At 40.3% G+C, this 72,089-nt stretch overlaps 1 protein-coding gene and 1 non-coding gene across 5 annotated transcripts; both read left to right on the top strand.

Moving 5' to 3' along the window:
• Window positions 1-27,515: 27,515 nt before the first annotated feature.
• TRNAG-GCC (transfer RNA glycine (anticodon GCC)) lies at window positions 27,516-27,588 on the top strand. The gene has a single exon. It is a non-coding gene; the product is annotated as a tRNA-Gly (tRNA).
• An 8,214-nt stretch (window positions 27,589-35,802) lies between these two features.
• Window positions 35,803-64,835, top strand: TIPARP (TCDD inducible poly(ADP-ribose) polymerase). Of its 4 annotated transcripts, none has more exons than XM_022573732.2 (6): window positions 35,803-36,105; window positions 38,956-39,912; window positions 54,879-55,047; window positions 56,700-56,860; window positions 61,774-62,052; window positions 62,740-64,835. In XM_022573732.2, the coding sequence occupies exons 2-6, from the start codon at window positions 38,996-38,998 to the stop codon at window positions 63,185-63,187; spliced, it is 1,974 nt and encodes a 657-aa protein (XP_022429440.1). In that variant the 5' UTR covers window positions 35,803-36,105; window positions 38,956-38,995; the 3' UTR covers window positions 63,188-64,835. The 4 variants fall into 4 exon arrangements, with proteins under 4 accessions (XP_022429440.1, XP_022429450.1, XP_089767090.1 ...); XM_022573742.2 differs by having other exon boundaries at window positions 36,102-36,209; XM_089910964.1 differs by lacking the exon at window positions 35,803-36,105 and adding an exon at window positions 36,477-36,656.
• The last annotated feature ends 7,254 nt before the right edge of the window (window positions 64,836-72,089 follow it).

Genomic DNA, 72,089 nt, shown 5'->3' with positions numbered 1-72,089 from the left:
CACCGCGAAACAGGAAAGCTTCAAGTGAGCTTTATTAGGGAGCGCTCCCGGGCGAGGTTCACTTGTCCGGGAGAAAGGGGCCAGAGAAGTCGCACCCCGGCGAGGGTTGGGCAAGATTTTATAGGGGAAGAAGGGAAAGGGGTGTGGTGCATTTGGGAGGGCGCAGGGTATTCCTTATTTGGTGGTCTCTTCGGGTATCGTGGCAGTATCTGGTGCCGGTTGCATCAGTCTTGGGACCCGTTAGTCCCGCCCCTCGAAAGGCGGGAAGGCTGGGCCGGGTGGAAAGTCCTCAGGTCAGTCCCTGGAACTGGGTGGTCCGGAAAGTCTCCAGGTCAGTTTCTGGAACTGGGTGGTCCGGAGAGTTTCGGTCTGATGCAACCTGTGAATCTGATTGCGTTCCCCTGCCTCGGGCCAGTTGGCCTTATATCTTAAGCCGCTGTTAGTAGGATTTTATGTTGGTTGCAGCAGAACACTATCCTTACTGATAGAGAATCAGATCTCCCAGTACTTTCTACACGGAGAAAACTCAGAATTGGATCCAGTATTTATAGTTGGAGTTAATGCTAACTTTAAGGGAATGTCACCTTCTAATTGTGGTATCCTAAATATTACATCAGTGGACCCCAAACCTGGCTACGTATCAGTACTACATGAGGAAGCTTATTTTAAATGATTCCTGAACCTCACCCCAGATGTTCTGAATTGGAATCGCCCAGATTTGTACTGGGAAACTGCAACTTAACAAGGTAACTTTTGCTCCCAGCTGGCCACAGACTACGTGTGGCTGAGACTAGGGTGAGGCTAGTAAGGAGCCCAAGGGCAAATTTTAAAGAGACACTCACTCTCAGTGTCATGCAGCCGTGGATCCTACACTTGCAAGCCCCTGCGAGTGAGTGCCTCCTTAAATTTTGTGTCCTAGGCATGTCACTTGGCCTCACCCTGATTCAGATTAGGTACATTTAACAGATGATGTCTATCTTTAAGAGGAAACCCCAAATAATCCTTTATAAAAAACAATCAGCTCAATCAACTAAATTATCTCATTTTTCAGTGGCGGTTCTAGCATCATAAAGACAGACACATTTATTTATAAATTATGCAACATACAGTTTAATTTCAGTTTGGGGTCTGCATCTTGGTGTCAGGTGACATCGGTTCCCTTCTGAGTTGAAAAATAACCACAGCACTGATTGTCTCAGTCCCTGTTCACCCACATGAAAACAGATATGTGATCTTGTGAGAGAACAGTTTAATTAGGTGAGTCAAAGGGTGTCAGATAGCATGCTAGTGGCAGAATCCAGGACTGAGGTCCTCCTGTAGCTACAAAGCAGTCAAGTATCCATTACTTGAATTAAAAGTGGAAACTAGTAGGTGTTTGTAAAAATATGTGTTGAGCTTGGCTATTCCTGTTTCCCGAAAGCATTTTAGGACACATATAGGCTGCGGTCTCCCAGAAATAGAAGTGTGGGTAACTTAACCCAAAGTTGTGGTTCCTGTGTGCAGCCTGTGTTGGATGGTGCGTCAGCAGAATGCATGGTGAAGAGTCTGAGTGGCCTGACCTTCAGGAGCTTCCTCAGGATGCCTCGTTAGGGTCGGCAGCGAGGTGGGGGTGCTGGCCAGGCAGACTAAGGGAAGTCGCACATGACTTTGGTCGAGGCAGAGCCAAAGGTCCGGGCTAAAGCTTAGGTGCACGTGTTTCACTCCACGTTTCATGGCTCTGGCTTTTGATTTCATAGATATAGTACTGATGGCAACAGCTGGAGGCTTGTAGCAGGACAGCCTTCACCAAGTGAACCATAAAAGGGCCCTCTTGTCACACTGCCCTCCTGCTGCAGAGGTGGCCTTAGATTACCTTAGATTTTCCCCATAACCCCATCTTGGTGTGGCTGGTGGGCACCCCAGCACAGATCAGGCAAATATTTAACAAGTAGTTGCTACTTGTTAAAAATAATTACCACACTTTCCTGTCTGATGTAGGCTAGAGACTCCAACTGACCTCTCTCTGTGTGATTGTCTCAGATTTACGGCAGCAAGATTAGATGTCCTGTCTCACTGCGGAAGGGGATTAGTTACAAATTCTACCTGTGAACCAGGAATTGAATAACTGTTGTCTTGAGGCTACTTCCCTATTTCCTTTTCTGACAGTCTTGAAGCAGGCAAGGTAGCACTCAGCAGCCACTGGCAAACCAAGACCGGATTAAATCAAAACTCAAATGTGTCAGAGGGTTTGGAGGGAGCCCAAAAAAGTGTTTGCTAGCCAGGATGACTGAGAACCCACACGTGGTGCCAGAGTGCAGCCAGCCCAGACAGCGCACCCAGGCAGATCTGCAGCGCTTGCTGGAGTCTGTGCTGCGAGGGCCCAGCTGGCTCTTTGCAGAGTCATCTTCCTTCAAACACAAACCCTGGGTGTTTTTGTTTTTGTTTTTGTTTTTTTTTGTGGTACACGGGCCTCTCACTGCTGTGGCCTCTCCCGTTGCGGAGCACAGGCTCCGGACGCGCAGGCTTAGCGGCCACGGCTCACGGGCCCAGCCGCTCCACGGCATGTGGGATCTTCCCGGACCGGGGCACGAACCCGTGTCCCCTGCGTCGGCAGGTGGACTCTCAACCACTGCACCACCAGGGAAGCCCAACCCTGGGTGTTTTGATGAGATGCATCCAGAAATATGAAGGGAAGAAATGGCATGATGTCTGGGATTTGTTTTAAAAGTATTTAAGAATTTCAGTGAAGAATAAAGAAGAAAAATAATAAAAGGGGCTTGATAGAGCAACTGTGGCAAAATCATGATGGTGGTTGACTCTGGAGTTTGGGTAAATAGGAATTTATTATTCTATTCTTTCTGAGTTTGTATATTTGAACAGTTTCATAGTTAAAAATCTGTTTAAAAGGTTAAACTGTCATTGTAAAGATTGTAAACGCTGCAGTAAGTTGATGTATTTTTTGTATACTACTCATTTCTTTTGGGTGACATCAAGCAATAAGGGGCTAGAACTATCTGGAATTTGATCTGGAATATCCTTGCTACTCAGCCCCGTCCGCCTCCTGCTTGGGCTCAGGACCTTTATTTTTCGGTGAAAAGATGGCAGGACAGGGCTTCCCTGGTGGCACAGTGGTTGAGAGTCCGCCTGCCGATGCAGGGGACACGGGTTTGTGCCCTGGTCTGGGAAGATCCCACATGCCGCGGAGCGGCTGGGCCCGTGGGCCATGGCCGCTGAGCCTGCGCGTCCGGAGCCTGTGCTCCGCAATGGGAGAGGCCACAACAATGAGAAAAAAAAAAAAAGATGGCAGGACTGGGGCTCAAGAAATGTGGGTGCAAATTTGATCTGTTCTTTAACAGTGAGACCTTAGATAAGTCACTTGCCTGTCCCACAGCTGCTTTCCTTCCTCTGTGAACTGAGGCTGATCCTGTGATAACACCAGCCTCGCAGGTTCTTGGAAGATCACATGAAATAAGGTACCCTGTGAAGTGTTAGGGAAGTGTTAGTAACAGCAGCATGACCTTGGACCAGGTGGCCAAGTGCTCTGGCCTCGGATTCCTCATTTATAAGATGAGAGGCGAGGTCACATCAGCATTCCCAGAGCTGTGTGAGAACCGCCCCAGAGGAGTGTTAAAATTCAGATTCCAGGCCCCACCATAACCTCCTGAATCAGGATTTCCAGAGGTGAAGCCCAGGAAATGTATGCAGCCGATTCTGCATTGCAGCCTACTGGGGGTGGTGGGGGGGTGGGGGGCAGGCACTGAGTTAAGTAATAGAGGTTCTTTCCTGCTCTAACAGCTGAAATGGCTGTTTGGAGGATTGGGAGTCTTTTGGTGCCCAGTTATTTTGATGGTTAGCTGCAGGTCACAGATTTGGGGTAATTTCATGGTGAAAAACAGAGAACCATAATAAATGAGGAGGAGGGAGTCTGAACTAGTCTGGTGGACCAAGGCCCTTATAGCCAGAGGTAGACACACAAATTAAGAGTGGAGAGTAGCGTCAACAGTTGTTCTGCTCTTGCAGCTGCTGTGTAAAAATGCCCAGTGAGAGGGCCTCAGCCAGCCACTACAAGAGCCTAGGGTGGGAGAGCGAACTGTCTCCAGTGAGAGCACCCATAGTTTCTGCTGTCTAGGGGACCCTGGGTGGCCAGTCCAGACAGCAGGACCACGTGTGGGAGGGTGACCTTGCAGTCCTGTCTCCAGGCGTGCGCCTCCGTCACCGTCACCGCTGGCTGGAGAGGGGGACTGGCTGCCGACCACACCCGCGTCCCTCTCTTCGGCGCCCCTCCACTTTCGCCTGAGGCACATTCCAACACTGGTTCGTGTTTGCTCACCAGTTACTCTCTCCCCATTCTGAGTTCTCTCAGAATTCTTGCTTGTCTCATCTGAAAAGCAGTCCAAGTCAGTGTTTGTTGACTGTCTGATATGTTCAAGGTCTTGTGCTACTGACCTCAGATGAGGCAAACAAGAGGAAAAGGGAGCCCTTGCCCTTAAAGCACCGGACTGATGTGGGGAGGGGAGGAGAGACTGAGAAAAGCACACAGATAACCCCGATGCAAAGGACCTGGCAAGCACCACAGGAATCCTGTGAGTTGTGGAAGGATTTTAAGGAGGTTGGTCACATTCAAAAGACTTGATAGAGAAAGCACGGGGACTTCCCTGGTGGTCCAGTGGTTAAGACTCCGTGCTTCCACTGCAGGGGGTGCGGGTTCGATCCCTGGTCGGGGAACTAAGATCCCGCATGATGCTTGGCATAGCTAAAAAAAAAAAAAAAAAGAGGAAGAAGAAAGTGTGGTATTAGAGATGCATCTTGAATGGTAAGTAGGTCTTCTAGAGGCAGAAAAGGATGGGCAAAGTATTTGGGGAAGAGCAGGAACAAAAGCATGGAGGTAGGAAAAGGGTGTGTGTGTGTGTGTGTGTGTGTGTGTGTGTGTGTGTGTGTGTGTGTGTGTGTGTGTGTGTGTGTGTGTGTGTGTTTACGCGTGGAGAAAAACAAGCAAAGACATTTCAGCTGGATCCTGGTCTGAGTAGGAGACCACTGGGACACAGATGTAGGCTGGGGCCATTCAGAAGAGGCACTTACTTCAGCTTGCTAAGTAAGAAGGTTTTTGAGAAAAAAACCTGATGTGATCCAAGCAGTACTTTGGGAACACTGAGTTAGTGGCCAGTGTGCAGACTGCAGAGACAGACGGACCAAGCTGCCTACCGTAGAGAGGACAAGAGAGTGGTGACCCTCAGGATGGGCCACACGGGGCCACCACATGGTGGTACCCAGAGTCCAGGAAACTCTGGAGTCGGGCTGAGGAGGAGATGTCATGAGGTGTTATTTTAAACTCTAGTTAGTCTGAGGTGAGCCACCCTCTGTTCCGACCTATACTTGAGGTCTGGAGAGGCCAACATTTTCCTGTCTTACACAAGAAACACAAAATCAAGGTTCCTCCCCAAGGGAGCCGCCAAATTCATCTTTCTCTAATATCCACAGCCATTCCCACAGCCATTCCACAGGGATCTGCAAGAAAAAAAAACAAGCGGTTGAAATGGAGGTCGGAGTACCCTGTCTTTGTGCCTCAGAACTTCTAAACAGCCCCGAGGGTAGAGGATTTCACTTGCGTGTAACAGCCTCCCTCCTCCACCTGTGCCCTCAGTTCTGTCCCTTCCCTGCCCACAGCTCCTGCGAGGTCTCCCTCTCCCATGGCTCCATCCCTCCACCATCCATCCCATGCGCCTTCTACTCCAAACCTCGACCACTGCTGGAGCCTCCTGACTGCCTCTTTGCCCTCTTGCCCCCTCCCTGGCCCTGCCCTTTGAGCCACAGACAGACAGACACCCGGAGTGGTCCTTTTCAGAGTGAAATAACACTATGTCACTATCTTGCTTCAACCCTCCAAGGAGACCACTCTGGCCTCCTTGCTGCTTTCACACCCGCCAAGCGTGTGCCAGACTCAGGCTTGGCCCTTGCTCTACCCTCTGCCTGTGATATTCTCCCTCAGCTACTGGTATGGCCCACTCCCTCGCTTTAGGCTTTTATCTGAATGCCACCTCCTCAGAGAGGACTTTTTGGGCTGCCCTGTCACTCCTATCCACGGACCCCGTTTCATTGTTCTTTGTAACGGAGATGGCGTCAGTATCTGTGTGGTGTCCATCTGCACCAGCAGCAGGATGTGAGCTCCATGAGGATGGGGTCTCTGTTTTGCCCACCTCAGTTTGCTCAGGGCCTGGATAAGGGCCAGGTTCTCAAATATTTGTCGAATGAATGAATGTGGAGATCTCTCCGGAAAACACTTTCCTTTGGCTCTGCTTCTGTTTCTTGGTCCTCATTCACTTTGGTCCTTGAAGGTTTTGACTTACCTGAGCACCATGGCCGGGCCCCTCGACCAGCATGGAGCTAAATGTTTCTCCTCCTCCGTCTCAGACCACTCCCAGTACTTTCACGGGCTCCCTAAATATAAATACGTCCCAGGAGTCACTCCTTACTCTCCTCTCACTCCCTCTCACTCTCTCTTACCTCTGTGCAGATGACACCTTACTGTCCACTTTCAGCCTAGATCGCTATAAACTCCAGTCCTTCCAATGCCCAGTAGACGGGACGGCACCTCGTATTTCATATCTTCAATACTTAAAATTTTCCTCCCCCTCCTCACTTTTCTAAGCAATATGTGTTACTAGCATTACTGTTTCCTTGGCTTCCAAGTTAGAAGTCTTAGAGTCCTTTTTTTTTTATTCCTCCTTCAGACTCTCTTTCCTTATTAGTCACCAGTCCTATTGAATCTACCTTTGAAGTGCCTCTTAATGTCTCTTCAGCTATTTCCATTCTCACAGCAATCACCCTGTTATGACCTTTGCCTGCCTGGCCAGAACCAGCTTGACCTCTTTGGTGGTTCCCTTCCTGCTGGCAGGCCCCTATGTAGGACCCCCTCCCCTTATATCTCTGCTTCGAGGAGTCGCTCCCGGCTCTGATCCACCAGCCTCACCTCACTGCGTCTCCAGCCCAGCTGTGGCTCCCTGCCTGCCCCTGCACTGCCCAAGGCTCCCAACCCTGCTCTTAAGTAAAAGTCTAAAAGCCAGGTAGGCCAGGCCCACTCCTTTCTCCCCATAGGCCCAGCTCCTAGCACCTCGGTCCACTCAGAGGCCCCAGCTCCCATCTCCCCAGGCAATGAGGTTTGAAGTCACTTCTTCACCAGCACCTCTCACCCCGCTCCCGTTTCTTCCCCTCATTCTGTCAGATGTGACGTCAAATAACAGTCAGAATCATTTTTGGAAGAGTAGCTTTAAGGGCTTGGCCACCCTGCTAAAAAATGAATAGCTCTGTATTTCCTATATAATGAAGACCGAATACCTCATCTTACAACTCAAATTTGAGTATGATCTACCTTTTAGCCATAAAATTCCTAAAATAGGCCTAAGCCTCAAATGCTTAGAGGGGCTGGGAAGGTAATGGAAATGAACAATATGTATACTACAATAGGGAGTGGTGGAGACTGGCACACTGGAGAGCACATGTGCTCTTTAAAGAGGAGAACCAGTTGTTGCCATGAAGAAATTTGGGCCTGGTAGTGCCAGATGTTCTCATTATTCAACAGAAGCTAGAAATCTGAATTTTTATGCAAAATTTCCTGAGTTTTTAAATGTAGGCTTAAAAAAACATTTGGTACAGTGCAAATCATGTCTGCAGGCTGGATCCAGCTGCAGAGATACAGATTGGAATTCTGCCCTCTGTACCAAGCAAACCAGCCAAAAGCTCTGAGCCTACACCTGTGAAAATAGTAATAATAGCAATAAGCAAGTGTTAGTATGGTGTTAAAGATCTATTAGCTCCCAACTGAGACCTCCTCCTTGGTGTAATCCGAAGGAAAGAGAATTCAAGTGCTAATAACTTTCTCACTATGTGAGTCAGTGGCATTTGCTGCCTGGTCCATGTACAACCTAAAACCATCCCGTAGCGCCAGTAGCAATGGCCCCATTTGTGTCTCAACCTGGCATAAGGTACACAAACCATGCTTGTTGTAGTACATAAGTGGCATTTCCAGAGGCTTTGAGACAAAATTCTTTAAAGAGTTCGTGTTCCAAATGTTTGTTTTTAAGGGTTTTGGGTTTTTTCCAACATGGAGCACACTTTCCCCAGAAATGGGGATATAAATAGGACCACAGAAGCAACACTGCAGATGGATTACTTTACATTTGCAATGAAAAAGAGTAGCCAAGAAGACTGTTACAAATATATGGTATGACACATCAACCCCACAAACCTTGTCTGCCCTAGTGGCTCCTGGTCAGAAATAAACCTCTGGGAGTCAGGCCTTTAAGAGGAGCCAGGACACACAGAAGGGTGGGGTGGGCTGGTGGAGGAGAGTGTCTGACAGGATATAGAGTTTGTGAAGTCCCTGGAGGGAAGGTGTTGGCCCTCCAGCCGCTCTCCCTGGACTTGTCATCAGCACTGGCCTAGGAATGGCCCTCCTTTGAGGCTGAGGGCCTTGGGGTTTGGCCAGGAGTAAGGAAGGGGAGAACACAAGTTAGGGGAGCAATCCTCCAGGTATCCTAGAGCCAGAAAGCACCACAGGACAATACAGTTTTCCCTCCTGACCAGGGTGCTAGTGCAGTGAGTTTGGGAGAATGAGCAGGCAAACACGTCTGGAAATGTCTCCAACTTACTCAGGTCAGAGGCCCCCCTCACCTCCCCACTACTTTCTCCCAGCCCTGTCTCTCCCTGGGAGCTGGCTGGAGGCACTTCCTTTACCTCACATTTCAGTCTTTCTCCACAAGTTCAGCAAATGGAGCTGACAGCACCCCAGGGGACTCCTACCATCTCCTCAGTCTCCAGGGAGATGCCTCCTGAATGAAAAGATCTAAAAAGAGACACACACACACACATTTATACACATGGCTTCCTGTTCCCTCAAGCCCCAGGATAGTTCCTGCTCTGGGCTCCCACACTCAGCAGCCTCATTATCTTCTCAGAGATGTTTTTCTCCTTCCTCATACCACTGCCTCGGCTTCCACACCCACCTGACACACACACACACACACACACACACACTTCCCACTGTCACCTCTGAGGGCTAGGAGAGCTATTGAGAAGAGAGAAGTGTCTAGAGCTTCATCTACCTGGCGACTTTACCTCAGTCTCACTGTGGGATACTAAGAAAGCTGTTCCCAGAAGTATGGAGGGCACGTTGCTCTTTTCCCCTCCTCTCTTCATTCCCCTCAATCTCATTCCCATTGATCAGTGAGCCCATAATTAATTTCAAGGCTTCTGTTCAAACCTAATTTTCCTGCGTCAAGACAGCCACCAACCCCTACACCTCTTCCTCCTCCCCCCGTCCTCCTCCCTCCACACCTCCATACCCCCAGGTTGGGAGACTGTGTGTCTGGGTTTCTATTTCTGCCACTGATGAGATGCAATTCTAAGGGTAAGACACCACAGGGTGCTCAAAATGTCAGCCAAATTTGTTTGTAAACAGTATTTTAGTTACCTTTCCAAGTAATATGCTGAATGTTTTTCTTCAACCTTCAAACCCCTTCTCAGGTGAAGCATCTTTAAATGTAATGCAGTAGGCCCAACTGTTAATCTGAAAAGTGCACTAAAAACACTACAGACGTATCCAAGAATCTGGAAAGGCAGACAAAATTGTATTTATTGTACTTTTTTCAGATTAACAATTAAACCCACTGTTTTTTTAAAGGGAGTGATTCCTCACCCGGTATATAGTTGAAAACAAAACCATATTGAGCATTTTTAAAAAATGTAAAGACTATGCCCTAAAAGGTCAGTTTCTCCCATGCTTCCTGACTTTACAAACACTCAGCATCATACCCTGTAATTTAAAAACCTTAAAAAGTGGCCAGTATAATAGGTGTATGTTCCCTTATTGCCTTCTGAGCTAATTGGATTAATAGAAGAGCTATTTAGCCACATGCAAACCCTCCCATGAGGATGACCAATTCAAATTCAGAGTAGGCTTATAATATATTTATCAGAATATGCCAGAAACGAGGATGATTTTGAGTTTTGCATTTTAATGAAATCCTGGAGCCTCCAATGAGAAGCAGAGTAGAAAAGGGTCATAGTGTCCTATTTCTCCTTTTCTCTAAAAATAGATTTCTTATTATATAAATATTCTATCTGTATTACACAATAAATCTAAATAAGTGCAAGAGAACTTCTGCTCAGAATCTTGTTGCCTCAGCAGAGCTGACTTTTCATTTGACCCTGCTCCTTCCAGCCCTTGTGAAAAAACTGCAGTGAGTTCATTCTCCCATTTTCAGTTCATACCTTCTCAGAAGCATGTTCCGTGTTGCTGTGTAGTCTTTCTAATTTAAATTTTAATTACTGCACCATATTTTAAATTATTCCCCTGCTGTCAGGCATCTATTTTATAATCTTTTCTATAATAATTAATGTAGCAGCTAATCTTTATTTCACATTTTTTCCTTGTGGGCTGTTTCTTCAGACTACATTCCAAGAGGTAGGATAAAAGGTCAGAAGACTGGATGTGAGGAGGTTTTGATGTCACCCTGTGACCAAGGGGCTCTGAGAGCCCTGCCCATGGGCTCCACCTTTTCCATCAGAGATGGACAGTACTCCATCAGAGGTTTATCAAGCAGCTGCCGTCCCCCACTAGAATGTTGGGACAAGGTCAGGGTCCATTTCAGCAAAATATAGCTTAAATATTATGACCTTTAACCCATATGAGCTTGTTATATGTTGTTATTACATGGTTCTCAAGAAGGAGCATTACCAGCACTTTAAGATTATAACAGTCTAACTGAAGGAAAAAAAAAAACCCCATGACCAAGTAGTGACATTTTAAGAGTTGTATGCCCCTTTAATAAGTGTAAAATGTTCCTCATTGTTGTTTTAATTTGCATTTCTTTTACATTAGTGAGACTGAATACGTTTTCATGTATTTACTAGTTATTTCCTTTTGAATGTAGCATCTGTTTCTTTCTGAGATAGTTCCTATATTCTATAATAAGGACCTAATATTTTTTATGAGCATTCTATATAACATAGATTTAAAGCCTTTTTAATACACGCTAATAATATTTCCCAGTTTTTCTTTTTAATGTAATTCTAAAGTTGTGTTAATGAGCTATGTCCACCTTCAATTCTCATAGAATTGCTGCAGAAAGCTTTGGAGATTGATTTTGGTTCGAAGGTCAGGTACAAATCACTAACACACATGCTTCCAGAGGACAATAATACAAAAGTGTCAAATGTTGGGATTTTTACAATATGCCAGGCATAAATAATGGTAATATTTTGATAAATGCTGAATTATGTAGTAATTCATTTTGGGGGATGGGGGTACCGCATAAACAGAATAATCAGTTAAAATATATTGGGGGCGGGCTTCCCTGGTGGCACAGTGGTTGAGAGTCCGCCTGCTAATGCAGGGGACACGGGTTCGTGCCCCGGTCCAGGAAGATCCCACATGCCGTGGAGTGGCTGGGCCCATGAGCCGTGGCCGCTGAGCCTGAGAGCCTGTGCTCTGCAACGGGAGAGGCCACAACAGTGAGAGGCCCGCGTACCACAAAAGCAAAAATTATATATATATATATATACACACACACACACACACACATATATATATATATATATACACACATATGTATATATATTGGGGGTTTCCCTGGCCGTCCAGTGGTTAAGACTCCTCACTTACACTGCAGGGGACGCCAGTTCAATCCCTGTTCCTGGGAACTAAGATCCTGCATGCCGTGCTGCGTGGCCAAATAAATAAATTTTAAAAAATAGATTGGGATTTGGGGGAATCTCAATGCAGGTAATAGGGTTAGGGCCTTTTGGAATGTGGAGAGGCAGGAGCTGGGCTTTCATGGGCTGGTGTGAGATAGGGGTGTGTGGAAGAGGATGGACATAAGATGAGGAGTGGACTGGGAAGAACTGAGATGAGAAGAGTTTTCTCCTGTCTCTGGCCTTCTCCATTCCCTTCCCCTTACCCCTTTCTGATCCCTGGATTGGAGTTCTGTAGGAAGTTGTTTGCAATTACGTTTGGTGTCTCCCTTCATTGCCTCTCTGCTACATTCCTTCCCAGACTCCCCTGCTCCTTCCCCTCCTTTTCTCTTATGGCAGGATAGCACTATTATATTGGGGTCAAACAAGCTGGGTCCCGGCCCTGCCATTTGATTCTTGTTTGACTTTTGCCAGGTTACTCTCTGAGCTTCTGTTTCCTCATCTGTAAAATGGAGACAATAATAGTACCTATTTCTAGAAGGCTGTTATGAAAATTAAAGGAGAAAGTGTTTGAATGCATAGCATAGTATGGTGGGCTATTTTATTGTTCACAAACATTCGGTGCTTCTTCCTGGGGGAGGATTAGACTTCCCAATCCAAGTGATATCAGCCTTGGCCATGAGGGTTGATTTAGCCAATAAAATATGAATGGAGGTGACATATGACACTTTGAGGCAGAAGATTTAAGAGCCAGGACACAGCTTGCCATGTTCTCTTTTCCTTCTGCCTAACAACAAACAATGTTCTAGAGAGCAACTGCTGCATCGCATTGAGTCTCAAAGAAAATGTAGAATAGATAGTTGCAGGCAACATGCAGTGAACATGTAGCATGAGCAAGAAAGAAAGCTTTGTTGTAAGTTATAAGCCACTGAGCTTTGGGGGTTGCCTGTTATCAGAACATAATCTAGCCCATGCTCATTGATGAACACAGTATCTGGCTTATTGTAAGAGCTCATATAATGACTGGGGAGCTGTAAACCAATTCCAGTGCTCACATAGGCCTAGAAGACATTTGAGTCCAGCTAGAGTGGAGTGTCCTTGATGACACCTAGTAACAAAGCTTCAAAATACATGAAGTGAGAATTAACAGAATGGCAAGGCAAAATAGACAAATCCACAGTTATGGTCAGAGATTTCAATACTACTATCAACAATCTATTGAATAAGTAGACAGAAAATTAAGGGCACAGATTACTTGACCAACAACCAACTTGACCTAATTGACCTTTATAGACTATTCCACCCGACAGTAGCAGAATACATTCTTTTCAAGTGAACACAAAACAATCATCAAGATACACCAGATTCTAGGCCATTAAACAAGTCTCAATTCAAATCATTCAGAGGATATTCTCTGACTACAAGGTAAATTAATTAGAAATCAGTAACAGATATCTGGAAAATCCCTAAATATTTGGAAGTTACACTACACATGTCTAAACCTATGCATCAAAGAAGGAACACAAGGAAATTAGAAAACATCTTGAATAGAATGAAAATGAAAGCATAACATACCAAATTTGTGAGATGCAGCAAAAGAAGTGCTTAGGGGGAGATTTATACCTTTAATGCCTTATTTTAGAAAAGAAGAAATGTGCAAAATCAACAAAACTTTCAACTTAAGCTACAAAAAGAAGAGAATTTAAACCAAAGTAAGCAGAAGGAAAGACATAATAAGGATAAGAACAGAAATTAATAGAATCAGTTAAACCCAAAGCTAGTTTTTTGAAAAGATTAATAAAATCAATAGACAAGAAGAAAGAAGAATATTAGAAACCGAAGAGGGGACATCGTTACAGATTCTATAAATATCAAAAGATTAATAAATTAATATGAACACCTTTGTCAATAAATTTGACAACTTAAATGAGATGAACAAATTCCTTAAAAGACTCAGTCAACGTTGATTCGAGAAGAAATGGAAAACCTGCTTAGCCTCATATCTATTAAAGAAACTGAATTCCTAATATCTATTTAAAATATTAAAGTTAGGCCCTAATCTGGGCCTAACTCTAGATGTGAATAGCTTAACTGGTAAATTTCACCAAACATTTAAAGAAAAATAATATCAATTCTATATAAACTCCCTCACAAAAGAGAGGAGGGGGGCGTATTTCCCAACTCATTTTATGAAGCCAGGATTACTGATATCAAAACTTGTTAAAAACATTATAAGAAGATCACTGACCAGTATCCCTCATGAATGTATATGTAAAGATCCTTAGCAAAATATTAGCAAATTGAATCCAGCAGTGTTAAGAGGAGACTCTGTCACGATCCAGAGAGGTTTATCTCAGGAAAATAAGATTGATTTGAAATTCAAAAATGGATTGATGTTATTTACCATATTAACAAAATAAAGGAAAATACAATATGATCATCTTGATAGATACAGAAAATCATTTGACAAATGTTTCATTTATGACAAAATCTCTCAGCAAATCAGGAGTAGAAACTTCCTAAACCTGAGCTAAAACATCTACAAAAGTCTGCAACTAACACCATACTTAATTGTAAAAGAGTGGATAAGAAAACAAGGGAGAAAGTCTTTCTGAAGTTGGGATAGGCAAAGATTTCTTAAAACAAGGATAGGGACAATTTAAAAGAAAAAAAAAAGTTGAACTTTGTCAAAATGAAAAACCTCTGCTCTTAGACAAATTCAGGCAAGCCCAGACTGGAAAAAATATTTGCAAAATACACTTTAGATGAAAGACTAGAATCCAGAATATACAAAGTACTCCTATAGCTCAGCAGTATGAAGATAAAACAATCCAATAAAACAAGGGGCAAATGATTTGAACTTCACAAAAGAAGGTATATGAGTGGCCAGTAAACACATGAAAAGATGCTTCATATCATTAGTCTTCAGGGAGGTGCAAAGTAAAACCACAATGAGTCACCACAACATATCCATTGGAAAGGCTAAAATTAAAGACCAAAAATACCAACTGTTGGCAAGGATATTGAGCACCTAGAGCTGTCATACATTGCTGGTGGAAACAGAAAATGCTACCATGACTTTGAAAAATAATTGGGCAGTTTCTTAAAAGTTAAACATACGCATACAATCCATCAATGCCATTCGTAAGTATTTACCCAAGACAAAGGAAAATATGTATGGGTATATATCTATACATGAATATTTGCAGCAGATTTATTCATAGTAGTCAAACTGCAAATCAAATGTCCATCAACAGATGAAATAATAAATTATGGAAAATCCATACAGTGGAATATCACTCAGCTATTAAAAGGAACTACTAGTGCACACAACGGTATCAATGATCTCAAATAGTATGCTGAGCAAAAGAAACTAGACATAAAAGAGTGCATAGTGTATGATTCTATTTATATGAAATTCTAGAAAGGAAAAATCTAGTTACAGAAAACACACTAGTGGTTGCCTAAGACTAAGGGTTGTGGGTCTAGGAAGCATGGACTGCAAAATGGTACAACAACGGTTAGGGTGATGAAAGTGTGCTGTTTCTTGACTGTGGTTGTGGTATGATTGTATACACTTGTTTAAACTCATTAAACCGTAACTTAAATTAGGTGCGTTTTATTTTATGGAAATTATACCCCAATAAAACTTATTGTTTTAAAAAGTTACAGAAGTGCTTCAAGGGCACACACACTGAACCTATCAGCCTGGGTTGGAAACCCAGCTCCAACTCTTATTAGTGATATAACTTTGGTCAAGTTATTTAACCTCCCTTTGCCTCTGTTTCATTATCTGTAGCATCAGGATGATAATAATAGTATCTACCTCATAGGATTGTTGTAGGGATTAAATGAATTAACATACAGAAAGCGCTTAGATCAGACAGCAAATATTAATATTATTACTGATATTTTCATTGGTCACAGGACGATCCACAGAAAGGCACAAATATTCAAAAATGAGCCACTCCCTCCATTGTTCATTTTTGTTCATCATCCATGTTTATTGTTCGTCTCCAGCATCAAGCATGGGATGATAAACCTGATGATAAACTTGATAAATATTTTTTTAGTGGATGAACTACTTATTTAATGAATAAGCACTTATTCAACATGTTGCATAAAATATACCTAGTGATACAGAGTTTCTGTTTAGAATAATGAAAAAGTTTTGAAAATAGATAGTGGTGATGGTTGTACAACATTGTGAATGTAGTTAATGCCACTGAACTATATGGTTAAAATGGCATACTTTATGTTAAGGACATTACCACAATAAAAGAAAAAATTTTAAGTATCTAATGAAAAAGAACCTACAGCTTTGGATTCCAGCTTTGCAGAGGCTACAAATAACCTCAGAAGAGTCGCTGCAGTTGTTTTGTCTGTGGTTAAAATGTGGAGGAAAATGTTCATTTGTAAAGGCCTTTAAGGTCTGAAGATGGGGATGTTTGTGATCATCTTGAAGGAAAAAAGTGGAAATTTGGATCCATCGTAGGGTGCATTAAGAACCAAAAAACTTGATCAAGCATTTGTCTAGTAACATAAAACTTCCACCAACTAAACTACAGCTTGCTTCCCACACAAAAGCTATAAAAATATAGAAGAATCAGCACCTGTTAGCAAAATTATGAATTGAAATATCTTGAGTTCCGGTGTTAAGTTGCTTGATAATTTTATGGTTAACATTCCTCTTCTTTAGAAATGTTGTAATATGATTTGCTTGCATATCTTGAACACCTCTATAGAAACACTGATTTTGCCGAAGTGGTCAGTTTTTAGGAAATGTTGTCAAAACGACCACTTGAAAAATATCATTGGTTTATTTCTGACACTTCTAAAGCACATGGAGAAGTGTTCATTTTATGGATATAAAATACTTACATGTTGTTCCTCCGCTTGGTGGAAATTACTTAAGAATTCATGTCCTGGTGTCTAAGATGATTAAAGTTACATAACAAGTACAGAAGAAAAACAGTTTTAGTGGTCAAATCAGTTTGACTAGCATGTAGTGTTACTTCCTATCATAAAGACAGAATTAAAAGATACCCAATAGTTCCATTAAAAAGGAAAGTTTTATTCATTTCTTTCTTCTCCATTCCTGTCTCTACTGCTTCATGGCAAACATTGAAGAAAAGAGGAGGCGTGTTAGATTCCGTGGTGGCATCTGCCGTGACGTAGAGCAATGCTTTGCTGTCTGCTACGTATTTGGGGGCTGGTAGACTATCTAAACCTTGAATAACTTATTATCAAAATACCACAATGATGAGTTTCTCTCCCTCAAAGAATCTGATTCACTTTACAGTTACTAATCAGCAAAGAGCACAGGGAAACTTTTATGAAGAAAACTAGATATAAAGTGTATTATTTTCTTTACAAAATACATAGGCTAAAGCTTTGAATGGAATACTTGAAGGGAGTTTTGCAAGATATTTTAAATATTTCAAAAAGCCCAATGAAAATTCAGTGGATAATAAGAGCTACCTGACTGTACTTTTGGCTTGCATATTTTTATAGCATGCTGATTAAGTGCTCTAATTAGGGGTTATATATGTCTAACTAAGGCATTACATATGATTAAAAATGGAAAAGTATATTATTGCATATGATAAATATAGTTTGTTTACTAGACATATTTTTTTAAAAATAATGAGGGAAAAGCATAATGAAACAAATACGAGGTGATGAAAACGTTGGGAACCACAAATCTATACTAATCACTTGGCAATTAGTCACCTTTCTATACTGCTGCTTTAGTGAGTATTATTAATTTGTGATTTATACCTTACATTTTTCTGAAAGAATTTAAAGTGTCTCATGCTAGCTAAATATTGTTCTTTCAGTATTTTGGTTACTTTCTTATGCGTCCAGTGAGATTATAGAATCCTTAAGGAAAAGAAGCACCAGTCTTAGATATCCTTATGAACTTCATCCTGTTTTTCTAGCAGGCATTTTCTGGCATAGAGTAAGTGGTTTCCCCTTGTCCTACTCATTGACCAATGGATTGTTGGTAGAATTTTCTAGTCAGATCCACTTGTTGCCCTCATTCGGCAAATACTGATTCAAAGACTACTATGTGTCAACTACGGTACCTAATGTCAAGTGTAATTAGGCAAAGGGAATAAACATAAAAGGAGTAGGCTGAAAGTGTTCAAGGAAAAGGGAACAGTTTATGCAAAACTGAAACTGGGAAAGAGCTGGGCTGGTCCCAGGAACTGAAAGGACAAGAGGTTTAAGCTCTGTGGGCGAAGGAATGAGATGAGCTTGAAGAGGCTAGCGAAAGCCACATCATGCATGACCTGGTAGGCCACGGTATGATGTTCTTAAAATTTTACTTTCTGACTGTTTGGGTGAAGAGATTGGGGTTGGGGTGAGGGTGACAAGAGGTGTATCAGAGAAATCAGCACAGAGGCCAGGTGTTGGCTTAGACCAAAGTGGTAGAAGAGGAATAAAGAGAAATACATTTAAGATTTTTTGTGAAGGTAGAACCATAGGGCTTACAGATGAGTTAGATGTAGGAGATGAGGGAAAGGCAGAGGTTTCTGGCTTGCACAGTTGCATGAAACTGAATATGCCACTGTCTGAGTTGGGAAGACTGGGGGAGGACAGGTAGAGCTGGGAGACTTTGAAAGAGAATCAAGAGTTTGACTGGGAAAAAAAAAAAAAAAAGAGTTTGACTGGGGCTATGTTGTGTTTGAGATGCCTGAGAGAGATTGAGAGAGAGATGGCAAGTTAGTAATTATGTTTACAATCTGGAGCCTACTGGATATATGGTTGATCAGCGTATATAATATTTATATACAATGTATATTTATTTAATTAAAATAGTATTTAAAGATATGTTAGCGGGACTCCATATTTCAGAGATTGAAGAGGATAGTGTAAGAAGATAGAGAAGAAATGGGGAAAGGAAATAGGAAGGAAACTGGGATGTGTAATGTACCAGAGGTCAAGAGAAGAGAATGGTCAACTGAGAAGTGTGCAGCTTGAAGGCTACTGAGAAGTGAGCGTGAGGATAATAAAGTGACCATTAGATTGGACAACACCAAGGTCACTGGAGGCCTTAATCAGGTAGTTTGGAGAGCATGACAGAGGTGAGCAATTTAAGACAGTACAAGCAGATAAGTCTTTGGGGAGATTAGGATAGCGTATAAAAAGGAAATTCATAAAAAAAGAGACAGATCTGGGGAAGGAGATGGGGCTGAAATGAACTAAGTTTTTAGGTACGGTGAGCTTCAGGTTGCTACAGAACATCTGAGTGATAATATCTTACAGGAGGCTGGATTATGAATTGAGAACTTTGGAACCATGTATGTGCAGCCAAAGCTGGGACAGGCATCTCTGGCCCAGATGCCCTTTTAACATACCAGGTCCCCTCGTACTGTCCCTGCTCAAGGTCCTGATGTAAAAGAGATTTAGCATCTAACTTCTCTTCCAGACGTGAGGCTTGAACTACTCACCTCAGCTAGTAGCCACTGACTCCATCCTCTCTCTAGAATCTACAAGCCACCTTAGCCCTTTCCGTGGCCCTACAGTTTTTTTCTGTAAGCGAAATTTCTAGAAGTAGCATTTCTGGGCCACAAGATATGTCTTGATCTGACATTTCAGAGGCATGACCGTGGCAGGTTGGAGAAAGCTGAATGAGATATGCTGTCTCTCTCTGTTCCTGCTCTGAGTGGTACCTTACTTCTGCTTGGTTTCTGTAGCCTTTGCTAAATAAATCAAGAACTTCATCTTTCTTGGGTCAGTTAGTGTGGTCTCTTGAGCCACTCCATGGCCCAAGACTTTCTTTCAGTGTTGGGAAGGAGAAAATAGCTATGAAAATCAGAGGAGGTGGGAGGACTTTTGGAAGTGGAACCCATTATATATGATTACTGAGAACTTTTCTCAGCACTTTGGTTTAGACTGTTTTAAGATTCCTCATGGGAACACTTTCTTGTGAGAGTTGCATGCAGGTATATTTTACAGACTCCTTTTCCTTTTTTCAAAATAACTTTAACATACACCTACTCAAATAAGCCACCCATCTTATATGAACTGAGTCATTTGTCAATAACAAGTGCAGAAGCCAGTGTGGAGGCTGACTGCTCCATCAAGAGCACAAAGTGTATTGTATTTCAGCTTAAGCACGTCGAGCAGTGAACTTTTCCTTGTTCATAGGACATCCATTGACTTACATGTGGGTCCTCAGTGTCCTGAGAGAGACTGTAAGTTCAATGCAAAGGGGACAGGGACACAACATGGGTAGAACGTAATAGAGATGATGTATGGTACATCAAGAAAGGACTATCTCATTGTATTCGTTATTGTATTAGTGTCCTAGGGTGGCCACAACAAAGTACCACAAAGGGGTGGCTTAGAACAACAGAGATGTATTGTCTCCCAGTTCTGAAGGCTAGGAGCCCCAAATCAAGGTGTTGGCAGGGCCATGCCTTCTTCTGAAACCTGCAGAAGAAGTCTTCTTTGCTTCTTTCTAGCTTCTGGTGGTTGGCCAGCGACCTTTGGTGTTTGTTGGTTTACAGCTGCATAATTAGTCTCTGCCTTCATCACCACGTGGCATTCTGTGTCTGCATGTGGCTGCCGTCTCTCAAGAACACTAATTATGTTGGATTAGGGCCCACCCTACTCCAGTATGACCTCATCTTAACTAATTATGTCCATTTCCAAATTTTTGTGACCCTATTTCCAATTAAGTTCCCAGCCTGAAGTACTAGGGATAAGGACTTCAACCTATCTTTTTTTTTTTTTTTGAGGAGACACAGTTCAGCCCACAACACTCATGTTCACATCAAGGAAGGGATGGGAGGGAGGAAAGGGGGAAAGAAAAGTGATAGTTATGGATAATGAGTTGGAAGGCTAGTTGTCCCCATTACTGTTTCCAGACCACTACTTCCCAACCCTCTTCTAACAAAAAATTGCTTCCAGGGGGCCCTGCTATTTGGCTAAACTACCCTCTCTTCCTTTCTTCTGGTAGATATTGTTATGTACTGAACAGTCTTCTGTTCTTTGCACTAAATACTGGGCAGTGGTTCTCAAACTCTTCTGGATATTCCAGATCACCTGGGAACTCGGTAAAAATACACAGAAGTCCAGGCCCTATCCTGCTTCAACCAGCCTGTCTCTGTATCTTCTAAGGCTCCCTCAAGTTTGAGAACCACTGGCCTTGGACATATGGCTTGCAGTCTTTACCCCAACCTTTGCCAACATCGTGGGTACGTCATCATCAGAGTCACAAAGATGACTCTGCCAGCACCAGACCTTTCATTTCTTGACCTCTTCACCCTCAGTGACCTTCTACTCACTCCTTCAGAGCCAGCCTGTCCCACAGCCACACCCTGGACCTTGTCGGCATTATCTCATTAATGTGCGGAAGCAATGTCTCTTGCCTCCTACTGGCTTCCTACAATTCCTTCCTCAGCCCCTGGCCATCTGGTGGCAGCTCCTTCCAGCCCGTCTTGAAATCTGAGATAGCTCCAGACTGCCTCTTCCCACAGGCCCCCACGTGGTCTAGGAGAAATACCCACCGCTGGGAGGGGTGCTCCCAATGCAGCCTTACCGCTCCCCCCCTCCCCTTTGGTCAGAGCTTCTCTTACCAGTCCTTACACTTTTCAAACTTAAGGAGGCACATTTGAAGCTCTTCAGGTTGCTTCCTTAAAGTATCTCTTTCACTTGATTTAAGAAGAGAGGAGAACCATTCCCTTCACCTGGGGGGGTGGGCGCGGAAAGAAAAAGCCAAGGTATTCCAACAATTCTCCAAAGAAAACTTCTCTCAATTTTTCAGCTCTTGTGCTTATACAAACTCCAGTTGGGTGGATTAAAGGTCACAAAACCAGTTTGACCCCTCTTTACAAGTTCTGCATTGGTGGTATAGCCCCTCATTATAGCACCTATTGTTTTCTTCTCAGTCTTTAGGCCAAAACTAAAACAGAAAGAGCCCCAACTGAACATCCTGTTTACATAGTACACTGCTCCCTAATTTAGGAAATGGCTAGTTCGTTTGTTAAACAATTTTCACTAGGACCATTCCTTGACCTTAAGGGGACCCTTCCCTAATTCATGGTCCCATTTACTTTCACCACTAGCCTTCTCCCGCCTCCCTGCATCACAGGTTAGATTTCATGGTTCCTACTCTCAGTAATCCTCTTGCCAATGCCATAAATTTCCTTGTCTCCTTATCTTTTCCTCACATCAATCTGGAAAAACCTCCATCCTGGATGAACTCAACAGCCTACAGCCTCCATGCCTGCACCCAGGCAGCTGTGCACCACACTTTAGAAACACAAAAGGGCAAGTTGGTATGACTATAATTTTAAGGTCACTAGCTCTAGGCCCTTACTGCCAACAATTCCGTTATATTTCTTGGAGAACACGAAGTCATTATACTGTAACACCTTCTCCCTAGCAAATTTGCCACCCAACCTTCAACTGCACCCATCCTATTCTCTTTCCCTCCTGTTAAAATAGAGATATTCCCCCTTTGGTCCAAGACCAATGCCTCTGTTTCTTCTTTGGATCTCATTCCCTCTCACCTTCTTAGGAACCATACACCATTAATTATCCCTTCTTCCATCTGGATTCCTATCAGTGTCTAAATATACTAAAGTCTCCCCTAGATTAACAAACCTGTAACAGCTTACACTATATAAAGTACTGTGCATCACTGTTATGCTAAGTACTTCATATATGCAAATTATTTAGTCATCATACTACCCTGTGAAGTAGGTAGTATTTTTATCTCCATTTTTTAAAGAGGAAACAGATTCAGAGAGATTACATAACTTGCCCAAGATCACACAGCTGATGAGTAAAGTGGGATTCAAACCCAAGGAGTTTGGTTCCACAGCCTTTTCTATTCTCTGGATTCCCTGTTGGTCTGTTTTTGTTGTCTGTTGTTTCTCCAGATTTTCCATTTCATTGTCTTGTCTCCTCCATGAACTGCTTATTCCCCCCATCCCGCTCTAACTTTTATTATGATAAATTCAAAATTTACAGAAAAGCTGCAAGAATATGCAGTGGGCCCCTATATACACTTTACTGAGATTCACACACATAAATAGGTGTATACACACACACACACACAGAGGCAGTTACACAATGACATGATTCAAATTTCAGTTACCATGGTATACTAACTGTAATTGTGTAAAGACTTCCCTGCCAGAGCTTCAAATAGCTACATAATGAACAGATGCCCATGATGATCGGTGACAGTGACCAATCATGACACTTCTTTCAAAAATCCATCAGATTGGTCACTGCACATCTGTTACTCAGTTCCTGCAGACAGCAAAGCATGCAATTGTGTTGCCTCCTTGTCTCTCAGTGATAAACTCACATGACATTTTATAAAAATGGATACTGATCAAAAAAGATGAAAGTGCAGGAAAGAAATTAAAAGTGATAATGCTAAAAGTGAAATTCCAATCAAACATAAATGGAGTTGTAGAAGACAGAACTGGGAATATTGACACTGCCACCATTAGAAACACTCTAGATATGCAGCCAGAGGAACTTAGTGAAGGCAAACCTATCAAGATTAATGAGGAAAGTGGTTGTGATGAAAAGGATGAAGATGTCCCGGGGGAAGTGACGTTAGCAAAAACTTCACATTAAAAGAGCTTTTGGAGATATTTCACAGCATTGTAAGTGCAAATGATAAAAGGATGCAAGCTGGTCCAAACTTAGAAAGGAGTATGACAATTTGCAAAGGCATAGAGAAGATTCTATATAGTTATATGATCAGAAGAACTGTTCAAACTACTCTGTTTTACAAAGAAAATATTTTAATCCTCAGTGTTTCTAATGGTTTAAATTACAGTATACTAAATAAAAATTAGTTTTACTAGTATTTCATTTTCCTACATTTATAACTGACCATAAGAGTTCATAGTGTTTTGACAAAACTGTTTAAAGGTCATGCAACAGTGGTAATTTTCCCCATTGATTATTAAAAATAAGTTTGCACAGATTCGCTTTACACAGTCATTTCTGAGTCCTGTACTACCATGCAAAGTGAGGACTGCATATATGTATACATATATATATTTTTTTTGCCTGAGCCATTTGAAAGTACTCTGCAGATATCATGATGCTTCATCCCCTAAATATTTCAACATGTATCTCTATCTCTTAAGAACAGGGGCATTCTTCTAGGTAATCACAATACCTCTCTTACCACTCTGAAGAACTTTAACATTGATACCATATCTAATATTCATTATGTATTCAAATTTTCCCAACTGTCTGAATAATATCCTTTGTAGCATTTTTTAAAATCCAATGGCTACATAAAGGCCAAACATAGCCTTTAGTTGCCTTTAACGTAGAATAGTTCTGCTGCTTTTTTTTTCTTTTCTTCTCCTGACGTTCATATTCTTTAATGAGTTCTGTAGAGTGTCCCACTACTTGGATTTGTGTGATTGTTCTCTCATGCTTAGATCTAGATATTTATGTTCTAGAACTTGTTTCCTTCACCTGCCCTCCTCCCATTTCCCAACCAGTGCCCAGGTAGCTATGGTAAGGTATGGTGAAATTTCTGTAATGTCCTTCTCTCCTTTTTATTCCTTTCTCTCTCCTTAACCAAGTAACCAACCAATCCTCTTCTCTCAAAAAAAAAACAAAACCAAACTACTCTAAGTAACTCCCTCAACCCTGCCACACATTCTTATGACTGACTGAAATTCCATCATCCATTCCATTCATTCTGTTGTTTCTAGGAGAGTCTCTCTTTTCACCCCTTGGGTGCTCAAATGCCTGCACATTCTCTATCCCAATCAAAATCTGCTCTCAAGAAAAGATTGAAAACCCTTATATTCAAAGTGAAATGACTACCAGCAGTTTAAAAAGGCACATCTCCCAGGGGAAGATTTGCCTTTTAGCAAAGTTCTGTGGAGATATATGCCCAGTGCTCAGCCAGTTGCCAGGGCATAATAGAGTCTCTAATTTTTTGTTGAATTAAATTGCCATATAGCTCAGCAGGCAAATTAGAGATTTCCATATCAAACTCTGTCTTCATTAAAGCACTGCTTTCAGTGGTAACTCTTTCTACTGATAAGTTCATATAGGAGGGCTAGAGTCTTGGATAACCAGGTGGGCATTTGAAGAAAATCTTTGAAATATTGTTTTACTCTTGGCAAACAAAGTAATTCTTGTAATATAATTTTCATGGATGGCTTGTCTCATGAACTAGTTTATAAACTTGAATTCAGAGAAAACAAAGTTATGATATCTTTAGGTCTCATTCTCCCACGACTCCTAACACATGCCTTACCTGTAATCAAAGTTCAACAGATGTATACATTTGACAAGAATGCTACATAGATGATGGTTTGTCCTCTTTTGTTCATCATATCACAAGGTATATAATGTCTGTTGGTAGTCATTTAAGTTTTATCATTGGGTTAAGGTGGTGTGTGAGATTTCTTTAATTGTCAGATTACCTCTTTAATTATTAATGAGTACTGTATAAGGAGGTACTTAGAGACTATGTGAATATTTTATTTTCCAACCTTTCACCCAGTAGTGTTAACATCCATTGATAATCCTTCCCTTCTCAGTTATTATTTTGGTGGTTACAAAATGAAGATTTTCTAATCCCATCAATCCATCTACATTTATTACCTGACATTTTTCTGTAAAGAAGAGCTTTCCTTCCTCTCTTGCACCCTACCCCCACCCCCTGCCTTTTTTTTGAGTATTTTAATTGACTCATGGATCCTTTTTCATTCAATATGCTATAATGAATTGCCATCATTATTTTTATCTTTCAGATTGCCCTGTTTTGGCTAGTAGGAGGACCTTTAATCTGGCTTCTGTGTCTTTTGACATATCCCATTAGTTTGGAATGCTTATTTGGTTGCTTTTAATTGAGTGCCAGATATTGCATTTGGATAATTGTACAAATAGTTGGAGGCCTACAATAATATTATCTTTCTCCAAGGAGGATTTATGTTTGCTTCTGGCAAGAGGTTAAGGCCACTAGCAATCCTAGATCATTTTAATCCAATTGGAGAACCTGAGAGGATTTGAAGCTGGGAGGGCTGGTCTATTTCTGGTTTACCCTCACTCCCAATGCAGCTCTTTGGGTCCCAACCCAAAACCTGGTGTCACTCCCTTTGACCTTCCCTGAACTTCAGTTTTTATACCCCTATCCCTGCTAGTCTGTCAAAAGTTCTGTTCAGCTTCTTAGCCACCTCTTTAGAAAAAGTGGCTTGAAATGTTCTGCTCACCTCTGAGTTTTCTTCTCTCAGGTCTTATTACCTTAAATCTTTGTGTTAGCTCTTGGAGTAATTTTTAAAGTATTTTTTTTCCAGCTTTTGTGGGTTTTCTGGGTAAGGTGCTAGCCTGAATTACCTAATCCATTACTAGAAGTGGAAGTTCTCCTGACCCCAGAGTTGACTTTTAAAAATAAAGTATGGTCACATCATCTTTCTAATTTCAACACTTCAGTGACTGCCTATCTTTCTGCAGAATTGTTAATTAGGCCTGAACGTCTACATCCCCAAATCATCTCCAGCCACTCTCCCTCTCACTTTCTGCTTTCCAAACCCACTCACTCTTTTTTGCATGCCACACCTTCACAATTCTGGCTTTGCACTTGCCGTTCCCATCTCCTGACCGCTGTTCGTTTCTCCCACCCATCTCCCTCTGAGCTAGTTAATGTTTACGTAATCATCAGAGCTCAGTCAAATATTTCTTCGCCAAGGAAGCCTTCCCTGGCTCTCCCAGCCTAGGTAGGTCTCAGTGATGGCACCATGCTCTTCTGCAAAGAACTTAGTGAGGTTTGTAAGTTTAGGTTGTTCTGAGTGATTATTCAAGTAAAACCTGTCATCTTCTATATTCTATATGAAGGCAGGGATCATGTCTGTTCTGCTCACCATTGCACACTCAGCGACTGTTTGTGGCAGGCAGTCAATAAGATAGAAGAATGAATAAAAATAATTGTCAATCAACAAGTCCTTTTCTGGGTCACTTATCTATGCAATTAGCCCACTTATTTTTACCAGCAGGTCCTCATGTACCTGCATGTTGATGCAGCTAAAGTTTCCTGGCTTTTACCTTTGAAGTCTGATAAAAAAAACAGTTTCGGTTTCCATTTCTCTTATGGTCACATTGATTTCATGTCTATAGAACATTATTTTTAACCAAAGACACACTGTTTTTTTGATGACTTTACAAAACTTTGAAACCAAGAGTTTTCCTAGGTTTCAATAATCATCGAGAAAAAGCCAGTTCAGATCCTTGATTTCCAATTTAGTTAAGTCTTCAGAAAGTGAAAAAAGTCAGAGTCTCAGGCAGGTGATGAAGTCAAAATAATACGGCAAATAATGTTGCAAATATTTTGTTTAATATAGATTTCCCTGATAGAGTAAATTTCCATCTGTTCTGCATTTGAAAATAAAAGACAGCTGTTTTGTAGGCAAGAAGTCAATAAATAATGGGAACTCTAATTGATACTATAGATTTCTGTTTTAAAGCCAGACTTAGGCTTACATTGCTAGAAACTTGTATGCACCTGTACCAATTGTTAATTTTCATGCTGTAATATGCTTGACTTGGATATTTTTCTTTCTGTAAACTCATAGAACACACAAGTGTCAACTGTTTCTTTAGACTCTAATTTCTTACTCAGCTTCCCCGAATGGGGTCTTCATTGACAAAGTTAGGTAATAGGAACTGTAAATTAGCTTAGATTTATAGGGATTACAGTTTGCCTCAGCTGGAGAAATATGAAATGAGTGGACACCACTGGGCAACACCTCACTTTCAGGCTTTGTGAAAATAAATCTCACTCATCTACAAATGAAGAATGCAGCCCAGTACTCTTTTTAAAAGACACACGTTTAGGGACTTCCCTGGTGGTCCAGTGGTTAAGATTCCGTGCTGCCAATGCAGGGGGCCCAGGTTCAATCCCTGGTCAGGGAACTAGATCCCGCATGCCACAATGAAGATCCCGTGTGCTGCAACTAAGACCCAGCGCAGCCAAATAAATAAGTAAATATTTTAAAAAATAAAATAAAAACTAGCCCTAGTCCCACCAGGGTCCCTAAGTTTAAATAAAATAAAATAAAAGACACATATTTAGGCCCTCCTAATTAACCTTTATGTCAAATGGAGGAACCAATGTATTCACCATGTAGGTTTAGAAATGGGGAAATTCTTAGATATGATAGCAAACAGTCCCAACTTTTCTCCTAAACTCTAGTCTTCTTATCTACTAACCATCTCCTCTTTTTTTTTGCTGCGTTGGGTCTTAGTTGCAGCACACGGGATCTTTGCTGAGGCCTACCGGATCTTTTGTTGTGGCATGCAGGCTTCGCTCTAGTTGTGGTGTGCGGTTTTTCTCTTTCTAGTTGTGGCGCACAGGCTCCAGGGCCTGTGGGCTCTGTAGTTGTGGTGCACAGGCTCTCTCGTTGAGGCATGTGAGCTCAGTAGTTGTGGCGCATGGGCTTAGTTGCCCCATGGCATGTGGGATCTTAGTTCCCTGACCAGGGATCGAACCCGTGTCCCCTGCCTTGGAAGGTGGATTCTTTACCACTGGACCACCAGGGAAGCCCCTAACCATCTCCTCTTAATGTGTCCAAAACTACACTCTTGTTTCCCTTTGCTCCCAAAAGCCTGCCTTCCACAATCTTCACCCATCTCAATAAATGACAATTCCATTTTCCTAATTGCTAAGCTGAAAACTGAGGGATCATCCCTGGTTCTTCAGTTTCCCTCATAAACTATGTCCAATTCAACAGCAAATCCTGTCAGTTCTACCCTTACCATGCTTCCAGAATCTAATCACATCTCGCCACTGCCACGGTTAGTACACTGGTCCAGGCTACCATAATCTCTTGCCTACACCAATAAATGATCTTCCTGCTTTTACTACTGCCATCCTACAAGGCTCTTCTACAGCCAGTAGCCAGAGTAATCCTTTTAAAATGTAAATTATATAGATTTCTGTCGCAAGTTGGAGTCCAAACTCCTTACCATGGGCCTAAAAGATATGAGATCTGGTCTCTGGCCACCCCTTTGACCTCTTCAGCAGAACTTCCTTTCATTCATTCCACGCCAATCAAACTGGCCTCTCTGATTTTTTTTCTAATATGCCAAGCTTGCCTCTACTTCAGATGCTATTCCATCTACCTGGAATGCTCTTCCCCTGATATCCTCATGGCTAGCTCCTTTATCTTCCTCAGACTTCTGCTTAAATGTTTCCCTTTAGGAAATGCCTTTCCTGAACAGCACATCATTTTTAAAAAGCACCATCTTACCCAGAGTGACTATACATCTCGATTTATCCAGGACAGTCCTGGTTTTATTTGCATCGTCTTAACATAATTGTGGATAATTACTCTCAATGTGTCCTTGTGTGATATATTATGTGGTTGTCCACCCTTAACATGTCTTATTTTTACAGCTTTCATCACTACCTGATATCACCTGTCTGTCTCCTCCCATTAGAATATTTGATAAGAGTTAACCATTTGTTCTATTCTCTAGTATCCCTAGCACTTAGAAATGTCTAGAACATAAATACTCAGTAAATGGGTTGAATGAATGAATGAGTGAATAGGACATTAAGTACCTGATAATGTCAAGTGCTCTCCTGGGAACCAGAGAGGAAAAGATAAATAAGACAGTCTATATTCAATGCACCAGCCCCACCTGAGAGATTCTGGTTTGACTGGTCTTGTGTAGAGACTGGAAACAGATGTATACATATAGGGTGTGTGTGTGTGTGTACACATATATATAGTCAGTGGCTCAAGTGATTATCACAGGCCAAGTTGCAAACCTATGGTTCAGGAGCTATATGCCTGTAGAGGAGTCAGAGGTGAAAGGCAAGTGCACTTCAGAGCCATCTCTTTTCAGTGAATGGCTAGGATGTCCAATCTGCCAAAATCACCATATTGAGTTTGGACATTAGCATTAAAATTTATGCTCTGTACATGATCTTGCCCAGTGTGGCTGGCCAGGGCTACTGATGAATTAAATTCCTAACTTCTGTTTTTGTCACTGGAAACAGTGTTTACTGTAGGGATAGAGCACTGGTTTTACAGAGCCTGAACAGCAAGACTGGGAACTATTTATGGTCCAGAATGTCTTAAGACAATATAAAAAGTAGGGACAGGGAAGTTGTCCATGGAGAACAGATTCTGGGACTTGATGAAAATGAGCAGTTGGACACAATTTATTTGCTGCAGGGAATAGCTTTGTAATCAAACCTGTGCATAACCCTAATTATATCCTTAGGATACATTTACACGGTAGAAATGCTGTTAACTCAGATGATCTCTGCATACAATTTTCAAGATCATCTTTAATTACTTGGGAATTCACTTTTTTAAAAAGTAAACCTTTTTCTTATTAAATTTAGGAGTACTTCAAGAAGAAACAATTGAGTTGCTTAACATTCTAAGAAATAATAATTCTAGATACTTCAAGAAATCTTGGTAATTCTCTCCTCTGACAATTTATAGTCAGGCTTAATTCTTCCTCACTGTGTATTCTTAGCACTTTGCAGGTGTAACTCTATTATAGCACTTACCACACTATAGTGTATTTATTTGTTTTCCTCTTTGGCCATACCCTCCACATCTCCTTTCCCTCCCAGCACTACCTACCCCTGCTCCAAGTCCACCTCCCCAACCCCAGAGTGTTTTAAACTCTGAACTCTTAAAGCAGCAGTGCCTAGAACATCTTCAAAGTGCAGAATCCTCTGCCCTCTGAGATTTTGATTCAGGAGGTCTAGGGTGGGGCTGGGGAATCTGCAGCCAACTTTCCCAGGTGATCTGGGTGGTCAGTTCACAAACAACTGACAGAAAGTAGGAATTATCTTAGTCATCATTGCATAACTAGTACCTGGTAAATATACACCCAATAAATGAATAAACTGAATGAATGGCCTGGAAAAAATGTGGGACTTCTCTGAAGGAATCATTTCATATAGACCAAAACCAGTTACATCAGAAAGCACTTTGATTATGTGCTGTGTGAATTACTCAACAGGTCCAAAATGAAGGGGATGAAAGAGCACACTTGGCTGTCATGGATCCTGTGAAGATAAGAACAGTCCAGCAGGTGATTAGGCAGTTTACAAATACAAATCTTGGCTAAACAGAATAGCTGGTGATCTGGCATAAGCATTTTAGAATTCATCCTATTCATATTTTATCTATCATTTTCCAGTAAGCCTTCACTTTTCCTAGACATACGTACCTTGTTGCCTCATCAGAGGTGGAGAAAAGAAGTTTCAAGAAAAAGATTATAAATGAGAAATATTTTTAAAACTTGGAAATGGTCTGCAAAGCGAATATTCTATCACTTTATGAAAATATGAATCTTAAGTTTACATTTATCAAGGCATGTTCATGTCAAGCTCTAAACCAACCTACCTCTGAGCTTTGAATTACTTCACCATTCATGCTGATGAAATTCTCTACTTTTAGTTGCTGTGACATATTCTCTAGTAGCTTTTTCCAGTCTTCTCCCACCAACACCATATTTAAGACCCACTTGAGGTAAATACATTTCAGCCAAAATCTTTTCTTACTCTAGGATCCAAGGGTGCAGAACTGCCTCTCAGGAAACTAGGAAATCTTCCTTCAGATACATTCCAGGAGTTGGCCCATTAGTAACAACATCAAGACAGAATTTTCAATAATAGGTTTTACGTTTTAAAACATCAGTAATTCAGTTGCATAATATCAATTCGGCTTTTCTTTCACTTTGAATACAGTACATACATGCGCTTTGAGTTAGAAAATAAGTTTTCCTTATGTACATAGAAAAAATTATAGCTTGGACTTAGCACTGACAGATAAGGAATTGTCAATCTGCCATTTATGCAAATTGGCTGTGTTCTCAGAACAGCATTGCTAAGAGCCAAGGCCTCTGCTTTCAAATCTCAGGTCTTTAATGACTCTGAGTCATGCTAGTCAGTTTCCTTCTTGGTGTGGTAACCAGAAATGATTATCTTTCCACCAGAAGGTTGTTGGGGAATTAAGTATTACTGATAATTGTGAAAACAGAAAGGAAGAAAGAGATATTAATACTTTGAAGCATGTATTCTGTTAATAAAAATGAAAACAGGAGGTCTTTGGGCACTTGAAATTTCAGGTGGTCTCAGCTTTTACATAAGTTATTCATTGGAAGTGCTATACGGAACTGATCAGTCACGCTAAAGCAAATCCAGCAGACAAGGATAACAGAAATTATCAATAAAAGGAGTACATGGAAAGGTAATTAGAATATTTCAATCCTATAAGCATATTTAAAAGCAATTAAATGGCTTAGGGCCACATACAGAAAGTGTGCACATGCATATGCTATATATGTCGAATGTTATGTTTTGTCTTTTGTAGTTCTGAAGAGCATTCAAATAGGAGCCACTTCTTCATGTACTTATAATGTTTAATCCAGTGACTTGAATGTAGTAGATACTCAGTGAATGAATGATTTTTTTAAAAAGTGAATTAAGTTCAGTGACAAGAAACGAGTTAGGTAAAACTTATTATAGTTACTTGGAATGTTAAACAGCTATTTGTTTAAAAGCTATTTGTTTCCATGTGTTAACATGGAAAACTGCTTATAATATAGTGTTAGGTAAAATAGGAATACACTGTAATGTTATTGTGAAAAACCTGTGAATAAAATAAGACAGCATAACTATAGGAAAATGTTAAAATGGGACTTGAGAAGTTTCAACTATGGGTAGTCTTATGTCTCCTCTCTACTTGCTATTTTTTCTTTAATAAACATGTATTTCTTAATCATATAATTTGGCATATCTGGAATTGGCAGCAAATGCTATAGGAGTTGATGTATTGCTTTGTGATAGCTCTTATATTTCTGACATACTAGGTCATGCTGCTGCTAACTGGTAGAGCCTGCAAGCAGGAAGACTAGTTAGAAGATAACTTATGACAGTTTATGTATTGGCCAAGAATATGTTTAGCTACACATAACAGAAAACAGTTTAACCAAATTGGAGTTTATTTTTCAGACTTACTAAAGTCCAGGGGTAGCCACTCTAGGGCTGCTGCAGGAGCTTTAAGATGTCCTGAATGACCCAGGCTCCTCCTCTCATTCTGCTCCAGGATCCTTAGCTTATAGACTTCATATTTTCCACATCATGTTCACCTTCATTTTTGTCATGAGGTTCCATCTCCATCTTCATGTTAATATTCTAGGAGGAAGAAAAAAAAGGAAGAAATGAATTGGGGTATATCTACATTAGGAAAAAAATTCTTTTTTAGACATCTTCACCGTGTGTCTAGAACTATATCCATGGCCACCCAAAAGTGTATGGGATCTAGGGAAAAGCATTTGTGGCTAGGCACATTGCTAGCCCTTCTTCTCAAAAAAAAAAAGTGTCAGGATCTTTCTAATAAGAAAGAGGTAACAAGCAATGTCTTTCCCTTCTTCTCATATAAGGAATACTCATCCCCTCCCTTAAAGAAAGAAAAAATCCCAAAGTCTTTGCAGTGAGCTTAGAGTCCAAGATTCAGGAGTCCCAATGATGTGGAGTACTCCCCAGTAAGAGTGTGGATCCTCATGCACCGGCACCAATTAAAAAAGTTACCTGCCTCAATACTCCTATTAAGTAATGATGGATAGACAGGGTACATGATGTTGGTAAAACTCCTATTCAGAAAGGCGAAGATGGAAACACCCAGTGGTCACTGGTCCATAGACCATCTCATATCCTGTTGGAAAGAGCAAAGATTCCATGCCCTTGCTTAATCAGTCAATTCCTGGTTCTGTTCTTTAGGAGGATCTTACTACTCCATTATATTCCAGGGATCACATCTGAGGCAGACAATGTGGAAGATACATTTTCTGGAGAAGTAAAATTTTAGCAGTCTGAGAAGTCTAGATCCAAGAGTGGTGAGTCCAGAATCTGGTGCCATTTTTCCATTTGGGCCAATTGACACTCTGAAAACAGTAATGGAGAGGTTGAGAACTAGCTAGAGTTCTCTGTTGCCTCAAGGGGAGTAACTGGGGAGTGGAGGGTGAAAAATAAGTTGGATTCCAAAGAGCTACATCCTGGGAGTAACTTTTAATTATTAATCCTTGATTGGGGATTAAAGTGATCTGCTTTTAGTCTAAGCATCTCCCAATATTCATGGCCTCAAGCAGTCCCCCTCCCGCATAGACTCTGAGCCGGGTAGTGTGACTTGCTTTGGCCAATAACACATTATTAAGCATAACGTAAGCAAAGGCTTGCATATTGAGGCTTGTCTTCTTGGAATGCTCCCTCTTGGAACCCCGAGAGGGGTCCATGCTGTGAGGAAGCCCAAGTTAGCCACATGAAGAAGCCTTGTAGAGAAAAACCAGGGAATTCAGCCAAGGGCCAGAACAGAGGCCCAAGACATGTGGCCCTAGTTGAGCCAGGCCTCAGCCATCTGAGACACCCCAAGTGAGACTCCAGATATGGAGCAGAGATGAGCCATCTGCACTACGCCCTGACTGAATTCCTGAGCCAGAGAATCCCGGATCATAAGCAAACAAGAGTTGTTGTTTTAAGTCATAAGTTTTGGGGTCATTTGTTCACAGCAATAAATAACTGAAACACTGCTAAAAGAATAAAGAATGTATAACAAGTAACCTAATTGTTGAGAGGGAATAGAATTTAAAATACTTCAAAAGAAGGCATGAAAGGAAAGAAAAGAACACAGAACAGATGAAACAAATAGAAAGCAAACAGTAAAATGGTAGATTTAAACTCAGATACTTGCTTTTAGGAAATTCCATATGTGAGTAGGCACACATCAAGATTTTGTCTCAATACAATTTGTAAAGCCTGGAAATTCTTGACTTTTACTTAGTAGTCCCTGAATTCTGTCCATATCATTCTCACCTTAGTTTAAATGGCATCAAGGCACCTGCCCTGATGCCATTTGTAATAAGCCTGCTGGGGTAGGATACTACCCTTAATCTATTCTTTGCTGATGTGTCACTCAAGTTTGGTTTAGAACAGTTTAAGAAAGGCTTGGAACCCTAATATTTATTACTACAACCTCTTATTTTTTACAGGCTTCCATGTTTGGTAAGGTAATAGCTTTTTCAACCCAGAATGCCTCCAAGTTACAGAATTAAGCCACTTTAGATTTCAGGACACATGAAGAGAGTATCTCTTTGCGAGCTGTGTTCCTTTTTCTGCCAGCTGTTGGGGATACAGTCGTGATTAATTTTCTTTGATTTTGACCAGGGCCTCTCCCCCCCGCCCGACACACACACATATATGGCGATTATATGAATTTAACGTAGTGTTTCTTCCTCCACCGCTGAAAAATTATTCAACAGACTCACCATCCAGGGCATTTTACAATCCAGAAAATATGGAAAATTCACAGGCGGTGTATATTTTAGAGGTGAGTACATGGTGCTCCGAAAGCTCCATGAGGACAGGCAAGGTGTCTTGGCTGATCAGGGCTGTAGTCTAAGCCTCCACTTCACCCGGCATGCAATAGGCACTCGACAAATTTGTTGAATGAATAAACAAGTCTCTACCGTGTTTGTGGCCTTTAAGACACATATACGTGCTTCTACTGTCAAAACCCAAAGCTAGGTTTCCCTTCTGCAATGCTGAGAATGTTTCCCGTAAAACAGGAATGCGTGCAACCAGGTCGGGCAATCGCAGGCCACGGTGCGCCGCAGGGCCTGCCTGTGCGGAACGGGGCGGGCGACCCCGTCTGGCCGCAACGGCCATAGCAGCTGATCGCCTCCTCTCGGGGTCGGTGGCGTCAGGGGTAGGAGGCCTCTAGTGAGGAGGCAAATAAACAAAGCCAACCGCACAGAAACGGGTTGTTCCGTTTCACATCCTCCCTCTCCTCCCTCGGGTGCCTGAGTTTCCTCCGAACAAAGTGACCCTCCATCTGTCTGCAGGTAGGTGGAGCCCGCCGCACGGTGCGAACCTCCCCTCCTCACAGCCACGCGATCCCAGACGCTTGCGGACGTAGACCCTCCGGGACCCAGCTGGCGGCGAAAGGACACGCCCCCTCCAGGGAGCACGGGGCCGCTGCACGCACACCTCGAGCGCGCCTCCCCGCGAGTAAGCGCGCATGCGCACGCGGGGCGGGCCGCCTACCCGTCACCCACTGAGCTCCCGGTCCCCTCACCCCACCCCAGCCCCCCTGCCTCTCAGGCTCCACCTCCGCGACGGGGCTGCCGAGAGGAGGCGACCGGAAGCCACTTTAAAGCAGAGCTCGAGGTGACAGGCGAGCGAGCCGGGTCGGGAGTGCAGTCGCGGTTTTCTGCGCTCCCGGCGGCGGAATGGCCCGAGCGCCGCTCGCCGCGTCTCCGGCCTGCGACCCCTAGACGCCCGAGCCCGTCCCCCACGCCCACCCCCCCACACACCCCTCCCCCACCCCCCCCGGCGCGAACAGTGTAAGCCGGCGGCACCGCGACTCGGCTCCTGTGGTCCGTTTTCTCAGGCTGCCCGTTCAGGTAAAGGGCTCCGGGTGGGCTCTGAGGGGCCGAAGAGGGACCCTCGCTGGGAAGGCGGGCGCGGAAGGGGTCGCCGGCCTCGCTGCCGGCTTTCACGTACAGGGGTGAGTGCTGTTTAGACTGTGCCTTTTTTACTGAATTCACTCGGATCCCGTCAATATCAGGACGGCATTGGTTTACACTTCTTAGTCACTTCGGGCCTCTAGCAGGTGTATAAATTGGAGTTAATTCGCTGAAGGGTTTAGTCTGGGGCGCCGGCGTCTCCCCATTCCCACTGGGTCGGGGAGACTCGGGGGTGCGTCTGTGTGGTTGCCCCCGCTGGGCAGACCCTGCGCGCTCTGGGGCGCAGATCGAGGGGGGAGGGCACGGCCGCTGAGAGGAGCCTTCCGGAGGACCCGTGTTCCGGCTGCAGCCCAGAAGTTTGAAAGCTGATTTCAGTTTAACTTTGAAGTCGTCGCCTTCCTCCCCGCCGGCCCGAGAAGCGCCCGCCGCGTTTCCCGGCTCTTCTCGGGTCGAGCCTCCGAGCCTCGCAGGACGGTCTTCGCGGGAAGGTCGGTCGAGGAGAGAAAGAAATTAACTGTGGAAGGCGCCACGAGTGGCTTCTGGAAGGGAGGGCAGCCAGGGCGGGAGTCTCTCGTTGGGTGGGAGGAGGCTGGCCCGGGGGTGTGAGGGCAGGCGGGGGCAGGATGCTCGGGAACACACGGGATGGGCCGCGTTGCGCGGAGTTGGTGCGGCCCGGGGGGCCGAGCTGAGCAAACTACCGCGGCCGGCAGGAGGCGTCGCTCGGACCCGAGCGTCGCGCTGCGCCCGGCCGGAGTGCTGAGTTTGGAGCGGGCAGTTTCCCCGGATGGTGCGAGGGGTCGGGAGTGCCCGAGAACCGGGGGCATCACGAGGTGAAGGGTAGAGCGGTAGGTCGCCTACAGCGGGGACTGGAGGAAGGTGTCCTTCCAATCTTTATTTTTCTGTTATGCAAACTAATTGAGGAACTAGGTTCTAGTGACTTCCCCACTCCAGCCACTCCTCCAGTTCTCTGCCCCTTTCTCGGTTTTATTTCTGAGGTTGACAGAGGGCAAAAATAGGAAAAGTTGTGGCGTGTGTGTATGCACCCGTATAAATGAACTGGGTTTCGTCTGTTTTGCCTTGATTGGGTGTGATAGGAGCGGGGTGTGTGTGTGTGTGTGCGCGCGCGTGGGGGAAGGCACAGGCCAGTTTGGTGTGGTGAAGAGGGAATACCACAATCTGTGCCAATTGTGCCTTGAGGCAAGAGCACCAAATGATGAATAATAACGCCTGGTTTGGCTGCTTTCCAGTTGATTTATGTCTTATGTCAAGTCTCTCCTTCATGAAGCTTTCCCTAACAATGCCAGCTCACATTGAACTTTCCTTTTTCTACCTTTTTTTTGTACTTACTGTATGCATTAAAACCTTGTTATAAAAAAAAAAACCTTGTTATATACTGTGTTTTTACTTTTTTTGAGTTTGATCATTAAGCACTTTTTACACATGTACGTTTATGAATCTCTCCAATTAGTTCTTTTTAATATTCATTTTTCTGGGTACTCAGTTTTATCATTTTGTTGCTATTGTTGACTCATAAAGCCTCACAGAACTAGGCATTTAATAGGTGCTTTTTCTTCAGTAATTCAGCAAAAAAATATTGTGGAGCACCCACTATGTGCATTGTGCCAGGCACTGTACTGGGTACCTGGGATGCATACTTGATGAAGTCATGAGCCCTTGCATCAAAGATTTCTTTCAGTCTGTTGGACAAGGGAGAAGATTAATTGCTCATCACCACCCCTTTACCACCTGGCACAATGCTCAGTAAATATTTTCAGAATTAGTTAATGAATGCTAGATTGTGGAGGAGACACCATTCATCACTTTACAAAGTTTTCTTTGCTTTTTACTTAAAGTTCCAGTTTCTTTCAAGGGGTCTGATTCTTTGAAGAAAGCACTTTTTTAGTCACTGAGTAGTTCTTTAGGGATCTGAAATTTGGTGTTTTTTTTTTTTTCTTGTGTTATTTTTCTATGCCTTCATTTGTCTTTTTGAAGACATGCATATATGTAACTTTTCTGAAGAGAAGGAGGCCCCTTTCTGTATTAGGAAGTTGTGTTTGGTTTCTGAAACAGTGTGCAGTGGTTGTTGCTGATGTAGCTTCTGTTACTAACAAGCCCTGATATTCTTCCTCCAGTAGTGGTGATGTTTGGGGATTGCAAAAGTAGACCCTTAACGTCCTTGGGGAATATATTGGAACTTTCTGAATCTAGAAATGCTTCAGTAGGCTTTCTCCCATATAATATTTCGATTGAGAAGCCCCTGTTTCCTGAGTGTATCCTTACACCCCAAATTCACTCACAGTTAACTTTGCAGTTTTTCCTGCGTTTGATAAACTTTTTTTTTAACAAAGAAGTAGTTTTTGTCACCTCATGAGATAGGCAATACATAAACAACTGTGAAGAGAGCCACGAAGCAGTAGAGATGTGGTTTCCCCACTGTCATTAGATGCACTTATTTCTACCCCTCACCCTCCACCCCATCCTAGACTTACTGTAAACATTCATACCCCAGCAGAATTACAAGTCATATATTAAGTCCACAAATAAATGTCAAGAGCCTATTGGAAGATACTATCTCTCTTTCACCTTTACCTGTTGTGGGCTTTTGAATAAACTTGGCTGCTTTGGAGCCTTGATTTCTCAGTAAAATTTAAAACTGACCTGTAAAGGTGAAATACAGTATAAGAGGAATGATTTCAGGGACTTAGAGACTAGAACAAAACACGTTGATGAATGAATAGGATTCGGTTGTTGTCAGCTTGTAAATGATATTCTTTCTTTTCCTGGTAGGATTTTTTAGACTGAGGAGCAATTGGAGCTGATCCACATCATGGAAATGGAAACCACCGAACCTGAGCCAGACTGTGTAGTGCAGCCTCCCTCTCCTCCTGATGACTTTTCATGCCAAATGAGACTCTCTGAGAAGATCACTCCATTGAAGACTTGTTTTAAGAAAAAGGATCAGAAGAGATTGGGAGCCGGAACCCTGAGGTCTTTGAGACCAATATTAAATACTTTGTTAGAATCTGGCTCACTTGATGGGGTTTTTAGACCTAGAAATCAGAGTGCAGAAGAGAGCAGCTTACATGAATCTATGGTGAAAAAACCTTTGGAAATCAATCCATCGTGTCCACCAGCAGAAGACAGTATGTCTGTCCTGATTCCTGATGGAACAAATGTCGGGGGCCAGATACCAGAAGCCCATCCTACCACTGATGATCCTGAACAAGTGGTTCCAATCCAGGATCATAGCTTTCCACCAGAAACCATCAGTGGGACAGTGGCAGATTCTACAGCGGGGCACTTCCAGGCTGACCTTTTGCACCCAGTTTCAAGTGATGTTCCTGCTAGTCCTGACTGCATAGACAAAGTCATGGATTACGTTCCAGGGGTTTTCCAAGACAACAGTTTTACAATCCAGTACATTTTGGATACCAGTGATAAGTTGAATACTGAGCTCTTTCAGGACAAAAGTGAAGAGGCCTCCCTTGACCTTGTGTTTGAGCTGGTGAACCAGCTACAGTACCACACTCACCAAGAGAACGGAATTGAAATTTGCATGGACTTTTTGCAAGGCACTTGTATTTATGGCAGGGATTGTTTGAAGCACCACACGGTCTTGCCGTATCATTGGCAGATCAAGAGGACAACTACTCAGAGGTGGCAGAGTGTATCCAATGATTCCCAGGAGCACTTGGAAAGATTTTACTGTAACCCAGAGAATGATAGAATGAGAATGAAGTATGGGTATGTATTTATAACTACTTTAAAGCTATTATTAAATCCTATAGAGAAGGTAAAGAGGCTTTAGTAGGGTAGTTTCTTTCAGTAGTAACCTAACAGGTTTGTTTTTTTTTTTTCTACTGTTATTCTTTTGGCTGTATGCTATCCTGATTTTTCATGGCAGTTGAATGCAGGCTATTTAACCAGACAATGAAGGTTTTATGATTTGAACAATTCAAATGTCACTCTGTGCAATATGTGTGTGACTGAGAAGTTGCATATACATTGAGTGTTGTGAATCGAATACTATTTTAATCATACAGGAGAGCTTGCTTTTGAAAGAAAATCCATGGAGAATCTTATAAATTACGAATGCCTAATTATCTAATTTTAAAGTTTTGTATATTGAGTAGTTCCTGTTTTTTAAAGGAAAATAGTATTATTTGGAGATTTTTGTGGCCCTCTTTACATTTTGAATAGTCCAAACAATTTTTCTGTGAATGATTCCGAAGTACCTCCCAAACTTCTGAATCATGCCCAAACATGTTAAATCTCTTTTTTAGTTTCCTTAAAGCTTTTTACCATTAATTTTATTATTCTGTTTATCTTACAGATAAAATAAATTGTTCCACAACTCAGGGTATTTTTTTAAACCTGAAAGAGTCTTACAACAGTGAGTGAAGGAAAAATTTATGTTAATGGACATATCTGTTTGTCATTTACATAAAAAAAAGTTATTCTCATGTTTTTGTAGGCAAGATATGTATATAAATAATTTGGTTCTTTTATGGATGTCCAGGCATTATTCACTGATAGGGAACTGAAATTTCCACATCTCAGTTCTTCTTTAATGAACTTGAAACTGGAGAAAATAATACTTGCCACATGTAAAGTTGCTAGTGCAAAAATGGCTGTATAATAAGCATTGATCTTTATATTCCTAAGTTGTTTCTCCTGTAGTATAAAGGGACTTAAAATAGTAGGCTGACCATCCTAACCCAGAAGTTCGGGAGAAAAACTTTGTGGAGAGTCATCTTTGTTCACAAATAAGTCAGGTTACACTACCCAAGTGTCTGGAGAGTTAGAAGGCAAATGGTGGCAGTGAACCATTTTCATGTTGTCTAATTCTATTAGTTTTGATGTTAACCTTCTGTGTTCTAACAGTGCCAGAGCGTTGTTGGCATTACAGTAACCTGGTCTTTGTTTAACTTCTCTTGCTCCCATTTAGTATTAGCTAGGTGGTTTTCTTTGGATATTTCAGTTGTATAGTACACAGATCTATGTGTCTTTTTAGCAACTTAATTACCATGAGACTGGAATTTTGCGTCTTATGTTTCAAAAGCGACATATGGAACAAGATGAGAAACAATATAAAGCCCAAGTTTAAAGGCATTATTTTGTAGAAGACCTCTTCGGATAAAAGTAAAGCTTATATCAAAAATGTAGTTCTCCTGATCGTAAATCCATTCTCTTGATAATGTAAATGCATTCAAGATTCTGTCTTGCTTGGGTAGCAAAATTCTCAGATCCTGTAACAAAGCTAAGTACTTCTGACTTATTTTTTTTAGCCAGCATTGGAAGAGAGAAAAATGTTTTCCATTTTGTCTTAAAAATCTTTTTAATAAGGTATTGTCCAAAATCTCTGTTGCCCATGAGCTAGCAATTCTGATTGGTATGTCAAGGGTAATTAATTTTATATACTCTCAAAGCCACTCTAATCCTTCCATCTCCAGATTGCAAAACTGTGCAGAACAGTGGCCTCCCACTTCACTCTTATAAAGCAAATTTCCAGTCTGCTAAGTACTTCAGCATCTTGGTACATTAGGTTTCTATCTGTTTGAATTGCTCAGGAAGAAACTAGCAGGATTATTGTCCAACACATTACGTTCTGTTACCTTGAGCAAGGCAAGACAGATATTTTGATTCCCAGAAAATCCAGGAACTCTTATGATAGCAGCACACTGAGTATTTTATCCTTTGGTAAAATTTCTTTGCTGAAGAGTAGACACAGATAAAAGCCCATACGCATTCATTGTTGGATCAGTTATAAAGTAGCTGCAGTGAGTGCTTGATTTCCAGATCAGTTTTAAGGAAGTAAATTAGTGTTTATTTGACACTTGAGAGGAGAAATATGAGTGAATTATTATACGTGGTTCTGCCCTGATAAAAATGGCAAAAAGTATGAACAGTTAATTACTAGTAAAGTGAAGTTCTCTGTGGACTACAGTAAGAAATGTTATAAGATTGTAGATAGCTAAATGTCAAAAATTAGGCTTTTGGGAAGTTGACCTGTAGTCATTGCAACCTGGTTTTCCTTGTATTCCAAAGAGATGTTGTGTTTCCTGGCAACAAGATGCAGATAACGGCATGTTGAGCCTTGCTGAGAGATTCACAAACAAGCTGGAGCAGCCCAGGTTCACATGGTTACCACATTATTTGGCTAAAGCTATTAATCTCTGTGGTCAGGCCTGTAAAGCTGGTCTATCTGTGCAGATTGCACATAACCAGGAAGTGTGTGTTCAGCTGTGTATATGCCCAAGTCGAACCAGTCTTTAGATTCAGGAATAATGAATGGCAGTTGTTTATCCCACTTGTTTTCAGCAGTTTATATGACTTGGTAAATCATTATTATATACTATACCCATAATAGTTCATTGTGTGGAACTTGGGGAAAGTTCATAGTTCTGAGTCTCTAGCAGAGACAAAAGTTCATAGTTTCAAACTGTGTAGATAAAATTCTTTGGTTTTTGCAAATGGATTTAACATCTAACTTAATCCAAATTAGATGTGCAGTGTTCATTTTATTCTCAAGAGTGAATGGAAGGAAAGTTGAGCTAGATAAGTTCACAGGTGCCTTCCAACTCCTTAGTCAAGATGCTTAGATACTAAAAACACATGTAAAAACAGGATTTTAATAATAAAAGTGCCTACTTGGTTCATTATAATGAAATTATTTTAATTACTCTTTTCCAGTTTTGCCTTCACCCCAAATTATACCATTCTACTTTGCTTTCTCATTCCTTTTGTACATCTGCAAAATCAACTGGAAAGTAGTTGTATGTATGAACTCCCCATATTTAGATGCTAAGGCTTTTGCACACGGGATGGGCTTTGGAGAATTTCCAAATTCCAGATAAGCAGTTAAGAAAACAACATCGAATGTTGTGTTTTCCATTAAGAAAACATAGTCTCTGACAGTTTAGGCACTCATCCTTAGTAGAAAATGATATTAAATGGCAGGACTAAGCAGTTTTAAAAGGGTCTCGGTAGCTGTGCTGAATACTGTTGTGGATAATTGAAATTGTGGAGGATGTGCAAATCTCCCTTTAGCAACTGCGACCACCATAGGTTTTCACATTACGTTCATTTTAAAGTGTGCCAGAATAGTCTTCTAGTTATTATCGCCCATAAGGAAGAGGCACTGTGCTGACCTTATTTTGTAGGTAATTCCACCTACTGTGAAAATATGACCAGTGATTATTTCTAATTCTGAATTTCCTGCAAAGGGGGGAGGATGAAGAAGAAAGTTGCAAGCTCTGACTCCATGATTAATTTTTCTCAGAAGACAGTGTTCTTTTCTCTTCTTTAGAATTAAAGCTTATTGATAAAAAAGGAGTTTAAATTTTATAGCTTAAGCCTAGAGTGTTGTCATAGTCTTAGCTAATTAGTTTTGAGTGATTTTGATTGCTGGTGGCTCTTAGAAGTTTTTGTTCTTTTAAAAACTGTCCAAGGGACAATACCATTAGAAGACTTCACAGGAACTCTGTGAAAGAAGACAAGGAGAATTGCATATTAGTGATAATAAAGAGCATATGCTGTTCTTTTCTATATGACTTGCAGAGTGGATTATCAAAGTAGAGCAAGCTCCTGACTGAACTCTACTGGAATAGTTAAATTAGCCAAGTTAGCTCTGGCCTGCACAGCTGTGATGATGTATGAACTAACTCATTATGTGTTATTGATAATACTGGAGAGGAGAACAGCTGAAACTTACTATGCCTTGTGACTTTCTGGTATTTCTTGAATATACACAGCTGGATGAGTTTGAATTTATTTTAAAAATTCTTGCCTAAGAGAAAGCAAGAGCTCCATAAGCAAGAACTGTGTTTGAAGTGACTTTCAAAATAATGTGCCTTGTGCTTTAGGAGAGAGCAATCCAGTGAATTATTTTCTGTACCTCTTTATGATGCTATTTACATATGAAATAAAACTAATTGGCTTCTGTCTATACTAATCCAGGGAAGTTAATGGGTCTGTGTAGAGCTGTCATGGGAATCAATAGCAATCATTCATTTATTCCCTTTCTAAGCAGATTAGACTTTTTGAAGCAGCTGTCACCTGGCTTCAGGTTGGGGTCAGTCTGTTCCTGATACATTCATGGTAATGAAAATGAAGCTTGCAAAGATGTGTAACTTTTAAATCAGACAGTTGGAGGAGATAACTTACAAGGTTATCTCACAGTTCCTAAAAATAATTGCGTGATACATTCATTATACATTTTATTGTTGAGTTGACTCTAAAGCTTTTACTTTTTATTGTAAATAAACAGAAAAAAATAATAACTCCATTCAGCGTTTAAAACTTCATTCTGCATATGTGAACGTGCAAAAAATGCAACTTTTGACTGATTACTGTGTTCCTGTAAAACTACTTCCATTGTTACACTAGAATTTCTAGATTCTAGATTTGCATTCTACCGTAAAACAAAGGTAAATTCATAAATTCCATCTGTGTGCATCTTTGATCTTAGTGACCCTTAGTTTCATATTGGGTTTGGGGGGGCTATTTCTAAAGGGTGTAAAGCAGTATGTAGCCCTTACACACCTTGACTACTTATGGAATTCTACTAAAATCCAGCCATTTGAGATGGTGACTGTTTTCCTATGGCCTCTTATATCTCATCCCCTGATTTGAGACCACCAGATTCTGCATCCTTTGTCTGATGGTAATAATTTTGATCACATTTAAAATAGGACCTGAGATCCTCTTAACCTAGGTCATCAGCCTTTGATAATTACCAGTATCCTGTTTGTGAGTTGTAGTTGCCTTTTTGTGGAAGGAAAGCTTAAGTACTTTTGAGTTACAAGATAATTCTTGATTATCCTGGAACAACTTTCTGTAAGGCTGGTTCAAATTGGACACTGGTAAGTTTTGCAAGAAACTCCCTTTGTAAAAGCAGTAGAGTTTCTCATTTAAATAAGTCTGAGAGTCTTAAGCTAAAAGGAAGTGAATATGAATGATATTTGTATCTTTGGAAGATACCAGAGTGCTGAGGATTGAGCCATTTTGTGTTTCATTCTGGGCTTGAAATCGTTAGGTAATAGCTTAAGCCCTTGAGGTAAACTGTACTTTGCAACACCATAAACAGAAACTGTACAAAAGAATAAAATATTTCTAATTAAAGTTCATTTCTAGGAGCAAACAAGTCACGTTTTTAAATATGAAGGAACTCCCTTAACAAGACCAAATATTATTTTTGTATTTATGGCAGTGCCTTCTAGGGATCAGGGATCATACTGCACAGACTCACCTCTATTTAAAATCCCTGTAAGTGTTAAACGTAATCCAGCCCAGTCCCCAACACATTAACTGAAAGCCTCAAATTTCTAATGTAGATGAATTCCTTGTTAATAGGGGGATTTTAAATTACAAGGGATAGGTTCTGAAATACATTTTGAAATCTTTGAAAATAAAGGATTTTACGTAAAAATAAATTCCACTTATTTAGCTTGGTAGTTTGATATATATTTGATTTGTGCAAAAGATAGTATTGCAGTCTTGTTCTAAATAAATATGACTAATTCTGTGATCAGGCACTCAAATTTTAGAAGTTGCTTATATTAATAAACTTCTGATTATGAAAATTCCAATTTTCCTTGCTGACCTGTCCAGTCGCTGTTGCTAAGACAAGCATAGAAGGGAATTAACTGAGCATTCCTATTTGCCGTGACCACACCGCAAAATGTGTCTGTCTCCTCCATCTTTCTCTGCTATTGCTGTTTACTTACTGGTAACACCCACTTGACCAGTAAAGAACCTTTGCATGGTCATCACAATGAAAGGATAAGCATGTATGAGAATGGGAATGCTAGAGCAAGTGTTTCTTTTCACATTCTACAGAAACCAGTGATTTGCGAGTATGTGTGCCACAAAGTGTTGTGTAAGGAGTGTATTAGAATCCCTCGTGACTAAGTTATCTGAGAGAGAGATCGGGAAATTTGTATTCCTTATGCAAATAGATATCCTTTGTTTTGGTGCTATTGCTTCTGAGCTTAAGGAAGAATTTGTGAATAGTCTTATGTTGAAACTTAGCACTACTCATAATGATTGGAAAATGTTTAGTTTAAGCCACATTTACTGGAATTTCTCTTTATTACATTAATTTTTTGTTTCCTTTTCGGATTAAGAGATTCTTAAACTGTCCCTCTCATTTGACATATAGCCATAGAGTTTGTGTGACTTTCTTTGCTCTAGGTTTTTACCAGCACTGAATAGTCAGGGAAGAATGGCAGGGGTAGGGGTCCCAGGGTGAACTTTGCTTGCAGTGTAGTACATGTGCTTTCAGAATCTTGCCTGCACCCTGTGATCTTCAAAGCTCCTGCAGCTGATCTGGGCATAGGGAGGGCAAATGGCACAAAATACTTTAAGTAATTTCCTGCTGCGGTTGGTCTTTGGTTTCTGACTGTCACCTGGCTTCGCTCTTTCATTTCCAGGCATTGTGAGAATAAAAATAAGCACAGGAGAAATACCAGGTTTGCCTTCCAAGGTAATAAAAGAAAGACATCGTTGAATGGGGGGGTAGAGTATGTGAAACAGGAGGAACTTTGCTTGCTTGCCTTCTGATGTTCGGATTGTCAGAAATGCTGCCACACATCAAAAACTTTGTGTAAAGTCTTCTATTGATACAATTAATTTGTTACTAAAAATTAATTTAGACTGTCTTAACTAATTGATAAAATTGAAAGAAGCTTGGCTTTGTAGAATCTCTCTCCCCTAGGAAAAGTTACTGACTTAAGACCCTTTTGAAAGGTTTTGTGGTCATAGTTTACAAAACCTAGACAATAAAAAAAATTCTCTTAATATGTTTTCTGTAGGAAGTTTTTATTTTTCTTTCGGAAATTTGCTTTAAAAACTCTCAGTGATAAATTCTTTATATAGTTTGTATACATTTAAGTCTCTCATGCTAAGAGCCTCTTAGTTATATCTGGGTTCTCATGATAAGCCATCAATGAGTATATTTTTAATTTGGTCACTTATCAATTAGTTTACCTGTACTAATTGGGGAAAAAGACACGGCAAAATTTTAAATAAAAAGGATTTGTTTATAATTTTAAAAGTCAATTCAGAAATAAGCTAATAGATTGTATCTTACTAGGGGTTATTAGGGGATATATTTTATGATAATTATAATTAGTATTTCATTTATGTGTAAATGAGTTCCAAATTGTTTGAAGTTATTTGGAAACAGTTATTTTTAAGAAATTTTAGCATTTGCATATAACTGATTTTATAATTATGTAGAAAAGTTTTATAAGTAAATATATTTCAGCCCACTTTAAACGTCAAATTTCATATACACAAAATTTAATTAATCAGCTGAGAACACAGCAGGCATTTTTTATTGTCTACTTTGAGACAATTAACCTCCTTTCTTGATAGAAACCTCTCAGTTTTAAAAATATTTCACTTAAAGGGGATATTTACTATTCTTCATAAAGAACAATAACTGCATACTTTAAGGTAGTATAAGGCATGATACATTTCTTTTTAATCTGTTGCGTGCTTTCTATCCCAGCTGTTCTTGTAGAAGTTGTTTCACTTCCTTTTCAGGCCATGGTTGAGAAGTATGTCTCACTTAAGTTACCTTCTAGGAGTCTCAGGACATGTGACTGAACTGGGATAAAAGTTAAGGCTATATGACATTTTTGATGTCTTCAGTGTGCAAATTTAAGCCCGTGCCTCCATAAATAGATAGCAGTGAGATCTTCTGATCTTACAAGCATAATTTTTATTTATGAAAGATTTTAGGCTTATCCACATTGTATTCAAAAGTTCTTTTGTATTCTTTGCTTTGAACTGATAGTTTTGTAATAAAAAAAAAAGCCCAACGTAACAGTATTTTAGTAGGTTCTCTTCCTCAGGTGGCTATTGTAATTTGCTTTAAGTGGTTGTATGGGGTAGAGGGGACTTCAGTGTATATTTAGGGGTTTAGGAAACAGGTGTACTCAGATGGCTGTGTCTTAGTACAAAATTTTTTGAGAATAAACTTACACGTATTTGTTTAGTTCCCCACATGCTTTTAGAGAATATAGAATAATAAAAGCTTAAAAACAAGTATCCTTTCACTTAGAAAGCCTACCTCACTGCCTTTTTTCTCCTATTTCTTATCCTCTTGTTTCTATTTCACTGTGTTCACTTCTAGAATCACCTTAATACCACAGATTATATGTCTGACAATTTGTAAATCAAACATGGGGTTTACAAATAAATGTGGTTCCACACAGCATCCACTCATTAACTTACTGCCTTCTCATTCACCTGTTTCGAAGATGTCCTAGGAGGGACCAAGAGAGCAGCACACACAGCCAGAAGTTTGCCCTAAGAAAGTTGATCCCCAGAAACTCATTGACTCTTAAAGTACGGAATATTTTTACCTACCCAAAAATCTTTTGAGGTAAATCCATGAACCAGGTTTAATATTAATTGTTTTACGGAGTGATCTAAATCTCAGTAATCCTGCCTTGAATAGGTCAGTGTCTCCTTAGAGGTGGGCAGGTTTAGTTGTGAGTCAGCATTTGATTCTTAGTCTGCTCATAAGTACTGAGGGCCATATGCAAAATAATTTAAAAAAAAAACAACAACTCCCAATTTTGATTTGTACGTATGTCTGTGCCTACAACTACTTCTGGATACAAAGGGGAAAACCCAGTTGTTACCAGGGCCCGATGTCATAGTGTAGAAGTTAAGTAGAGAATTTTAACCTCTGGTACATATTGAAAGATATTGCTTTGTATATAGGCAACATACAAAGATAGATAATTTTATAGATAATTTTTATTGCCTCCCCAAATAGCTCTGCGCTATTTATTCGAGTCAGTGTTAGCGAAAGTCTTAATTAATAACAGAATAAATGACAGTTACTATGCTTCTAAAGCAGAAAGAGTACATAGTCCTCTGAAGTTTAATAACTACACTGCTATCACAAAGTATGTTGGTATTATATATGCCATGGCTTTGATTCTCATCACCTTGTAACATATTTGAAGGGATCTATAAGCTGCCAGATATTCCAACATTGCTAAATGAGCTCCTGGAAACATCAAAGCCAGGTATCAAAAGCCAGCTATATTTCGTGTGCCTGTGAAATTTCTTTAGCAGCAGCAAACATACCCCATCTGTCATGCCTGTCTCAAGTCTGTAGCAGAAGAGCCTAAATACTCTCCATATTGCATTTGATCTTTATCCTTCTATCATTATGACCCTTAGTTTGGGGAGACATTTTCACTTTACATCATAGTAATAAGTAATTGTGTCTGATTAATCCAGCTATGAGGGTGGGTGTTGATTAGTTTGAGGTCACAGGTTTATCCTTGTAGAAACCAGTTAACTTTTATAGGCAGGAAGCCAAGGTTCCGAAGTCTAACCCACCTGGTTAAAACTGTACAGAGTAGTGTCCAGAAAACTTTATACTTAATTGACCTTTGCTAAAGTCTGAGTTCTATATCTTATTTGCATCATCTTCCCACTTAAATGTTTTCCGTCTCCTGTGTCTCCTGTTTCATTTAATGGCACCATTATCCAGTCATCCAGATCAGAAACATGGGACACATTCTGGACCCTTTCTACTCCCTTCAGCCCCTCCATGCAGTTAGAGTCTAACTCTTAAATACTCTCCAATCATCCCCACTGTTACCTCCTGAGTTCTCTACCATCATTTGCTTTATATGCAGTTCTAGTAGCTATAGGTGGCTAAGCATAGAATAATAAATATTAATAATAAACATGCTAATAAATATTTAGCAAATAAGGGCCTGTCTCCACCCTTCCCCCACCTTCCTCTACCAAAAATAAACAAATCAGTCCTCCATACCACTACTGTTGGAGTGATGTTTATAAAAAGGCAAGTCTCTGACCCTTTTTGAAACCCACCGTGATTCCTACTGCCCACAGAATCAAGTCCTAACTTCTTAACCTAGCATACAAAGCTCTTCATTATCTGGCCCCAGCCAGCCTATCCAGTCCAGTCTTATCTCTTATCATCCCACTCACACACACATACACCCTGACCTCCCACATGAACTGCATGTGCTGCTCACTCTGGGTCTCTTGTGCCTCGCTTGGTTGGCTTCTACACATGTCAGTCACTCTGCATGTGGTGACTCTCATTGTCTGCCTGGTGGCTGGCCAAACTTGGTTCCCGTTTCATCCATTCTGGGACACCTTCCTTGACCACCTTGCGTGACCCCTTTCCCAGCAGAGTTAGGCCCTCTGCCTCTGAATTGTTCCAGACCACCTTTGTGCCACATTTCACACTGTGCCACAGGGTTTGCTTGTCTCTCTCTCTCCCCACTGACTTTGGGTATTTTGCCTTTTTCATCTTCTTATCCCAAGATGTAGTCCAGTGCCTAATCAGTGTGTCTACTTAAGATTACTTTCGTTTGTTTTCAGTTGTCACATTTCTTTCTTCGTTTCAAACAATTTATAGAGAAATTGCCTAAAATGGTTACACTCTCCTGAGCTCCCAAATGCATAGTCCCAAGAACTATTTATCCAGCGAAGAGATCATGTCCTGACTAATTTCTGTTTCATTCAGCAACTATTCTTTAATAGTTTTGGCTTTCATTACGGCTCTATTATTTATGTCGCAGGCCCTTTTTACTTTTTAGTATCTAAAATATACATAGAAGAAATGATGGTGTGTGGGGCAGACTTTCTGACTTGGTGTGGGTGTTGGTGCTCTGTGTGTTAATAATATATGTTGGAAATGTTGGTATGTCAAGGTGTTTGTTAAGTAGGAAGAAAACCACTGTTAGAAAGCATCTAAGTTATGAGAATGGGTGTTCTTTTCAGAATTTTTAATTAGTTTTGTATCTGGATTCTTGTATTGGTATATGTGGTGGTATGTTTGTTGGTGAAGCATGTGGACACAGAATTGTTAATATTTCAGCAGTTCATGTTCATTCTTCCCATCAAAACAAAAATCAGCAATCTGTTCACAATATTTTTTTTAATTCATCATGATAAGGTTATATTTTGGGTGAGTCCAGATTGATTGATGGTAGCCGCATGATATATTTAACGAAATCTAAATCCTACTGTGCAGTGGCTATCTCCCATACTCACTCTTTTCTGGCCATCCCTCAGTAGGGCTACCATTAAGTCAGATAGGGTTCTCATCTGCCAGGATGATTGCATCTTGCCTTTGTGAAGCCCTATCCTCCCCACCTCCACCCCCATCTCTAGCACTGTCTCTGTTGCTCAGTTTTTACACATCCTGTATTTACTACTTTGACCTTTTACCACAGTCTGCTCAGTACTCTAAATTCCAACCTTTATTTAAGGCTCTGAGACCCTGGACTTACCTCCTTAGCTCATGGCCCGACATCTCTCACAGTGTCTGTTATATATCCTGTTCACATTTTCTAATCTCTTATGTACCCTTGTTTAGGTTTCCTTTTCCAGCTCTCTGTTCCTGTCCTTCCCTGTCCCTACCCTTCAAGCAAAATACTGGAAGAACTCTTTTTTTCTTGTTCTTCCACACAACCTTCACTTACTGGTAATTATTTCCTATTAAACTATTCCTAAAATTCTTTCTCTTACAGAAAGCTATCTTGGATTGATACTGGAAAGCCTCTTACTTTTCCTGACCTTTATCCATTCCTGGAGGAGTAGCCATCTCCTCTCCCATAATGCTGCATTATTCTGTTCTTTGTCCTCTCATTCTATTCTTTGTCCTCTCATTCCCAGAGTGTACTTGCCACCGATGAGTTTAGATAGGCAAATGTACTGCTTCTTTGGTTTTAGATTTTGTTAATTATTTCCCTCTTGAAGCCCTGGAAGTCAGGGACTACATCTGCTTAATTATTTGTGTATTGCCTTACAGCCCACCATCACCATTTCCACACACACGACTCATAACTGCTTTCTGGTAACATGAAACAATGGCTTGATAAGAGTGGTAAATGTTGAACATTTGGCATTCGTGTTGCATGAATTTTACACTGATGCACATTGAGGAGAATAAAAACTCTTGGCTTTGTTTTTTTTTGGCTGCATTGGGTCTTTGTTGCTGCACACAGGCTTTCTCTAGTCGTGGCGAGCAGGGGCTACTTTGCAGTGTGTGGGCTTCTCACTGCGGTGGCTTCTCTTGTTGCGGAGCATGGGCTCTAGGCGCGCGGGCTTCAGTAGTTGTGGCTCACGGGCTCTAGAGTGCAGGCTCAGTAGTTGTGGTGCACGGGCTTAGTTGCTTCACGGCTGTCGGATCTTCCCGGACCAGGGCTCGAACCCATGTCCCCTGCATTGGCAGGCGGATTCTTTAACCACTGCACCACCAGGGAAATTCCGGCGTTGGATTTTTTTAAGGATTCCCTGTTTAAGGGAGAACAGGTGGTAAAAGTAATCTTATAAAAAGATAATGTTTTTCAGATTTGTTGTTTTGTCTCTGTCAAGTCTGCTAAAGCATATTGAAAATCAAATAGAGCTAAAACAGTACTTTGATACATCAATCCACAGAACAGTTGATTGTAGTAAATTAGGATTTGTCATAAAAATTTCATAATGCCCAAAGGACTGAAGTACACAGAGAACATAGCAAAAGCTGCAGTTTTAGATATCTTTCTCATGCAGATCATTATCTATGAAGTCTCAATAATACAGGAGTAAACAGAAATTGCTAGAGAGATGTCCAGAATAAAATCTGATACTTTAATAGCAAAAAGCATTGGCTGTTTATATTATAATATATGTTATTAACATAATGACTGCTCTTCTAAGAACTCCATAAAGAAAATACTGAGGATTTATTAACTCATAATTGGGAACAGTTACTGGGAAATAAACTTAAAATAGGAAAATCTGTTTAGAAACTGGAAATGATCTTAACAGGGAGAAGGAGGTTAATATCTCTCCACTCAGTGATAACATCAGATTCTCCTAAAGTTAAGGAAAAATTGTTTAAAGCAACTTGTTGTGAAATTTAATTTAGGTATAGGGGTTCCAGTTTTCAGTGTTTTTCTTTTTTGAAGAATTTCCCAGAAATGTTTTTTAAAATTTTGGATTAAGTATTCCTTTTGACCATAAATAATTTTAAACAAAGTAGTGTTCAAATGTGATGTAAACTACATTTTATTGTCTTCTTCCCATTTCACACTTAAAATTATATGTTCCATTTAAGACTACATCCTACTAGTTAGGTTGAAATTAGGTATCCTAATCCTAACTTGAAATTAAGCAAGAAATTAGGGTTTTTGGAAGCTTTTTAGGAATTTTTTAAGGAACATACTGCTTTTTACAAGTTACGTGCTCCATGGCACCATCAGTTGGTATATGACTTTTTTTTTCTTTTTTCAAATAGAACCTGATTCACAAATTGTGAACATTGGGGTGGAGGGTGGGAAATATTTTCTTTCCCTCATATTTGCCAGGGTGTTTAGTGAGAGATGTTAATAGGTCTTCATGGGTAAAAGGGAGAGAGCACTGTCATAGGTTTAGAAGAGTACCTTCTAGCCCTCATCATGGTACTTCATTATCTACCTTAGCATATTAAAGGGACTGAGGAGTGGCTGCAGTAAGTAAATTGTTTAACTTTGTGTAACCAAGTTTTTCAAACTTTTGACCACAGAATGCTTTTTGCCCAGAATACTTATTAACAGTCCTTGAAACAAATGTTCGAAGAGCAGTCTGGAGCATCATACTAACCAACAAAACCCATAGATCAAAATTAATACCTTTTTCAAAATCTTGATTTACTGAAAGGAAATATGTTAATTATTGGGAATATCTGTCCAAACACCTGGATTTCACCTGAGCCAGTTCTGAGTGCCACTGGATCCGGAGTATTTGGATGTGTGTTATAGACAGTCATTTAGAAATCTGTGGTTGAAAGAATGTATTTGGAAGCTTAGTCACTCTGCTTATATCTGTGATGTTATTATTTTATGTTTTCTTAGGGGAATTTTGAAATATACATGAAGAGAGAGAAAAATAAAATGAACATTTTGCCATTAATGGTTCAGATGTTTCAAACACTAGATGAAGTTCCATTAAAAAAGGAACACGTTTTTTAGACCACCCTTTATAATTTTTTAAGTGATTCTGATTTATATAGCAGGACCTACACACACACACGCACACATACGCACGCACGCGCGCGCACGTAAAGTGCTTGTTCAGCAGTAGCAGACCAGATAACAGAATGACGAAACTATTCTCATAGCTGAACTTTACAGTAATCCAAACTATTTTCTCTCATGTTTCGTCAACTTTTTTTTCTACCCACAGGATAAAGGACAATATTAATGTTGGGTAGATGAGCAGTACTTGCCTTATCTGGGGTCATTTTATTTTTCCTGTCTTTCATCAGACAATATTGTGTATTCCTATGTTGACTTACGAAAACTGATGCCTCTTGAAAAAGAGAAGTTCGTTTCTCTGTCTGCTTTCTGTGAAGCTTCATCTTAGAGCTGACTCCCTGATTGGTTGAGACCAGGTTTGGCTCATCCCACTGTGGTAGGGAGGGTGGGACTGTGTTGATTGGTTTAGGCCAGTGATGTTAAGGGATAGAATCAATCCCTACTCCATGGCTTGCACGTTTTGGTCTTAAGGCATATACGAAATGGGGAAAAAACCAGGAATGATGTCCTTTTACTCCAAACAAGACAAGCTTTGAAAATTCTACAGTATGCTATACTAGATATTTGTAATATCACATGAGATGTTTAGATATTTCCATTATTTATTAACAGTTCATTTTTTTTCTTGGGTCTTCTTAGAGGACAAGAATTCTGGGCAGACTTGAATGCCATGAATGTGTATGAAACAACTGAATTTGACCAACTACGAAGGCTGTCCACACCACCCTCTAGCAATGTCAACTCTATTTACCACACAGTCTGGAAATTCTTCTGTAGGGACCACTTTGGATGGAGAGAGTATCCTGAGGTATTTACAGGTTCTTTTTTCCAAAAGTGCGTTTAAATTTTTTTGTCTTTCACTGTTCCTTCTCAACGATGACTAGACAGAACCACAGATCAAAGAACTTATGGATGTAAAATTGAGTCTTGTTGATACGAGTAACGCTTTTCTCTCTTGATTTTTCTGAAAATATATTTTTTTCCATTAACCTGTAACCCATAAATAGAATACCACTATTATCAGAGAGAAAATGCTTTTCCCAGTATCTTTCTTTCTTTCTTTTTTTTAGATGTAGGGGGTAGGAGTTTATTAATTAATTTATTTATTTTTGCTGTGTTGGGTCTTCGTTTCTGTGCGAGGGCTATCTCTAGTTGAGGCAAGCGGGGGCTACTCTTTATCGCGGTGCGCGGGCCTCTCACCGTTGTGGCCTCTCTTGTTGCGGAGCACAGGCTCTGGACGCGCAGGCTCAGCGGCCATGGCTCACGGGCCTAGTTGCTCCGCGGCATGTGGGATCCTCCCAGACCAGGGCTCGAACCCGTGTCCCCTGCATTAGCAGGCAGATTCTCAACCACTGCGCCACCAGGGAGGCCCTTCCCAGTATCTTATACTATAGGAGCCAAGTATTAAATGTGGTAAGTACTCAGACTCAGTGCCGCCTTTGGAGTAATTTTAATGAGATGAGCACTGGTGTAACTTTTGGCTATATCTGGCTCCTGGTGGTTGGATCATGTGTTACACTATTAGCAGTTTAGAAGTCTAGGGGGAAACAATCACCCTTAAGCCCCTGGAAGAAGTACTTGAAAATGTTTACTGAACTGTGGTCAGGCAAATCAGTCATTTAAAATTCTATCACATGTGCACATGCATCCTTAGTCTGAGATGGTAAGAATAGTTCATCCATCACAAAGCGAGGTTTTAAAATGGTGGTGGTTTATTTTGCCTGTGAGAATTCTGAGTCACATTTAAATGCCCTGAAATGGACTTAAAGATTAATTTCACATTCCAAAGATCTGACTTCTTCAACTTGATTAAGTTCATTTCCAGTATTACAAAAAGGGAGAATTGACTTATCTACCTTAGGTTTTCTTTTAAGGCAATAGCAAAAGAAAATGACCTAGTATGTTAATTAGTGTAAAACATAATATTGAGTTAAAATTTCTGTCTCTTAAGTAGTCACTAGGATCTAATACCTTTCAAAGAGAATAAGAGGCTGTTTAAAATGTATCCTCAGAATAGTTGGACTGTCCCTGTGTTTTTCCTCAGAGAGGTTTCTTGGGTTTGGAACTTAATTGGTTTATTTGAACTGTATATACTACTATCTTTAATCCTGTTCTGAAACTCCCTTAAGAAATATTAAAAAAAAAATCTCCAGGACATTCTTATAGCCTCAAAATAGAATAGACTAATCCTTCACATGTTTCATAAGGTGGAAATCCATGTTCTGAACAGGAAGCATTTTTCTATTCTGCATCTTTAAAGAAAATAAAATTCCTACGTGTAACAGGAGGTAATTTGACTCACTGTACTTTATTGAAACACTTCTGATGTTAATAGCAAAGTTAACTATTTTTACCTTTAGTTACATTAACATTTTTCATATTTTATAGTGACTATTTACCACATTTATTGCTTTTTTAACTTGCTTTTTTTTTCTTTACCTTCTGTTTTCTACTCCATAGTCTGTTATTCGATTGATTGAAGAAGCCAACTCTCGGGGTTTGAAAGAGGTCCGATTTATGATGTGGAACAACCACTACATTCTTCACAACTCATTCTTCAGGAGAGAAATAAAAAGGAGACCCCTCTTCCGTTCCTGTTTTATACTGCTTCCATATTTACAGTAAGTGTCCAGCAGAAAGTCTCATCTTTGCTTCCATTTTATGTAAATGTACACTTAATGCCAAAGAGAAAAAGACTGTAAAAGACTAACTTATTACCTCTAGAATATAAAATTCTGAGTTATCTTTAGATTTAATTCTTCAAAAAATATAGTTCAGATAAGCTGCAGTTAACCCAACACTAAAAGAGTGAGCATCCTATTGAATTTTTTGAACTGAAAAGCAGAGTTAACATTTTTCCACAGCTAAAAGTACTTATACAGTATCTGGGATAAGACAGAGTTTGCATTTGCCTCCTTCATGGAAGATTGAGATACCCTTCCATGTTATGGGACTATTTCCCAGACCAGGTAAACTGCCTTGGCAAGTAGAGAGAGTCCCTCAAGGTGGTGTTCTCCATTCTTCTTCCTTGAGTGAATTTGCATGGGAAGAATTCACCTTTTCAAATAATTTGCATTCTCATTTGCTCAGTAAGCCCCATCTTCCTATAATATGCACTAAAATTACCTGTCATACTTTTAGGTCGAGACTCATCCTTCTGAATTATAGGTGAGCTCTCCTTCCATTTTCCCAAGTGCCATTTTTCTTTTCCCTCTCCAGAGAGCCCAGTGGCACATCTCCATAGGTCCCAAAAGCTGGGGCACATTACCATTAGCAAGGCCATGTCTGAAAGGTAGTATCTCTAGGGAAATCATTATCTACTCTAGTCAGATACACCATATTTAGAGCTTGACTTTTAAAATGCTACTAGGTTTACTTGGTTTTATGAACTGGGGAGGTCTAGGGTAATATTGGTTGGTCTCTTCTGCTGATCTTTGAGGTAAAAATCTTCTTTTGTATTCTTACTAGTAGTTTTTTATTCCAAGGCCAAAGTGTGTTTTTCCCAGATCCATTATGGCAGAGTGTTGATGATTCTAATTCTGAGATTGCAAAGGGAACATTAAAAACAAAATATAAACAAAAGTCCCTGAAATGCTAGGTACCCAAAAACAATTTGTTAATAAGGCAGATTTTAGAAATATATATATCGACTTGAGGTAAATATGTGCTTTCTTCTTAGTTCAAGTGTAAGGGTTTTTTTTAATTATTATTAGAAACTAATAAAAATGCCATTTCACTAGCACAGCTGGAGATAGTGTCAGCGTCCAGTAGTTAGGAACATATTGTCCTCCTAGTGAGACAGTAGAACTCATTAGTGAGACCGGCAGCTTGGCATGCTGAGCCAATCAAGCGAGATGCAGCTTCTGTGAGAGAGGAAGAATGCTTATTCAAGTGCTGCATTGTTGGGGGAGTTTTACAGAATAGTGAAAGTTGATTTGTTTTCCATCTTAAGTAATTATGGAATACCCTCTTCCCCCCACCTTTTTTTAAACTTACGCTTGTTTTGTAAAAGTATGAACTGTAAAAATAATATGAGCAGTAGTAGAATTAATGCCACAGATATAGCCTTCCTATTTATAACATAGGCTTACAAGAGAACAAAGAAAGTCACTCTTTTCTTTTTAAAACTTCCTAGTTTAGTCTTCTTATCTGGAACAGTGATCATCAGGTATAAAGTAGGAGCTTAGCAAGTCAAAGAGATAGTGCAGACATTTCAAGAGGAAAAGAGCAGAGAAGCAGCAAGTTCACTAGGGTGGAATGGGTAAATGCAGCCTTCAGTTCCTGTCTGCCCTAGAGTCTGGGGCTGGCCTAGAAGGCAGAAAGAGGAGGGAGACTAATTCCAAAAAGCAGATTTCAGAAGTAGATTTCCAGAGAGACTGTGATCTTAGCCAGGAAGAAAGTTTTGTTTTTAAGTGTTAGCAAACACAAAGGGTCAAAGAAAAACATAGGTGTCAAAAAGGCCACAATTATCAGGGAACCAGAGATACCTAAGAATTGGGAATGCTGGAGTAGGGAGGTGGAGGGTGAGGCGGGGGCTTAGTTCATGAATTAAGGCAAAAGCTTGGCTCTTTTTAAAAGAGGGTTTCCCTGCTTTTTTTCCCCTTCCAGTTTTATTGATATATAATTGACATAAAACACTGTATAAGTTGAAAATGGACAGCGTAATGACTTAATATATGTATATGTTGTAAAATGGCTACCACAATCAGGTTTAGCTAACATTCCTCATAGTTAAAATTTTTTTCCATATGCTTTGATGATTTTTAATAGGGCTGATAAAAAGGATCTTATTCTTTAATATTCTTAGAATACTTGAGCTAAGGCTGCATAAGCACACAAATATCAGATTTAGAGGTTTGGAAGTCCATTTCAGCTGGAAGGACATCTGCCCTGTGCAATCACCTCATGGTCATGAGAAGGCCTGAGAGGACTTCTTTGACTCCTCCCCAAAAAGGATAAAATTAATTTTTACTTCATCACTGAAGTTAGGTTAGGAAACGTCTTTCGGAATGGCCAGGGGAGGGAAGGAGAATGATAAAAGGTGACCTTGGATTAGGAAAATTTGTTCTTCAGAGGCCCTTGAGTACAAGTGCCGTAGCCTTTGACTTTGCCTCTCTAAAGAAGGCTGCTTACGGTGTGAAGCTCGCAGTATGTCATTGGAATATCCATGAGCTGGATACAAACTCAGTATTCTTGGAAAATAAAGCTACATTTGTAACTGCTTAGAATATGTATTTTTAACCCATGGCAACCAGAGTGTAGAGTTCCATCAGACAGATGTCTATATACATTTTTATGTTTTAGCCCAATTAAGATGTTGGCTTATTATAAGTAAGCATCCATGGGTAAGAATGGATGCTTAACCAAATACATAAAATCTGATTTAATGTCTTAGGATAGATGGGATTTATTTACACAGGCTCATCTTCAAGCATGTGTAAGGAAATAATAGACCCCACCAGTCCCCTGAAAAAGGAAAGGAGACATTTGAAGCTTTCATTTTGTGAAACTGATTTTTAGGCAGGAGTGCTAGCGGAAGGAAAAGGAACAGTCTCTTCCATTGTCAGTGCCACGTTTTCAGTATGGCTGTGACAGCCTAAAACCTATTTTGGGCAGAGTGGTTGGGAGAATCTTACCTTCCTCCTTCAATCCAGAAACCTCTGTTGGTAACTTCAGCCCCTAACAATACTGGGAACTTTGCAGAGCAGGGATGGAGGGAACAGCTAAAAATAAGGAGCTTATAGTCTGTGTTTCCTACCATTACTCTAGAATGGTGATGGCTTTTTAAGGAGTTACAGACCTATCAGAGTCTGATTAAAGCAGTAGGGGCCTCTCTTCAAAAAAATGTACCAGTGAAGGAAGGCTCTGGAGGAATCTGTCAGGGCTTTGTGAAAATGCTCCAGAAGACAAGAACTGTTGTGCCCTCTGTCATGAAGGTTGGGGAAAACAGCACCCCTTTAGATCTGCTCCTGAACTTAAAAGCACCTGGGGGATTCTGCAAGCCCCGGATTCACCCAGAACTCTGTCTCTGTCTAACAAAGGGACTTTGAGGCACTTTAATCATAGGCGCAGCTACTTGAAGGAGGTGGGGGGTAGAGGAGGCAGGTTGTACCTCTATAGCAAGCCATGTCTTAAAAGTCAAAAGGCTGTGGGGTAGTGGCAATGGTAGTGGGAATCAGGCAGACCTGAATTGCAATCCTGGTATCCATCCATCACTTTCAAGCCTTGTTTAAAGATTTAAAAAAAAAGACAAAGAAGAAGAAAATATATGTACATGTGAATTGTGAAATATATGGAAATGCAAGGAGTATGTGCTTAGAAACTAGATAGGCCTGGGTTCATATGCTGTCTCTGTTCTTTACTAGCTGTGCTGGCAGTTTCTTGATTTGAAAAGTGCTCTACAGCAGTATCCAATAACCAAGCCATTGTGTGGGGTTATGACAGGTAGTGACACTGGGTGTGAAGTGCCTGGTCCACAGTATGTGCTTAGTGTAAGGTGGCTGATGGTAAATATCCTCCTGGAGATTAGATGCATGTTCACCTATTGTTGTAACCTCTGTGTCCCAAAGCTCTTTTGAAAATTTCAGTTTCCTAATGATTTGGCAGACTTAGGGCTTCCCCGTGACCAATGTATGCTTATGAGTGGAGTAGTACCCCAGCCCTGAATCTGGGTCTCAGGGTCAGGATTATCTTTCTCTCTGCTTCTTCCGTTTTGCTCTGTTTTGAAAATGGCTAAGAAAAATGATTTAAATCATTTAATCAGGCAGGAATAAGTAACTGCTTGTCTAAACTCATCCTTCAACGTAACAGACCTGAATTTAAGGTTCAAGGATATTCTAGTGTCTAGGGCTTAAAGTAATTAGCTCCATCTTAAGCACATCTGAAGCTATAACATTTGAATTGTATTGATGGTTTTGTTGTTATATGTGATATTTAAAACTGAAGCAAATGCCTACTCCATGATTTGTTTTTATACAAAAACCAAAGTATAAGCTTTTTATTTTTAATATTTTCTGTCATCTCCCTGTAAGCTCCCTCTTGCCCTGCTTCACTTTGCCTCCACTCACTATGCTTCCCCACGTACACAACCTCTAGCAATGATACGTTTTGTGCTTAGTACAGCAAAGTTTGAGGAACGTATATAAATTGTTCCTCCCTTGAAATTGTTCCTCCTATATAGTTATAGGAGCATAACTATATAGGCAAAAGAGGAATCCAGGATTCAGAAAGTAAAGATATTTATAAATTGGCACTTGCTTGCTTGCCTTGCAGCAGTACATTCCAGAGTTTTCTCCACAAGGAGGAGGCCAGGGGAAGCTAATAATAGGTTATCTCTATACAGGCAGTGTTAGCTCTAAGGTTTTTTTTTCTTTAGTTGATAGCATTTTCTATGTTGTTTTTTTAAACAAGCATTGAAGCTATTCAAATTATAATATTAGATACTGCTGTAGAGCACTGTATGTGAGATGGAGGTTTTGATGTAGAGCACCTTACTGCTGAGGTTGTACACTGACGTTCTCCCTCTCCCTTCTAGGACACTTGGTGGTGTTCCCACACAGGCACCTCCGCCTCTTGAAGCAACCTCATCATCACAAATCATCTGCCCAGATGGGGTCACCTCAGCAAACTTTTACCCTGAAACTTGGGTGTATATGCATCCCTCTCAGGACTTCATCCAAGTGCCTGTTTCTGCAGAGGACAAAAGTTATCGAATCATTTATAATCTTTTTCATAAGACTGTGCCTGAGTTTAAATATAGAATTTTGCAAATACTGAGAGTCCAAAACCAGTTTCTTTGGGAGAAATATAAAAGGTGAGTCAGCAGTATGAAAAGTTCGAGAGCTTTTCTTGATGTAGCTAATGACAAATGCAGAACATAATAGTAGAGACTTGCATAGAACTTAATGTCATATTTGTTCATATATTTTAACTCACATATAATTCTCATAACAGACCTACAAGAAAGATTATTACAATCTGCATTTTACAGAAAGGAAACTGAGTCACAGAAAAGTTTGGTAACTTGCCACAGGTCATACAGCTAATATGATACAGTGCTGGAATTTGAACCCAGGCAGTCTAGCACCAGAGGCCTTGTTTTTAATCACTTTACTATGCTGCCTCTCAAGTCAGCAACAAATTAATGTAATTCAGAGGGATACATGTAGATTTGAGGAACCTCAGAATTAAGAGACTCTCAGGTTGGTGGAATTAGGTAAGGAAGTCACCCTGAGAAGATGTGAGAACTAGATTTGAAATGGAAGAGAGAGCAGGTGAACAAATGGTTGATGGAGAAAAAAGGGAAAGGGCTTTTCTTGTCTGCAGTGGAAAAGATAAGTTTAAACTTTCAGTATGATCTTTGATGAGATTTTGCCCTTGGTAGCTACTTTAACATTTCCTCCCCATTGAAACCATAAAAAGAAGTTTATGACTGACTACATCATGCCTATTAAACTGATCTATTCATTTTTCTGAATTCCCTGTCCACTGTTTGCCTTAGGAAAAAGGAGTATATGAACAGGAAAATGTCTGGCCGTGACAGAATAATAAATGAGAGACATTTATTTCATGGAACATCCCAGGATGTGGTAGATGGAATCTGCAAGCACAACTTTGACCCTCGAGTCTGTGGAAAGCATGCTACAATGTTTGGACAAGGCAGTTATTTTGCAAAGAAGGCAAGCTACTCGCATAACTTTTCTAAGAAGTCCTCCAAAGGAGTCCATTTCATGTTTCTGGCTAAAGTGCTAACTGGCAGATACACGATGGGCAGCCATGGCATGAGAAGGCCCCCGCCCGTGAATCCCGGAAGTGTCACCAGTGACCTGTATGACTCTTGTGTGGATAATTTCTTTGAGCCTCAGATTTTTGTCATCTTCAATGATGACCAGAGTTACCCTTATTTTGTTATCCAGTATGAAGAAGTCAGTAACACTGTTTCCATTTGAAAAATCTTGGTACTGATAAATTATTTGTATAAACTCAATCCAGCATTTGTAGCAGGTTTTGGATGGGTGGGCCAGAGTGGGGAACAGCATTGACATTAATAGGGCACTTTTAAGACCCATTTTTTTTAAGTTGCTAGAAAGTGAAATTTTTTTTTTAAGGAAAAACACAAGTTTTAAAATGACCACTTATTCTTTAATTATTTACTAATTGTTGTTAGTGTACTCAAGTGTGGAAAAGACTACGGATTGCATACTCTTTTCATTCACACCTGTACATATAGGCAGCAGTGTTATTGGAAGCATTTTTTATAAAGAAACTGAACAGCCTAACTAATTACATGTGGCTTAAGCCTGGTAGAAGTTTGGCCAAATGAAACGGAGGCTGTGAGCAAAGTGAGGATTCTATTTATTTACAAAGATTAAAACTGACTGGAACTAGTACTACCATATTTAATCCCTGTGCAAAGCATCACTGCTGTGCTGTAGGATAAGTTCATGACATTCTGGTGGGTGGAAAGAAATTTCTATTTCTATCAGCAGGACTGAAATATGTCACCCAACCAGAGAACATCAATGACTTTAACTGTTCTGCAGAGTTTACCCGAGAACTCAGAGTTCTGTTTAGAGGAAGTAAGAAAGAAAAAAAAGGAACCATTTGAAAAGTTTGTCACCAGCAAAATTTTTCATTAACTAGTTCTCTGAAATGTGATTCTCGTGTTAAACTTCAGCATTGGAAAACTCAGTCTCTTTCATTATCATCCCACCCCAGTTTGAAGGAGTTGGGTATCTAATTTGGTTAAAGCCAGTCTGGAGAATTAGAAGTATTACTTTATTTTAGGGTTCCAGACCTAGGCCCTGACCGAAGGTTTTAGAGAAAGGAAGTACGTCTGTAACTGAATTGGTCAGGTTTTTTACTGTGCTTTGCACAAAGTAGACCCTCAAAAGAAGTCTTTGTTGACATGGAAATATTGTTAAAGGTGGAGCTCCCACCCTTCCGCCTGCTTTGCCAGATGCAGCTGGGTTCCCTGGCCAACTCTGTATTTTACACTACTTCACAGAAACACAGACTTGGAAATTGTGCCACTGGCCCAGCAGGAGCAGTGTTAGGTGAACATGCCACTGCCTCAGCTCAGAGAGGTAGCAGCTTGGTGTACTTCGCCTTAAGTAAAGCAAATGGACCTGGATTTATAAAAGCAGTAGTGGTTGTTCACAAAAGAATTCACCACGGAATTCTTTCAGGTACCAAGCTCCCCTAGTATGTTTGTGGTTATTTCATTTACACACAACCCTTCAGGAACTTCTGTGTTGTTGAAAGCAAGATCTATCTATCCTGATGTCTCAGTGACTCGGCCTGTTTAAGCACTTACCAGGGCTTCCACACGGTAATTTATTTTGCCCTAGTAGATCTTGTTGTTTGCTGCCATTGGCATGAAGCAGCCAGCTGAGGCTGGTACAGTTGTCCTTTCATTCAGTTGTAACTTGTAAACCAGTGATTCCCAATCTTTTTCAAGTTAAGACACCTTACTGTTGCTTGTTTGATTTTATGAGACTTGTTCCGTTTTTTCTCCCTAAAGAAAAAAAACTTTATGACATATTTATTTTTTTAATAAAACTGAGCAAAAATAAAAGTTCTGGTAATTCTTTAAAACTTTTTCTTGTGGTTTTGGTTTCATTTAAGACAACTGCGTTCCAACACGTAGTGGGTGATCTGTAAATGCTGGTCGGTTGCTTGAATGGATGTGTGATTGAATGACTAAATGAACAGACCTAACCAGAAACTGCTGCCTAAACACTTGTGCTCTGATAATCAGCAAAAAATACATTATCTGGCAGTCAACTGTAAGTCACAAGAGAATAGTGAATATTTTATTTTGCAGGTAAGTGCTTGAGGGAATGGGACAAGTTTTATTTCAGCAAACTGCTGTAGTAAAAACTATGACCAGGTTGTCCCCTGCAACAAGTGCTGAAGGAAATAAAAGAAGTGTAAAAATCTCATCTGCTCTCAAGCACGTCCGCTTTCAGCTAACCTAAAGTGACCCAACTGGTAAACGTGAGCCTCTCTGACAGTACTTTCTCTCCAGTGTAATGATTTTTAAATTCATGTATAGTATTGTATGTTCTAACTAAACAAGAACTGTGGAATCAGACTAAATTTTGTAATGGTTCCATGGATTTAAAACATACTGAAAAGCATTCAGTAAATCTATCTCCCTACTGGCACAGCTGTAATTTACACCATTTCAGAAAACTGCAACTCACTCTTAAACTATGGTTAAGATTTTCAGGGGGAGTCTGCAAACTAAGATATTCCAGTGTCATACAATTCTGTAGACAGGAAGGTTTATGTGTGCAAAGTTAATAAATATTGGGCCTTTGTATTTATAAATTCTAAAACCCAACTCCACATTTTTTAACCTCTTTTAGTAAATGGCTTAAGATATAAAAATAATTATTAGGGCCTGAAATACTGATCTTTGAGGAGGAATTTTTGTTATACTAGGTCTGAAAATGACTTTAAGAAGAAAATATATTCAATACCCAAACAGTCCTATATGGTCAGTTTAAATCAGGGGTTTTTTCCCTCCTTTATTTAAGGAAGGTAAGAAGGTTTCATGTGGTTAGTTTACTCATCTTTGTAGTTTTTTTTTTTTTTGGTTTTTTAAGACTACAAATGATAAGAATGTTACAACTTTGAGACCCTATAATGCAAATTTTTGTAAAGTGCTGTACAAATCAATAGCGTTTATTTACAAATTAAGAGCCAGAAGCAGTATGGAGGCTCCTCAAAAAACTAAAATAGAATTACCATATGATCCAGCAGTCCCACTCCTGGGCATATGTCCAGACAAAACTAATTCAAAAAGATGCATGCACCCCTATGTTCATAGCAGCATTATTCACAATAGCCAATACATGGAAACAACCTAAATGTCCATCAACAGATGAATGGATAAAGAAGATGTGGTAAATATATACAATGGAATATTAGCCATAAAAAAGAACGAAATAATGCCATTTGCAGCCACATGGATGCAACTAGAGATTATCACACCAAGTGAAGTAAGAAAGAGAAAGACAAATACCATATGATATCATTTACATGTGGAATCTAAAATATGATACAAATGAACCTATCTACAAAACAAACAGAGACACAGAAAACATACTTGTGGTTGCCAAGGGGGAGTGGGGCAGGGAGAGGGAGAGGGAGAGGGATGGATTGGGAGTTTGGGGTTAGTAGATGCAAACTATTACATTTAGAATGCATAAACAAGGTCCTACCGTATAGCACAGGGAACTATACCAAATCTCCTGGGATAAACCATAATGGAAAAGGATATAAAAAAAGAATGTATACATGTGTGTAACTGAGTCACTTTGCTATACAGCAGAAATTAGCACGACATTGTAAATCAAGTATACGTCAAAAAAAAAAAAAAAAAAAAAAGCCAGAAGCATTTTCCTTAGAAATGATAGTGTTGGGTTTTAAAAACAGACCCATCTAGTATATTGACTTAGGTACTCTTATTGCAGGAAAGTTAGAGAAATAAAACAATACTTTTCCTTAGCTTGCTTACCTCACTCATAAGCTGTCATCATCATAGGTAGAAAAAGATGTTATCGAAGCGTTTCATCAGCATTATTAGTTGGTCTTATTTTATTGCTTTACTCACTCACTCTTCAGCATATTTTTTGGGAGACTAACGCCTGAATAGAACTCTCAGATGGCAGCTCTTTTAAGGCTTTAATCTTAGATGAATGTGGAAGATTTGTGTGTTAGAAGTGTTTCATGAACACTGCTAAATCCTCCAAACCAGAGCAAAGATGCCCACCCACTTTGATTATGTCAGAATTTTATGGGCTTAATTGTCCTTAAGTACCTAATTAATAAGATGAAAAATGACCAAAAGCTTCTATGAATTCAGTGATCTTTTAAAGCAAATTCATATTAACATCACAACAGTATCTACGTTTGATATGTAGGATATATTTAGTCTACAGGCAACGTTTAGGGCTCACATGGATTAATGGGCTCCTTACGATAACTCCCATATGCTGCTAAAGTTTACAGCCAACAGGCTGGAAACCACTGGGCTAGACTATTTCTATATTCAAGTTTTATGTCTATCTCAATTATATCCAGTCCTAAAATAGCCTTAATCAAATCAGCTAAGAGGCTCAACCCAGTGTTCAAGAGCCTCTAACCCTTCTAAAATAACAAGTTTTAGGTGCCAAATTGTCATTTGTGGGGCCTTATGTGCACATACATCAGCTGCCCTTCAGTGTTTCACAGCGCGTTAAGGACCGCATCTAACAGATCTGAGTGGCAAGAGAACACTACAGGTGCTATTCAACTATACGATAATGCAAGACTCTTCAATGCTAATATGAAATTCTTGTGTAACCATCAGTTTATAAATTTTCTTGAGGAGCAGTGATGGATTTGGGGCATTAACCCACGTTTTTCTGACAAAGGTCCTCCTTGAAGGTTTGCATTTCATAGTATCTTGGTTAAGGATTTAAATCGTAATTTCTAAGCTGAGTTCAATGAACTGTTCCACTTAGGAGTAGCAGCCATAAATCTAATGAGAATTACTCTCAATGATCTAAGCCAACTGAACCCAGTAACTACAAGCTTTAGTTCCAACCACTCATAAATGTAGCTGAACTTCTTCTAAATGTAAATTTCTACCCATATGACTACATTTTCTAAAAACACAAGTTTGTGGTCTCATTTATAATTAACTTGTAGGCATATATAAGTCAGTGCTGGATAGGGGTAGGAATGCAGATTTTGTGAATCATTGTTACTCAATTTTGCAGTGAATTACTGTCATCAGAGAGCAGTGGCTTAGTCACAAGCCTGTCTGAGAAAGTTACACAATCTTAGTGTGTGGCTTGTGGACTAACTGAGATAAAGAATGTAAAGCAGCACAGTGCCTGGCTCATGGTATACAATCAAATTTTAGCCAGTGGTAGTAATAATAGAAGTAGTAGTAGGGTAGGCTGAATAACGTCCCCAAAATATCCAAGTCCTAATCCCAGGAACCTATGAATATGTTATATGGCAAACAAGGCTTTGCAGACATGTTTAAGGGTCTTGAGATGGGGAGATGATTCTGGATTATCCTAGGATGCCCAATGCAATCACAAGAGTTCTTGTAAGAGTGAGGCAGAAGGTCAAGAGAGATTGGAAGATGCTATGGTGCTGACTGTGAAGATGGAGGATGAGGCCATGAGCCAAAGAAGGCAGGTGGCCTTTAGGAGCTAGAAAAGGTAAGGAAACATGCTCCCTTAGAGCCTCCAAAAGGAACGCAGCCCTGCTGACACCTTGACTTTAGGAATTCTGCCCTCCAGAACTTTTTAAGATAATACATTTGTGTTATCTTAAGCTACAAGTTGGGTAATTTGTAACAACAGCAATAGGAAGCTAATACAAGTAGTAAATATAATAGAAATTATATTGAATCATCAGGAAGCTGTTCTAATATAAATTAGTAATTAAAAAGAACACTACAGATATGAAAAATTCCAATGCTTGTTGGAAATTTTTAAAGGTTATGTGAAACCCCAAGAGAGTAGACCGCCCGCCCGTGGCTTCCCAGGAGTGGTATACATGCATACCAAAGACAAACCTCACTTAAAATAAGGCTGCTTCTAAGAGGTATTTAAAGACTGAATAAAAACAAGCACTGTAGTTGGTCAGATAGCCCAGTCTTCATGAAAGACGGGAGAGAAAGCAAATTGCTTTTGAGAAATGGCTGGTGAAAAAGATGTAGGGATGAAAAATGTTAGCACTGAGATTGTCTAATAGTGGGTTTACTTTGAAGATTCAAGCCTCTTTTGAGTGATCTTTTGTTCCTACTAGGAAAGAGTACACATCTATTTAGAAAACATTCGTTGACTAGCTCCTAGAACCCAGGGAATTCCTCTTTGAAAGGGCACTGCTCCAGGATATAAAGTAGCTTCCTTTAACTTAGCAAGGTACAGAGTTTTCCTCAGCCCCTTGTTAAGGAATATCAGAAACCCTTGTCTTTTTACTGCCTCAAACTGAAAGACTAACTCCACTCTTAACCAGCTCCTATTTTTCTGTAATCAGAAAACAGAGGACCTCATTTGGAGCTTTGTTTTGAAGGAATGAACATCCGTTTAGCTTTGCTTTTCTCTGTTACACCTTCCTCCAAAGAGTCTTGTGGAGAGGGTCAAGGTAATCAGTTTGTTGTGGTAAAAATACATAAAGATGTCTTAAATCATAATGGATGCAATGAATTCTTTATCTCTCATAACAGAAATCCAGAACAGGTTATTCCAACACTGATTAAATTCAAAGGTGCAACAGCTCCCAGGATTCTGTACGATTCTCTTGGTTCTCCCCTCATGATTACAAAATAACTGCTCTGGCTCCAAGTACTACAATACATCCCATTTGTGACATCCAAAAGTAGGAAGGGATGATCCTCATCTAGTGCCTTTTATTTTTTCTTTCAAGAGTTAGTAAATCTTACAAAAGCTTCCTAGTTGACTGCCATTTTTGTCTTTTGTCCTGGGTTGCATCTGGTGACCATGCTTAAACCAATCCCTGGCAAGGGGTACAGAATCACTATGAAAGATGTGAACTAACCAACAGTCACTCCCTAGGGCAGGGGACTAATCCATTAAGCAGGTGATGACCCATACCTGAACAAGATTGGGGTTTTGTTAGGAAAAAGGAAAATGGCCACTGGGGAGAAAACCCAACAATTATCTATCTCAAATATTGTTTTTCAAGGTTAAATGAAGGAATTGTATTAAAGAGCACCCCTTGGGGAAGTTTTTCAATCTATTTCACAAAGACCCTGGGTACCCATTTCCTTAAAGATCAAATGGTTATGGAAGGAAAACATTACTTCAGAAAGCTTATAAACTGACTTAAAGCTGGATTTACCACTGTCTGGTCTGTGAAACTTCCAGATTCTAAGTGGAGCTATTTTTAATATGAAACTTTGGCCCTTACAATGGACTGACATCAAAAAGACCGTGCAGCATGGAACGCAGAAACAAATCTTAGCCCCATTATCTCCCTGTGGGGTAATTTTAGCAGGTTAGCATCAGTTTTCCTTATAATAAATAACCTCATGGGCTGTATAAGGAATAAAAGAGAATTCGTGTAAAATGTTTAGCACAATAATAAATAAATAATAAAGCTGACTTCTTGTTACTTGAGTCCAAGGACTCAAATGAGGCAAACTTGAAGATCTATATTTGGGAGTAGGGATAAATCCCTGTAAAGTTAAAGTATCCAGTTTCCTTGGTTTTAGACTCAAGATCTCCTACCTCCTAATCACAATTTTTAAAACTATAAACTACAAACATTAAAAAAAATACAGCTAAGTAGAATATAATGAAAACTTACTTCAATTAAAGAAAAAATAGAATTGACCACACACACACACACACAAAAGTTAACTGTCTACCCCATCTCTTAGCATCAATGCCAACCCCTCAGCTTTATGAACTGCTACAGCAGGCTGGGGTTCTCACTCAGAATTTGGGAGGGGAGGTAGGATTGGCAATGGGCAGCATCAGAAATGGACACTCATCCCTCAGAATTTGCTGGGACACTATAGGCCTTGAGTTTGTGGCAGTGAGATAAGCCTACTTGGAGACAATAAAGTTAAATTATCTCATTATCAGCAAGCAAACTCAGTAGCTTTCTCCATTAATGCACACAGACATATCATGGAATTAAGGTATTACCAGGCAGTATCTGACTGAGAAACTCAGGAATACCCCATCCTGGGTGTGCCCCGTTCTGCCTTGGACCCATCAACTTCACCTTCCCACAAGATCTCTGAGGAGGTATTTGCCCAAAGGAAGCAAAGCAAAGAGACTCTTTATTATCATCTGGGGTCTTGACTCCAATCTCTTAATACAGTAAACTGGACTGAGGGCTGGAAGGCGGAAGGCTACTTTTTCTATTATTAGTTAGGACCAAATGCCTTCGGATCTAGCAGGATATATAGAAGCCCTGCTTCAAGTACTCCCTACTTCCAATGCCTTAACTGGGGTTAAGCCTCTACTTCTATGATACAAAGAAAAACCAGTTTAATTCATTTTCCTGTCCGCTCTAAGAAGAGAAAAGTATTCATTATTTAGAGCAAGGGTTGACAAACTTTTTCTATAAAGAGCTTGATAATAAATATTTTAGACTTGGTGTGTCACACAGAATCTCACAGCTACTGAACCCTGCCATCATAGCACAAAAGTAGCCCCAGATGATGTGTAAGTGAATGAGAATCGCTGTGTTCCAATAAAACCTTACTACTAGCCTGAGGTCATCTATGCTGTATACCACTTTTCATTCAATGTAAATAATTGAACCATAGTTAGTTTATTTGACTCGTTACTTGAGATGTTCAGGTACTGTATTAAATTTTTGCTTCTTGCTCCTACTGTAGCTGTGCTCCTAATTATAGGGAATGCACTATTATTACTTGTTAATATTTTATTTTCTTTCCCTCCCTATCCTATATTAGACTATGTTCAGCTCAAAAAGAAAACGGAAAACCTTTAAGAAGTCTAAGCCCTTGTGGCTGACATTACTTGTGAAGGCATGTTTTTCACTTTGGGGTCAGTGATGGATGATGAGGTCACTATGAGAAGGCTTCCATCAATACACTGATAGACACACCAGTTGAAAGGCAGTCCCATCCTTGCTGTTCTGGTTCAACAGAAACCTCCCATCAGAGGACAGAATAGATGAGAATCCAACTGGATAAAATAGTGGCAGATGGTCAGTCTCTTACTGGCGTTCCAAGTGGACAGAAACATTTTCTGACTTTGGAATTTTCTGTCATAGGGTGGCCAAGGGCCTAAAGAAGTCCCTAAAGGCAAGAGGTCACTTATAATAATCCCCATCCCC

This window comes from Delphinapterus leucas, chromosome 4, assembly GCF_059928025.1.
Source record: "Delphinapterus leucas isolate spDelLeu-1000000601 "Yukka" chromosome 4, BTC_Dleu_Yukka2, whole genome shotgun sequence".
In the NCBI taxonomy this organism is placed as follows: Eukaryota; Metazoa; Chordata; class Mammalia; order Artiodactyla; family Monodontidae; genus Delphinapterus; species Delphinapterus leucas.
The sequence above is the reverse complement of the archived record's forward strand: the minus strand, read 5'-3'. Positions and strand labels throughout refer to the sequence as shown.

Bases quoted from the DNA above. Each gene is read 5' to 3' on its own strand.
- TIPARP (XM_022573732.2), top strand. From the start codon at position 38,996: ATGGAAATGGAAACCACCGAACCTGAGCCAGACTGTGTAGTGCAGCCT. The intron at 56,861-61,773 runs GTAAGTGTCCAG...TCTCCCTTCTAG, and splicing joins ATACTGCTTCCATATTTACA to GACACTTGGTGGTGTTCCCA. The intron at 62,053-62,739 runs GTGAGTCAGCAG...TGTTTGCCTTAG, and splicing joins CTTTGGGAGAAATATAAAAG to GAAAAAGGAGTATATGAACA.